General features: G+C 43.2%; 2 protein-coding genes across 7 annotated transcripts; one reads left to right on the top strand and one right to left on the bottom strand.

Moving 5' to 3' along the window:
- Positions 1-9,452: 9,452 nt before the first annotated feature.
- kcnj15 (potassium inwardly rectifying channel subfamily J member 15) lies at positions 9,453-11,500 on the top strand. Its single transcript, XM_018755562.2, has 2 exons — positions 9,453-9,581; positions 10,426-11,500. Exon 2 carries the CDS (start codon positions 10,445-10,447, stop codon positions 11,498-11,500), a length of 1,056 nt encoding a protein of 351 aa, XP_018611078.1. The 5' UTR covers positions 9,453-9,581; positions 10,426-10,444.
- A 5,204-nt stretch (positions 11,501-16,704) lies between these two features.
- Positions 16,705-56,879, bottom strand: erg (ETS transcription factor ERG). Of its 6 annotated transcripts, XM_018755561.2 has the most exons (11): positions 56,843-56,875; positions 44,175-44,269; positions 29,789-30,006; positions 25,162-25,304; positions 22,327-22,530; positions 19,648-19,728; positions 18,967-19,041; positions 18,130-18,192; positions 17,994-18,050; positions 17,846-17,893; positions 16,705-17,234 (listed from the first exon to the last, which is right to left on the bottom strand). In XM_018755561.2, exons 3-11 carry the CDS (start codon positions 29,926-29,928, stop codon positions 16,714-16,716), a joined length of 1,332 nt encoding a protein of 443 aa, XP_018611077.1. In that variant the 5' UTR covers positions 29,929-30,006; positions 44,175-44,269; positions 56,843-56,875; the 3' UTR covers positions 16,705-16,713. The 6 variants fall into 6 exon arrangements, with proteins under 6 accessions (XP_018611077.1, XP_029107272.1, XP_018611073.1 ...); XM_029251439.1 differs by lacking the exon at positions 44,175-44,269 and having other exon boundaries at positions 56,843-56,879; XM_018755557.2 differs by lacking the exons at positions 44,175-44,269; positions 56,843-56,875 and adding an exon at positions 36,498-36,618.
- Between the last annotated feature and the right edge of the window lie 4,069 nt (positions 56,880-60,948).

Here is a 60,948-nt window from a genome sequence, read left to right as displayed (position 1 = left end):
CAAAGCAAGAACCTCATGTTACCGAGGTTGAGCAGCAATAAAAAGCCAGGTGAGACCCAGCTGCCTTCCAGTCAAACCTGTTGCAGGAAAAGAAGAATAAATGGCTTTAACCCCAGTCTTCTTCAAAGCAAGATACCATACTCAGAGAGCCTGATTGAATATAACAGTTTTTCAGATGCCTCTACAACTGAGAAATTGAATCAAGGTTTATTCATTACATTGGTAAAAATATCAGGAGCTGCAGTAAGTGAAACTGAAAATGTGTATAATCCGCTCTGTGTGTGTGTGTGTGTTTGTGCTGCTGCACACACCTGTGCATTCACCCTCACACTTGCAAAGATGACTGACATTTGCGTGGATCGCACACCGCAGTGCCCGTCTCGGTCGAGCGGTGGTGGAGCGGGTGATGCACGTTACGCTCTTTATTTTATTCGTTTACCTCATACTGCCACTCAAACCTGTGACATGGCCAGTGTGGTCAGAGGTAACATGTTTCAACAAATTGCAGAGCACAAGCTGCCGTATGAAACCGTGACTAGGTTACGCCTACTGAATTAACAACCGTCTTTTAACAGGAGTGGAGGTAAAACTCCAGTCAGCACTGATTGGACATCTATGTGGTACAGTTTGGAGACACTTAGTGGAGAGCATCTTTTGAAGCACCACATTAGTGCTAGTAACCTCCCCCTAACCCTGACCCTAACTCTAACCTTAACCCTAACCCTAACCATGGCCATAAGAAGGAGAGAAAAGTATTATTTAAGGTCATTTGCATATAACTCTGGTTTCCTCCCACAGTACAAAGACATGCAGTTTGGGTTGATTGGGAACTGCAGCTTGCCCTGAGTGTGATGTGTGTATGCATGAGGCTATGCTGCAATGCACTGGCATCTGATCCAGGGTGTACCACTCTTAGACTTCCAGGATAGGGCCTGGTTCACTGTGACCCTGAATAAGGCAAGCATGCACGCACACATTTGTTGAAACCGCTTGTCCCTAGCTGGGTTGCAGTGGGCTGGAGCCTAACCCAGCAACACAGGGCATGAGGCTGAGGGGGGGACATGCCCAGGACAGAACACCAATCCATCACAGGGCACCCCAAGCAGGACTCGAACCATGGACCACACAAAGAGCAGGCCCTGGCCAAACCTGCAGCACCACAGAATGTAACATGCCTGATTCCGTGCTCATTTGGAAATTATTTTTCCTCTGAAGAAAAAGGAGTCAGTGATAAGAGAGGTAGCACAGTGGCACAGTTAGTAGCGCTGCTGTCTTACAGCACTTGAGTGGTGCGAGAGAATGTGGGTTTGATCCCTGTTCAGTCTGTGTGCAGTTTGCATGTTCTCCCTGTGTCTGTATGGGTTTCCTCTGGGTGCTCTGGTTTCCTCTCACAGTCCAAAGACATGCTGTTCAGATTTCCCCATAGTGTGTGAGTGACACAGAGTGAGTGTGTTTCACTGATGTATGGATGAGTGACCCATTGTAAGTAGTGTACAGTACTAGCAGTGTAAGTCACCTTGGTGAATAAGGTGTGTGGGCTGATAACACTTACATAGAGTTCATTGTAAGTTGCTTTGGAGAAAAGTGTCTGCTAAGTGAGTAAATGTAAATGTTACAGGGATTAAATGTCTTGCCATGTTGCAGCTGTGACCTAAGCAAGTTACTGATCTGAGGACTTCTCAGAGTATCTGTGTGAGGGTCTGAGACAAAATAAAAGACATTTCACCCAGTATGCACTGGGGTCTGGCTCCAGTCTCAGTGTCCCTCTGTATCCTCAAGCAGCTTTTGATTGGCCTAGGAAGGAACAGCACAATCTTACCGCTGTGCGCCCACAGCCCCACACCACGCTTGGCTCAAGATCACAAATACACCTCTCGAACCCTGTGACCAACTGGGAAATTTTGATTTGACTGTGTATGTGAAAGAAGTGAAGGGTTTCTTTTGGGCTTTTCCTTACAACTAAATATTTGAATTATTATTAACCTTTACTGAGGTGACACCTTGGCCCAAGGCAAATGACAATGTTAGATATTCATATGTACAGTGATCCACCTTTTTATGCAGCTGGGTATTCTAACCTTATTGATTTAGGGCTAGTGTCATGACATAAGAACAACACCAGGACCGGGATCCAGACAAGGGTAGTTCAGACAACAGATTGTGATGAACTGGTATCCCGTCCTGGGTGTACCCTCCTAGCCTAGTATCCAGAGATTCTGAGATAGGCTGGACCGCCGCAACCCTGACAAGGATGGGCAGTTAATGAAAGTGAATCAATAACCTTGGGACATTTGCGTCATAAAAGGCTTTTGTTTTCCGTTGTTTTGCAGTGACCCTCATTCAATTTACAGTTGTCATTCCTTTGGGGGGGCAGAACCTAATTAACATATCACAGCCTTCTCTTTCATTGACTTCGAACATCTTAATGCTCAAAAAATCAGCCCTCAATATGCAATTCCTATCAGCTCACAGTGATGATCTCTACTGCCCCCTTTTGTCACTGACTGGTACTGCAGGCAAAACAAAAATGATCTTTTCCCCCATGTGACGTCAAATAATATGCCACTTACAGTTACATACACCATCATACACCTGAGCAGATTTCACCTTGAAGTACCTTGTTGAGAAGCAATACAGCCAGAAGTGGGATTTGTACCCCCACCCACTAAGTAAGTACAGTGGCACAGCGAGTAGCGCTACTGTCTCACAGCGGCTGGGTGGTGTGAGAGAACGTGGGTTTGACCCCCTGCTCACTCTGTGTGGAGTTTGTATGTTTTCCCTGTGTCTGTGTGGGTTTCCTCTGGGTGCTCTGGTTTCCTCCCACAGTCCAAAGACATGCTGTTCAGGTTTCTCCATAGTGTGTGAGTGACAGACAGAGTGTCTTCCACTGATGTATGGATGAGTGATTCATTGTAAGGAGTGTATCTAGCAGTGTAAGTCACCACGGTGAATAAGGTGTGTGGGCTGATAACACCACGTAGTACCACTGGAAGTTGCTTTGGAGAAAAGTGTCTGCTAAATAAATACTTATAAATCCAAGGGGCGCTCTAACCACTGCCTGCAACTTATTTCTGCACATTCTAAGTTAAAATATAACATTTGCAAAACAAAACACACAATGATTTACCTGGTGATGCAGCTGCATATTTCTCTTGGATCAGCTGAGGGTAAGTACCATGGTCAAAGGTAATACTGCAGTTCCGGGATTTCAACACAGCATCTTCCAGCTCCGCAGCAATGTCTCTGACCACTATACCACCTGATCACCTTACTGGAGGTGCTGAGATTTGTTTATATAATAACAGTGACTACTGAACACATTATTTCTACAAGGGGCATTTCCCACAAACAGCAAAATCAACCAGTTATATAAGACAATAAAACTATGAGTTTCAACAATTATCAAGATAACTGAAAACTTACTTATTCTTTGTTAGAACCATGTTCACTCATCAGAGCTTTTCCAGCTGCTATCAACACCCGTCTCAATATGAATGAATATAAATGATTTACAAATGAACACTACTGTTCGTTTGTGATTAATTGAGGGTCCAGCAACGCAAACCTGTTGTGTTTGTGCTTCAACGTTTCTGCATTCGACCATTTTCACAGGGTGGAGCTCCGTTTGAGTTCGCCTCTCAGGTACAGCTCTTCCCTGCTCATCAGCCCAGCATGCATTCTGTAAGTAAAAAAGCAGGAGATTCAATTAAATGTGTTATGTAACTAATGGCAAATTAATGTCTAGTGAAGCTGCAAACTCTTCCGGTAATTACAAAAATAACCCCGCTTTTCCCCATGTGTTGCTCATTCGGGGAGAGTGCTCTTGGCTGTACCTTCATATGCAGTCTCACAAAACGGCTTTCTAGAATACTTTGGGTCAGAAACAGTTAAGACTTCTTATATTTGAGGAGGTGGGGGGGCAGTGGGTTGAACCAGGTCCTGCTCTCCGGTAGGTCGGGGGTTCAAGTCCCGCTTGGGTTGCCTTGTGGCAGACCGGCGTCCTGTCCTGGGTGTCTCCCCTCCCCCTCCAGCCCCATGCCCTGTGTTGCCAGGTTAGGCTCTGGCTCCCTGGGACCCTGTATGGAGCAAGCAGTTCAGGCAGTGTGTGTGTACTTGAGGAGATGGGTGTTCTTTAGACAAACTGATCTTGAAACCTCGTGATTTTCAACATGCTGCATTTCACACAGCTATATAAATGCTGGGGAACTTCACAGTTAAAAAGTGATATACCCTTCTAAGGTTATAAGAGATACAGGTGTATGTCTTCTGCTGCTAGGCTACCCAGCGTCGAACATGATGTATAAATAAAGATTATGGTCTTCGTAGTTCCGTTTCTGTAAAGAAATCGCATGCAGCCTGTGAAATGAAGGGTTTCTTGGGACCGTCCTGCCGCCGGTCCTCACGGCACGGCGTCTCTGTGGGAACCATGCAGCGGTCAATTAAAGAACAGTGGAAAACCCTTTAACGCTTCCTGGTAGCTTCTTGATGGAAAATAAAACTCTGTTTAATATTTACACATTTCCCTGAGCTATGGACACGCTGCCTGCCACGGCTGTTCAAGTCACGGTCCCAGAGGGCCGAGTCTGAGAGGCTTTTTATTGCATTGAACCGCCTGTCTGAAATTACTGTCTTGATTGTGAGCATTTGAAAATTCTCCGTTCCAAGGGTTATATGGAGACATGGAAAGCCTGCCAGGGCCATAGGTGAATCTCATCTGTAGATGCTGGGGTACAAACGGCTGCAGTGCGACAGGGGATCCAGGGGGACAGGAAGATTTTGGCTTGTGTGTGTATGTTTTAGTCCCTTGTGGTCTCAGCATCGGTGTCCCTGCATGGTTTTTTCTTATTTGTGGCTCAATACTCATCTAATGGAAAAACACTGGCCTTGGGCAGGGGCAGGGGCTGTGAGCAGCGAGGCCTAAAAAAATACAGCCAGCAGTATGGGAAAGACCCCCCAACACCACTGCATAGGAGCTATGGCTTATATTTTATTTTTGTTCATTCATTGATCGGACAATTTCCTCAAATTTCCAGCCTCAAGCTACCCACTGTCACTTACCCATTTGTACAATTGGGTGATTTTACTGAAATAATTTCAAAGTAATTACCTTGCTCAAAGGTACAACAGCAGTGACCAAGACTTGAACCATCAACCTTAAAGGCAGCAGCTCTTCCCGCTACGCTACCAACTGCCCTGATAGGGGCACTGGTGCATACTGGAGGAAGTCTTCTTGATCTAAACTAATAGTTTATTGTGTCTGGAAAAGCGGTTAAGACACCCTAAAGCAGGGCGTCCACCAGCACCTTCTGTAACAAAGCACACGTCCAAGGTGACGTTCCACTCAGGGTCCGTAGGAAGGCAGGCACTGAAGTGCAATACTTGTTGGACGCCAGTAGTCCCCTTTTGAAACTGGACGGATGGATGGATATTGCAAGACTTTTGGAGACAAGGTCATAAAGATGGTTTTGAAGTGACGTAAACTCCAACAAAACACTCAATAAGAGACAGATTGCAGTTAATAACCAGACCAGCTGGGGGCGCTAAATTGGACATTTCTCTTATGTCCCATCCAGTTGCTGGTCTCTTTATTCATTTAGCTGACCCTTTTCTCCAAAGTGTCTTACAATGTTAATTTACAATTATTCACCTATTTATGGGTATTTTTACTGGAGCAATTTTTAGGGTAAGTACCTTGTTCAAGGGTACTACAGCTGGAGGTGGGATTCAGACCTCCAACATTTTGGGTCAAAAGGCAGCAGCGCTAACCGCTACACTACCAGCTGTCCCCCATGAAGTGTTTAAAACAATTTTTTGAGCTTGTAGCGCACGGGCATAATCTGAACAGTTTCCTATGCACAGATGAATAAATGTATGCATACACGCTCTCAGCTCTTTCAATTACGATCAGCAACTCTATCTAGAATCAAAAACTTGCACAAGGTTCTCTGATATAAATTGATGCAAGAGGCCAGGGTCTCATTTGCTCCTGCAGCTCCCCCCCCCCCCCTTCTCTCTCTCTCTCACCTTCTTGCTTACTGTCCAGCAGATCCTACCCCATGAGGCTGCCCGTCAAATGAGTTCCACTCGTCTGCTTTCCCATAGCTGCCGCCTCCATCCTGCCCCTGGATAATGCGCGATTTGTAATGTTAATCATTTGTTAAGATCAAGGTCTCGCATTTTCTTGAACCTCAAAGCTGTGGGACAACTCCTGACCGCCAGTGACCCATAAAGGCCTGATTAAAATATACCCTGAGCCTCTCAGCACTGACGTGAACCGGACACCAGTAAAGACTAGCAGAGACAGAATAAACACAGTTTTACTCTGTATGGCCAGGCATAACTATATTTGCATTCATTGCTATTACTGTAGAGGGGGGCGTGGTGGCGCAGTGGCGCAGTGGGTTGGACTGGGTCCTGCTCTCCGGTGGGTCTGGGGTTCAAGTCCTGCTTGGGGTGCCTTGCGACGGACTAGCGTCCCGTCCTGGGTGTGTCCCCTCCAGCCTTATGCCCTGTGTTGCTGGGTTATGCTCTGGCTCCCTGCGACCCCGTATGGGACAAGTGGTTCAGATAGTGTGTGTGTGTGTGCTATTACTGCTGTTTTCTGCTAAAGCTGCTCTGAGAAAAATAACATACATGGAGTTTTGTCTCAATCCTGCCCTCTTCTCAAACTAATGAACAGCATTTTGGTTAAAAATGTTTGAGCAAAAGACACTAATTACTTTTATAGAGCAACCTCATTTTGTCACACTCTTTCAGCCTACTGACTGTTTATTTAGACAAAACAATAATAACTGAACAGGGACAACAAAGAAATTCATATACACAGAAAGAATAGCGCATTATATACAGAAGTTGATGTCATTATTTATTACATATTAATGATTTAGCTATTTGGAATGATCAAAAAGGCTGTGTGTGGGTGGGCTGTCAGCACCAGCACACATATCACATGTTTATGGTGTCAGAGTGGGATGAAGATGAAACTGAACAGAATTCAGGAACATTTCATTGTCTGGATTGAAACTGGAGTCACCGCACACCTAATAGACTTTTCCACAAATTCGTACTGTACATTGTTATTCATATTATTGTTAGTTCACTTCTGAGATTATCAAAATGACTTAAATTTTACTACTGTTACAGTTGTAAACATACAGTAAATGTACAATAAAAGTTTGAATAGTCCCATTCCAGCACTATCTGTAGCAAAATTTGGAGGTAACATGTAAATTTTGCATTCCAGTGATGGGAGCAAATCCCCCGAGTCTCTTTTTGTAATCTGGAAATAATGTGGCTTCAAACGCTGTAATAAAATCTATATCAACTTGCCAGGAACATTTTATGTTTGTAAAACTTTCTTATTATGAGGCACGTTGTGAATTTATGAGGACAGAGAGTGGGGAAAAATCACTGACCAGTCTATGGGGAACACCGTCCTTGAGTCTGTGGACATTGCCTTCAGCTGTTGGTTTTGCTTCAGAGTGTGCTTCAAATACTAAGTTCAGCTTTTGTGGTTGTGGTAAAAGGCTCTGTGACTGTGAGTTCAGTTTTAGAAACAAAAAAATGGAATATGCCGCCATAGAAAATATATACATGTATTTTGCGTGTTAGCTGTTATTCCTCTCAGCTTCCACAAATCTACGTGCTGAAAACTTTTTAACCTCTTCACTCCTTCATGTATGACACTGATGTGTCACGGTATCCTGTTTTTGTCTATTGGATAGCTCATTATGTCTGAGGTGATGTAATGCTAGTCAATATATATCTATACCTTGTAACAAAACTGCTTTGGCTGTAAATCTTAGATATTGCAAATATGCCATGACTTATCCATGTTTCCGAACATAGCTTGTGACACTGATGACTCTTGTAATATTGTGTCTTACAAGCTGGACTTAGTTAATAATAAACCCAAGAATTCTTTTCTTGTTAATTTCTTTATACCCAAGTAAAGATTTTATCTCTCAAATAGCTGCATAAATCTTAAGTCAGCAGCATGGAACTTAGAGTCTCTAATGTGCCCTTGATGCAGTAGAGCACTTAGCACTTTTCAACTTTGCTCATTTAGACACTCTTTTAGGTTTTTAAGGTCTTTCATGCTGATATCCTCTTTATTTTTAGTCGCCCACATTCACAGCACATATGTTGCAAGCATTGCTAGAAGGTTAAATAAAATGGCAAAAAAATAGATGCACGCAAAATTTACCAGCTACTACAAGTCCAATAAGGATATCTTAAAACATATTTTATGATTTAAGGTTCAGCAGGCACTTTGCTTTACCCTTGAGCTGTGTGTCTAATAAAAGCTCTCCTCCGTCCCTTTACTGTGGAACAGTAGAATTGAAGGGAGTAATACTGCAGTATTTGATCTGTTACAATCACACACACAACATCTACAACTACTTGACCTGAGGCAAACAGGAGCCTACCCTCACAACACAGTGTGCAGGGCTGGAGAGGGAGGGGACACACCCAGAACAGGACACCAGTCCACCACAAGGCACCCCAAGTAGGACTCGAACCTCAGACCTACCACACAGCACGTCCCGGCCAAACCCTCTGCACCACCACACCCTTGTTGGGCTAGAAAACATTATTTTTCAAATATGACCTTACACATCAACCCCTCTTCAAGTCCAATTCAGTTCAAATTTCACATGATTTCTAAAGCTCACAGCTGCACTCAGGATCTTGAACTTCTAGTCCCGAAGCCTAAGAGAAAAATCACATTATTTGTATTATTCTGATGACAAACTGTCATCGCAGCCTAATGTATTGGAAAAATGCAGGCAGTCAGGACTTTTGTCAACCTGTCTGTAGTTTAACATAACATCTTACTGGGTGAGCTGACATTTTTCTCCATAATCACTTACAATGTTAAGCTATCTATGTACCTATTTATACAGCGGGGAAATCGTAGTGGAGCAACTAAGGGTAAGAACCTTACTCAAGGGTACTACAGCTAAAGGTGGGGCTCATACTGTGACCTCTGGATTTAAAGGCAGTAGCTCAAATCACTACACTGTCCTCTCTTTTATTGCCATTTTACTCTTCATGTTTACCCTGCTGCATTTACAGAACCTGTATCATCAAGCTGTCTCTGCACAAACACAGCCTGTAAAGTGATTGTTTACTGTAAGCACTGTCAGTGCAGTCCATGCTCTCAGAAGGCAGCGCCATGGATGGGCACCCTTTGCCTGGCAGCGGCCACAACTGTTGGTACTGACAACAACCAAATATAGCTGGACGGGCCAGGAGCAGGAGAAAATGGACACATCTGATTGCCCTTCGGAGCCGCAGGGCTTGCACTGAATGCGAGGGAAAACCTGACTTGCAGGTAACTTGGTGCACGCACATTGCTCTGCCCTCCCCACCCTCCCTTTCCCTGTGTGCTGCTTAACTGTCCTAAAAATCATTGTGCCGAAGTTCATTTCACACAACGCGGACAATAGAGAAGCAAGGACATTGTGTACTTCGTCACAGGGGGTCAGATCTTAACGGTTTCGCATTACAGGTAACAACTACTTCAATAAATACGCAAGAAAACTTTACCTCTCAGAAGGAAGGACCTGCGACAATTGGTAAGTATTGTCTTTTTCGATGAATCAGTGTCAAAAATAAAAACTGCACAATTTCTGAAGAAGTGCACTCTCAAGAGGAGTTAAATCGCAACTTTGACAAACTGCTTATAAACTAAAGGCATATTGAAAGTTGTTGAGGTGAGTAATGGAATCTGTTTTTTTAGTGTTCAATTTATATTGTATATTACTTCTTTGGAAAATAAAAGTTATTGTATAGGGATTTGACAGTCACTATAGACTATCACTAAATATCTGTCAACTGTACATCCAGAAACAGCAGTAAAAAAGAGTTTTATTTATCAGTTTTATGTTGATGGAAATATTGGACCTTGAAAAAGTAACTCTTACATTATTACAGAAAAACTAAAATGAAAATAAAGTCTTGTGTGATTAAACTGTGTAAATTACCCCAGAATTGTGTACAAATTTAGTAAGAAATTAAAAGGAGTTCATATTATAAAAGTGCATGCTGAACAAGCTGGTCAAGACTGATAAACTTGGTTACAGCCCTATGAGATAAAACCTAATTCCTTTGCCCTCAGTCCTGCAGGCGGATGTTCCCAACTGTCATGTATATCTGCAAAAAATTCATCATTTAAGACAATTTAACATTTCACAGTCATACTGATTGCTTGGAATTTTACATATGAAAGAGTCAGCATAATAAACGATAATAAAAATGAGATTTGAGGATGGCATATTTAATTAAAGACTTTGATTTAATGACATTTAATAAGTTTTGCTCATCTAATGATGACCACAAATCGCAATAATATCTCAAAATGACTTTCCATTCAGTGGATCTGCCCATGATTTAGGCTGATTTGATTTCTTCATGTTTCAGTTTCCAAATCTAGAGGGAAATGTCTGGCCCCAAGCATTCCCCGATTTACAGACTGACTGCCACTGACCCCCAGAAACAGAGAAGGGTGGTGTCAAAAGACGGTCACAACAATGTGAGGATAGACAACGTGGAGGGCATGGTCAAACTGTACCTCCATGACATCTGGACCACTGTAGTGGACATTAAGTGGCGCTATAAGCTGACTCTATTCGCCTCAACATTTGTGGTGACCTGGTTTACTTTTGGCGTCATTTACTATTTCATTGGGATGGGGAACGGTGACCTGGACCCTGAGCCGGGCTACAACCACACACCCTGCGTGCAGAACGTCGCAACCTTGACGGGTGCCTTCCTGTTCTCCCTGGAGTCACAAACAACCATTGGCTATGGCTTCCGCTACATATCTGAAGAGTGTCCGCTGGCCGTCTTCACTCTGGTGGCCCAGCTAGTCCTCACCAGTCTTGCTGAGGCCTTTGTAACAGGAGCCTTCCTGGCTAAGTTGGCCCGGCCCAAGAAGAGATCCGAGACAATAAAGTTCAGCCATTTGGCGGTGGTGACCCAGTGCGAGGGCTGGCCCTGCTTGATAGTACGTGTGGCGAATTTGAGGAAGAGCCTTCTCATCCAGTGCCAACTGACCGGCCGGCTGCTCTTCCCCTATGAGACTCAGGAGGGGGAGAAGACCCTGGTGCAGCAGACGGTTGTGGACTTCCGGCTGGATTCCAGCTCTGAGTGCTCCACACTCCTCCTGCCGCTCACCTTTTATCACATACTGGATGAGTCCAGCCCACTGCAGAGTCTCACAGCTGAGAACCTGCGCAGCCGTGACTTCGAGCTAGTGGTCACCCTCAATGCAACTATGGAGTCCACAGCTGCCAGTTGCCAGAGCCGCACTTCCTACATCCCCCAGGAGATCATGTGGGGGTACGAGTTCAAGCCCATGTTGTTTGCCTCGCCCAGCGGGAGGTACATGGCTGACTTCAACTGCTTCGACGAGGTGAGGCCTTGCAGCGATCCCTCTATGCTCAGTGGCCATGTACACAAGCTCAGACTGGAGAAGGAGTACAGGAAGGACTAAAGGGATGTGAACATCTCCTCGAACCCTACAGTGGTGCTTGAAAGTATGTTAGGTGTCCCTTAGTTTTATCACAGAATGGTTATTTAATGAGAAGCAGTCTTTCTCATGTGACATAATAGGTGTGTAATGACCAGTTCTGTATGTTTCTTTAGAAGAAATGATGTGTGTAGTAGAAATACGCAAGTAGTGCAGGTGTAGAAAAAGTGAACCCCAAGTTGCATTGCTTAAAATAAGTCAGGTGTAAATTGGCACTGGATGAGAGGGCTCTTCAAGTTTATTATAAAATTGAACATTTAGGTGTTATGAGTATATTGTTAATATTTTATTCAAGAATAATGACCATCCCTATAGGGTTCACACACTTTCAAGCAGCGCTGTATATACTGTGCCTAGTTTCTCCACTGTTTCACCACTTCTCAACCATTCCACAGAAAAAAAAATTAGGAAAACACTGTTCATTAAATGGCAATGTGTCTCAGTTCTGGGAAAAAAGGGTTCTAGTTTGTGGTTTGTGGGTCAGATAGGAAATAGCTGCTAATGTTTTTATAAAGTATGGTGTGTCCTCAACTTGCAAAGACAGTTGGGACCAGAAGTCTGTTCAGAACTCGATTTGTTTGTAACTCCAAAGTCACTTTCTCCACATGTTGGAACTAATAAACGTTGAATAATACATATTTTGCTTCACTTATTTATGAGTTAGGTTCAGCAAAAGCTAATAAATAAAGCTAATAAACTTAATGAATGTGAAATACTCAAAGTACTCTCGGTTTCATCCATCTATTATGAATAACTGCTTGTCCAACGCATGGTCGTGTAAGTCTGGATACCAGTATATCACGGTGTAACAACTCTATTATTCGTATTATCTTCAAAATACATTTCAATTAAAACTCATTTAAAATTATTGAAAGTAAAAGTACATTAGCTTTCCTTCAGCACAGCTGACTGATTCATAACATATCCATTGTTCATCAACTTTTGGGCAGCTTCCAAATGTCTATATTATGTGCACAATCAACCAACCAATTTCAATAACTGCTAATCCCAAGTGGGGACGCGATGAGCCGGAGCTTATCCAAGAGACATTGGGCGCAAGGCTGATGGGGTGGGCACACCCTGGATGGGATGTCAGTCCATCGCAAGGCCACAATTAGTCACCCAGGCACACAGCCAGGTGAAGGTACTGGAGCAATTGCAAGGCAAGCACCTTGCTCAAGGGCACCACAGCTGAAGGTGGGGACCCTCTGAGCCAAAGGCAGCCGCTCCAACCATGATACCACGAGCCACCCCACTGTGTACAATCAATAAAAGACTAATAGAATAGATTTTCCCCTTGATTTACTTATGGGTAAGGTTTTGAATGGTGCTTGGAAATATAAAATAGAATAGAGGTTGTAAAAAAACCTCATAAAGACTTTTTAACATTCAGGATACTGCAAACAGTAAACACTGGAACTGATCTGAAGTAAGGCAGCCCTTCAACTGTGTTCTGTTTGCTCCTCTCTAATGCATTTTTGCTGCCAACTACCAGCAAATTTGCGGAAATGTCCATTTCAATGGCAAAAGAAATTTTAGGAAACAGAGCAGTGAAGAAGATGCCATGAAAACTAAACAGATAGTTTGGAAAAATGTTTGTTGAAATTTTGTAACTGGAATGTTTGTAATTTGAGATACCACTGTAGTTAAATACACTCAGCGGTCACTTTATTTGGTACACCTAGCTGGTCTCAGGTGTGACCTTCTTTTGCTTCCAGAACAGCAACGGTATCAGTGTTCTGGACAGATTCCACAGTGCTCTTTGGCTCTGCTTTGCAGAGTTTCTGCAGATATTTTGGCAGCAAATTCATTCTGCTAAGATTGCATTCCTGCTCATCCTAAATGGGACTCTATTAGCTTGAGATCTAAGGACTATGCAGGCCAGTGGAGTAAAGTAAAGGCATTGTCATATTTGTGGATTGAACTAGAGATAAAACATGATTTCAGACATGACACATTCCTGCTGGAAGGATTGCTTTGAGAAAACGCTAGACTGGACATGAAAGCATTTACCTGGTTAACCATAAAGCTTTTGTACTTTATAGCATTCAGGTGATGCTCATTTGGTATTAAAAGCTTAATGTGTACCAAGAAAACATTCCCCACACCATTGCACCACCACCACCTGTCTGTACCACTGATACCAGGCAGGATGGGTCCATGGATTCCTTGTGTTTATGTCCACTTCTTACTTTGCCATCAACACATCCCAACACATTCTGGGACATGACAGATCAGGCAAACTTTTTCCACTCCTTAATCACCTACATTTGGTCACTGCATGTCCTCTGGAACTTTCAACTTTTTTCCATCTTGAACCTGGAGTGGTCGTTGCTGCCATAGCTTGACAAGCCATATTTTTCTGCACATCACTCTCGTACTGGCCTTATTTTAGCCCATTGTCAATTACACAAGCTTTGCTCTGACCTCACTCATTAAGAAAGTTGGTTTTTGTTTGTTCCACCATTCTCTGTAAACTCTTGACACTGTAGTGCACAAAAATCCCAGAAAGATAGCCATTTCTGAGATGTGCTTTGTACCAAAAATCATGCCACATTCATACTCACTTAGATCAGTGCCTTGTCAATGAAAAGACTCAGGTGAACTATAACCAGACATCTTGACAGCCTGCAAGCTTTATATACTGAGATTAAACTCTGTGGCTAACTAACTTGGGGACAATCTATACATGTAAATGGCCAGGTGTAGCTAATACAGAAGCTGTTATCCACTTGGAATTTTTTATATTTCATTGCTTTATAACACTGAATCATTTACATTTACATTTATTCATTTAATGGTGCTTTTCTCCAAAGCAACGTACAATGTTAAGATAATTATTTATCCATTTATTCAGATGGGTGATTTAACTGGAGCAATTTAGGGTAAGTCTCACAATAGATTTAATTAAGCCTTTTGATGCTGATGAACAGAAAAATACTTTTTAATATGAAAATGGAAGCACATTTGAATATTTTTTATAGGTACAGTCTTGTAAATGAATGCAGCAGTAAATCTCTGATTTCTTAAGGTCAAAATTGACTTTTTTTTCTGCCGTACTCGCAGTTTGAAAATATAATTAATTAATTACTGGTTTAATATAAAAAAATAACATTGTAGAAGACATTGTGTGAATTAAACCCGTATTTGACTTATTTGAATAACTATTGCTTACCAATAAAAATGGGTGACTGATGAAGATTAGGGATGCCACATGTACAAAAGTGCAAGAGGCAAAGTCAACAACTAAGGAGTTATGAAGCATTCAGTTACTTTGAGAAACAATTGACTCTATAACGGCTAATTCAGTTCCATTGTGCATTTGTGATTGCCATCTTTCCTGTTATGGCAACACAACAGTGCATTTTGTTGTGAACACACACACACACACACACACACACACACACACGCTCACACGCATAACTCATTCAGATCCTGCTTGTGCCTGGCTCCATCAACAACATCTATGCCTTGATGTCTATAATGAAGAAAGAATAAGAAAGATGGTCTGAAAAGAGTTTATTAGCATGACACAATGAGAAAACATATTGAATTTGTTGTAGTTATATGTTTTCTTTGCGCCCTTCTCTGTTCCAGCCCCTTCAGGATCTCAGTCCTGTCCTATGAGCATCCCATGCAGGGAGCACTGCTGCCTCCTTTCCCATACCTTCAAGATATAATAATACTGGAAAAATCGGAAATGCCTTGCTGGGACAAAATGCATTCTTTGTTACATACAATCAGGTTTTTACTGTAAGTTCATATGGTTTTTACTGTAAACGAAAACATACAGAGCTTAGGTCTTGAAGGCCACAATGGTTTCACTGTTCACTGTTGACTTTGGTCTGAATTACTGCATTATTTCACTATTACCTAAAACTGTAAGTGTCTTAGGTATTTGTGTCTTTGGCTGGCTGAGATCAACTCGTAGTGTATAAATGCATAAGTTATATATTTATTATATAAAAAGAAATATAACACTGAATTGTATACTTCATTCTAACAAACGCACAGCGTTCGCGACTCAATATAAAATTGCTAAATAACACAAAAACGATACTTTTATGAAATCACTCTGGTACTATGAGGAGTCTTTAAAGTAAGGCACAGTTAAGGAAACTCCCCCTTCTTCCAAAAGACAGATCTGAGGTCCTATATAACATTTAAAAAAAAAATCCTCATAATTCCAGTTTTTGAAATTGCAATACAGAGATGCATCTTTTTCAAGGTGTTCCCTTTAAAAGTAGCAATCAAGTAAAAGGCTTTCCTTTACTTTCGATAATGCCATACAAACTACAATGTAGTATAATACTGATATATATGGCAGTTTACATCAAAAGAAATAACACTGCTTTTTTCTCCCCGGTATTTCAGTGTCTTTCACAATGTGTCTGTTTCAAGACACATCGTTGTCTGTGTTTTTTTTTCCTGTCTTCTCGCTCCCAAATTCCCGCACATCCAGCCCTGGAATCCATAGTCTGGAGACGGCGCTGTCTCGCGCTGTCGGACCGCATTGTGCCCTGCATGTGCTTGTTTCACAGTTTGCTGCCACTAGTGCAACCTGTCCCAACCGCCCCATCCCACCCCAACCACATACTCCGCGGTGCCTGGCTGCGCATGCAGGGGCCCTTGCTTCATATCGCAGCTTTGCTTTTGCTCCTCCTCCCTCCTTCCCTCCCTCCATCCCTCCTCTACACTCCCCAATACACTGGCTTCATTAAATAAGGTAGTTTAATACTTTAAACACATATATAATAGGTAACAGTTCATGCAGCTATTGTTTATTTCTCTGCGTATCACATTACGCTGCTCTCGAATACTCCCTCATTCATGACAATCCCCACCTCTTGCCCTAATGCGCACCTGACCCACACAGTCCAAGTTTCCACCTCGGTGCCGTTTCCAACCCCTTGTATCCGTCTCTCTTGTTTCACTCAAGCCCTCCTTCCCTGCGATTGTCGCCTCTTTTCACCACACCCTCCTTTGACACTTACTCTTTCTTTCCCCTGTTTTGTTTTCTAACCTTTATACAACATCGCAACCTTCCCTTAATTTCCAGTCATTTTATTACTTGCCCTTTTATTTGCCCGGTTTGCTTTTTTTTTTCCAAACAAAAGCCCCTGGTTTGTTTGTTAGGTCCCCCACGTCTCAGCCTTGGGATTGATGCTTCAAGAGGCCTAGTAGTAGGTGCCCAAGTGAGAGGGCATGTGGGATGCCGGGTGCCGGGCATTTGGGTAGATGCCCCCCGTGGGGGAGTTCCAGTAAGGGCTGGGAGCGGCGAAGAACCCGGAGGAGGTGACGGGGAGGGTCTGAGGGTGAGGTGCCACAAAGTTCATCTTCTGCTGGTGTGCATGGTACGAGCTGACGTAGGAAAGATCTGATGGGTATTTATACATGGAGGCCTCGGGCGGATGAGGCTGCAATGCCTGGGCAATGCCGTGGAAGTCGAACTTGTAGGCATAGCGCTTGCCATGCACCTTGGTCATGATGTTCTTGTCATAGTAGTAGCGCAGTGCACGGCTCAGCTTGTCATAGTTCATGTTGGGCTTGCTCTTGCGCTCGCCCCAACGTCGAGCCACCTCATCCGGGTCGGTCATCTTGAACTCGCCGTTCGTGCCCTCCCAGGTGATACAGCTGGAGTTCGAGCTGTCCGACAAGAGCTCAAGAAGGAACTGCCACAGCTGGATTTGCCCGCTCCCTGGGTAAAGACAGAGAGGTCAGCCGAGATCAGTCGGAACACTTGAAATTACACATACGTTAAAGTGCGAACTGAATTAGATTTTAGTCCTCTTTCTAAAATATCACCTACAACATTCTGCTTGGTTTAGAGCCACCATATTCCTTTGGTTACGTGAGCTTTAACTGTGTTTTATGAGACCTGAGACTATCATGATCAGCTTTAAGCAAGTTGGGAATTCCAGACATGATGTAAAGTGGTTACTACAGAGTAAAAGACATCCAAACAAGGGCCTTGCTAGGATGCCAATAAGCTATCTTAATTTTATTAATCTTTACATTTAAGTTATTATGGCTCCTAGACAAAAATTTCTTTATAGCTGGGTTTCTGGAATTTTTTATCCAAAGCAACTCCAGGCTTCGCTCATTCATGCAGCTCATCGATTTAACAGAGCAATTCCAGTTAAACTGGGTTCAAAGGGGGTACAACAGAGACCTTCCTGGCACTGGAAACCACGACCTTCACTTTACAAGGTTACAAGTCCATCTCCTTAACTACCCGCTGCCCATATTGACATGCAAGAGCAAAGCAGAGGAAAGGTGTCCTTGCAGGCCTCTCCTTGGTGCACGTACCTGGGTTTGCAAGTCGACTGCTGGTTGGCCCCAGAATCTGGTAGGGGTCTAGGAGCAAAGACAAAGGACAACAAATGTGTTTAAACAGTGAAAGTTCAATTCTGTATTTTTTTTTTTTTAAATTTGCTGAAGGCAGGCAAACCCTCACCTAGCTGTGGTCTTTGCTCCTCAGTTTTAGTGACGATACTGGGCGAGGGCTGGGATACTAGAAAAGTGCTCATTATTAGCGGTGTGCTTGCTGTGATGCCCTATCTGGACAAACAGGTATCGCTGTGAATATTTACCTTTGGAAGAAGACACGGCTTGTGCTGTCCATCCTGACCTTCTTGCTGCTTCATAAGCTAAGTCTGTGATGCAGACAGATACACTGGAATTTCAATGTCTGTCAGCTGAAACTGCACTTTCTGCTTTTAAACACTGGAGGAGGTAAGTGCACACATTTTACAACCTTAGCCAGTGAGTTTACCCTGGGGCACCCAGGAAGCATCCAGCTAAGAATTCTGGGTGCCCTGAAAGAAGATACCCCCCCTTTTTTTGTTTAAATATATAAATTAATTACTACTGAAATTTTTGTGGGCCTTAGACTCATCACCACCATTGACCCTACTAGTTAATGGTTCTTTGTATGAACTCCTTCAAAGGAATGTTTATAAAATATCACTATGTAGGAACTGATGACTAATTAAATGGACTTCATGGAAAAAGAGATAATATTTTGTTCAAATACACACACATTTTCAGAACCGCTTGTCCCATACGGGGTCACGGAGCCCACCCGGCAACACAGGGCGTAAGGCCGGAGGGGACACACCCAGGACGGGACGCCAGTCCGTCACAAGGCACCCCAAGCAGGAATTGAACCCCAGACCCACTAGACAGCAGGACTGTGGTCCAACCCACTGCGCCACTGCGCCACCGCACCCCCCTCTTGTTCAAATATATTTACGTAATAAATGTAACAACAATTTCCAAACGGCATTCAAGATCCGTGACCAAAGAGCCAATACTTTGTCTGTGCAGAATAAAAACCCTTAAAAAAGGACACATCAGTATTTGCTCATTGGAACTGAAGCCCCACTGTTATCAAATGTAAGGAATGTAAGGAAGTTCATGGAACTCACCTGGCCGGCCTGACACTCTGGAGGTGGAATCAGGGTACGCGGATGTATTGGGGAAAATGAAGCTGGCGCCCCCTGCTGGACACAGGCAGTAATCACCGTCCTGAGGACTACGGCTCAAACAAAACATCCACACTATGCAGCGTCATGAGAGTGATGGGTAACTTCAACTCCAGTCCCCTTCCCGACCTGCGCCCCCCCGCAACTCCCCCACCCAGGATATCATCAGCCGCCACAAAGTGCTGATGAGCAAAAGGGAAGAATACTGTCAACTGCATGCAACACAAACAGAAATGATTTGCATACAATTCACGTACTTAGATCACTTTTAACTGAACTGCTGTCAAAGTCAACCCACTGTGTACCGTTCTCCAGCAAAATGAAAGAGAAGAAAGATTCCAGAATTTGCTAATAATAAAACCATGGTACTTTGCTACCTTGCCTTAGGATAAGTAGTTATCAATAAGCGCATGTGTAAAACCAATCTGTAGATCTTTACACAAATATATATATATACATAATATGTACATATATAAAGATGCATAGTTGCAGATAGATTAAAAGAGATGTACCTATTTGTTTAAAGGCTTGTGAGTATACGCAGGTATTTATCTTGTATGTAACACAGTACTACTGAAGTGGGTGGAGCTAAGCACAGAGAAAGTGGGAGCAGGTTGTGCTTACCTGTATTGCGGGCATGCATTAACCGCGGGGAATTTTGCAAGGCTTTGTCAACATCATCTGAAGTCAAGTGAGGAAGTGGAGCTGAGAAAGAAAACATTCTTTTGAAAGAGGAAATCAATGGAAGAATGGCTCAAAATAACCTGTGCAAGGTGCCTAGATGCCAGCTGGCAGACAGAGGGCCATGGCGAGCATGCTTGTCTGCCTATCAGCCCTAGTCTCCGGGGGTCACCACTGGGGGTGGCAAGAGTGGGTGCAAGCAAGTGGATAGGAGGAGGGTGTAGGAGGTGGGGAAGGGAAAGAGAGACAGGAAGGGGGGTGAGCGAGAGACATGGAGAATGAGAAAAAAAAAGGAGAGAGAGAGAGAGAGAGAGAGAGAGAGGAGAGACCCTGAGCACAAGTGTGGACCACGTTGCCACCATGAACAGAAGGAGATAAGGCAGTATCAGCCAAAGAAAATAAACACTAAATCACTGCTGGCCACAATCGCCTGCAAGAATCGCATGCTTCTCTACAGCAACCTTTTAACTGGGGCGTGAGTTAGATGCAGACAAAAAAAGGAGAATGCACAAGAAAAGAGAAAAGGAAACTTTTTATGATCTCCTCTGGAAACACAGAATTTCTAGAGAAACTGTCTGCTTCTGTCATAAACACACAGAGACATGAACTTGTGTGGACTCAGGTGCAGAGTTGCTTTGCAGTTTTCTGGTAAAATTTTCAAAAGTGGCTACAGATAATGTTATGTGGGATGTACAGCCAAATGTCTGTCATTTTCAGGCCTTTCTGTGTGCTACAAAACAGTCCATCAAGTGACCAGTTGCTGGCCCTTCAAACGAGAACAGACGATTAAATAACAATCAACAGTGACCCGATACAAAGCCTATTGGAGTTGTAAAGAAAGAAATGCGTTGTCCAACATTACAGCACCGAGCCACCGCGTGTGGGATATTTAATCTGCAATACCAATGTCACAAACACTGTATAATGCTAATTTTTCCTGCAAAAATCAGGAAAGAAACTATACACAGATAAGCTAAAGCACAACTGCAGCTTTCGGGATATTCTTCATGTAAACATCTGAAGTCAAGTAAACATCTGGACCACAGACTTCTGGTAAAGAAATGCAATTTTTCTAGTTTTTTCTCTTGTTATTTTGTGTAAGCAATTAAGTTTATTGATACTTTTTATCCACAATTTACTAATTCTCTATCAAACTGCACTGTTGCATATGCCAGAGATGAGGAACATTGTGAAGAAAGGGATTAATGCGTAACAATCTAGCACTGCCTTCTTGTTTCCTTGCTTTGCCCCTCAAGAAGAAGTGAAAAAACATGTGCAGTGCACCACCTTAAATGCTTCCAGCCAAAAGGAAAAACAAAAACCCAATCATTTATAAAGCAGGAATGGGTTAGCTGTACACTGTCACACTGAACAACTTCTGAAACATTGGACACCCAGGACTATTTAAATCCCAAAGCCACGATTCCAGGCCTCAACTCTTCCCTTCTATTATGCCTCCAGTCTCCTTTGACTGTCAAAATTATAACAAACTTTATGAATCCACCATTGTGCTAATCTCAGAAAATATAGGAGAGCTACATTAAAAAGTTTATTTCACCCAGAATGATAAATCATAGGGACAGACATTGTCTTATAATTACTATGTGATTTTGCCTGATGCTATTATACCAAAACTGAAGACAAACTCTGTGCTCAGAAATGATCTACTGGAGTTCTATACACTGGCTTCTCAACTTAGAAGCAAAATTGGTACCAGAAGTCTGTTTGAAACTCGTTTTGTTTATAGTTTCAAAATCACTGTTTTCCCAAATCATAATAAAAAAAACTTAAAGTTGGAGGTTAGGTGCTATAAAAGTGTTGGAAATATCTATAGTAAATTAAAATGAAATTTTGTTAATAAATGGTAAGATCTTTTATTCCAAAATTTTTAATTAACATGAAGCTGAATTATAATGACTGTGTGGTTTGCATGTACTGCCCGTATTTGCATGCAAGGATGACGTTAAATTGCCTGTAGTGGGTGCTTGTACGAGTGTGTGTGGCTACTCTGCAATGGACAGATGTCCCGTACAGGGTGTACCCCGTAAGCATTGTGCCTACTGATTCTGGGATATGCGACCCTGACCAGGACAAGTGGTTTATGAAAGTGAGTGAGTGAGTAAACAAATGATAATGCATATTAACTTTAATGTAACTCCTATTCAATGCTGATTGTTGATTGATTCATCCCATAAGCATGTGCAAAGATTCTTATTTTACTGACCACCAACACACAAACACCAGACAAGTGCTTTTATATACTGTACAAGCTGAATTAAGGTAGGTTACGCTCCTATTTTGTGCACATGCACTTTACTGCCATCTATTGGTTGGATGCATAAACACAGGTTGCATTCACTCCACAAGGAAAAATAAATTTTCGAAAATAGGAATCACAATAAAAATGAATGAAACAAAAAATCTTTTTTTATATTAGATTTAAAAATTTCTAACTCGGTGGTTCATAACATGAGAAGCCAGTGTACACTGTTGCACGTGCATTTCACACCCGTATCTGGAGAACAACGCCTTTGAGTCTGGTGATGAGGTGGATACAAGGTGGATAACACTGCTGTGAACCACTGCAGCCACTAGAAACCGAGAGAATCTGAGTCTACTCACTCTCTCTGAGGTAGTGGAGGTGAGACAGCAGGATGTCCGTGTTGTAGCTAGAGGTGAGCCGCTGGAAGTCCTCCTTGCTCATCTTGCAGAGCTCCTTGCCATCGACGCTCTGGAAGAGGGAGATGTCCACGTCTAGGAGGGTGTACTCCTTGATTGCCCACTCCAGCCACTGGCGGACATGCTCCGTCGTCCACAATGTGGGGTCTGCAGAGTGAGACAAAGTCAAACTCAATATGGCAGCATGACACATTTACACACAGAACACCCACCTAAACAAAATCCATGCACAAAACTATTTACTATCATCCCTGTACAAAATAAATACAATATTCATTGCAGTATGTGCTACTAACAAATACTCCTCCTTCATGGTAAGCCAAACCATATAAACATATGTGGGGTTTTATATATAAAAGGGCAGCAAAGTAGCTCATGGTTAAGATAACATGGTCATGTTACTTATAGGAGATGTTGCTAGAGGACAGCTGGTAGTGCAGTGGTTACAGTTACTGCCTTTGGATCCAAGGGCTTCAGGGTCAATCCCTACCTCTCGCTGTAGTTCCCCTAGGCAAGGCATGTACCCTAAAATCGCTCCTGTGAAATTACCCAGCTGTGTAAATTGGTAAATAATTGTAACCTCAACATTGTAAGTCACTTTGAAGAAAAGCTTCAGCTAAATGTGTAAATGCTACTTAAAGCCAGCGAGTGACCAGACTGCACTTGTCTTCTGGATATCACTGCTTCTCATGATCATAGGATGGGTGGAGAGGCTGGAGTCAGAGACCGTGCTGGTGACACAAGTGTAAAAGGAGATGAGTGAAGCCAGCTCCAACAATGCTTCCCAGAAGCACGGGGCGAGCAAACGGGGCCGACAGACTCTCTACACCTCTGTGAGCCTTAGCAGGAGAGCAGTGGAGCAGAAGGCGGTTTCGACAAATATGTCAAGGAAACACTGACAGGAGGAAGCTGTCCTCCAATATTAATCTTACCCCATGAGAAAGCAGTTTAGAAAAACTTATTGGCCCTTTACATGTAAGTAACACACGTTTATTTAACAGTAACTCGTTTTCTATAATATCTGCCATCCTCAGAAGAGACAGCAGTGTAGTGAGTCATATCTATAAATCTAACAGAACACAATACAGTAATAATACTCCAGTGGGTGTAAACTTGACCCGACCGACACACACACGCTTACTCTGCACCCAGTAGTGGTGGGAGAGGTGAGACATTTAAGACTACAAAAATTCCACAGCCACCTGGTTGATGTTCAGATAACGCAAAAACGCGATCGATGTTGTTAAACTTCTTAGTAATGTGTATTTATTTTGGTTAAAGTTTTAGCCAAAGGCAGGGGGTGCGGTAGTGCAGTGGTGCTGTAGGTTTGACCAGGTCCTGCTCTCTGGTGGGTCTGGGGTTTGAGTCTGGCTTGGGCTGCATTGCAGCGGACTGGTGGCCTGTCCTGGGTGTGTCCCCTCCCCCTCCGGCCTTACGCCGTGTTGCCGGGTTAGGCTCCGGTTCCCCGCGACCCCGTATGGGACAAGCGGTTCTGAAAATGTATGTGTGTGTGTGTGTGTGTATTCAACAAAAAAAGGCGGGTCAGTAAGTAGCATACTGCTTTTGAGCTTCTCCCTTTGGACCCACAGGCAACAGGTTTTAATCCCACCTTTAGCTGTAGTACCCCTGAGCAAGGTACTCACCCTAAAAATTTCTCCAGTAAAATTATTCAGCTGAATAAATGAATAAATACTTGTACATAGCTTACATTGGAAGCTGCTTTGGAGAAAAGTGTCAGATAAATGTAAACAGTTTTTTTTTTCTTGTGGAACCTGAACCTCTGGGCTAAAAGTCCACTCCCTTGAGCTATATTCCACCACTGTGTTGTAACCACACTTTCCTCGGCCACAATGAAAATCCCATCTTTGTTAAGCTACAGTTGTACTTAAATTTTAAATAAAGTGCCTGTCTGGCGATTGACTATTCAATGATTTAAAGCATTAAAAATGAATCTGAAGTCAGGCCAGTTATCTCTAACTACAGATCTGAAACTGTGCAGCACCATAACACCCTGCTGAATTTCAGCGCTGCCTATTGTCCTTTCTTAATGAACGGCAAAAACAGGATGTTCCTAATGCGCCTCGTCATTGTCCTTGTCAGCTTCGGTTGAAAAGGAAGTTGCACTGCGAGGCAGAAACTATTACTCAACTCCCCAGCAGAGCGAGAAAGAAAGTAAACTGTGTGTGTTCACCCGCCGCACACAGAATGGGTCCACGCACAGCAGTTCTGCGGAATAACTACAGTACTATAGAGTGATAAACCTCTTTTTCATGTAACCTCAAGCTAAATAGTGATGGAAAAGTATTAATGAAGTGATGACGAGTGCAGAGGTGGGTGATTTGCTCTGGTTGGGGTGAAAGGACTTTGGGCGGGTTGGCCTTATAAGAAGCAAACATACATGCCCTCGGCTCGGTCGTGCCGTCTTGCTGTAAGTAGCATCCCAGTTAAGTGCTGATAAGAACGCCTCTGTCCCGCTGGACGGACAAGTTCAACTCCACACCCATAGCCTCCCCCACCTCTACCTCCACCTCCTCTCCCCTTTGGAGCAGAAGAGTAGGAAACAGTCTAGACAAGGAGCGGCACATGTGCAGCCAGGCCCAGGAGGAGCTCTCCGAGCAGCGCGCTGGAGGGGAGACGAGGGCAGGACAGGTCTGCGGTTGATCAGAAACAATGATTTGTCTTTAAATTGACACTGACACCAGCACAGCTGGACGCTCCTTGGCCAGGCCACTGTCCTCTACCCCCTGACGTGGCTGCGCTAAGGAGCATCTGCCGTACCTGCGGGCACAATGACCCGGCGCTCATTGGTTGTCATGTTGGGGGGGGCGATGTGCTTGTCCTCCATGTAGCCACTGTAGGTCATGGGAACACCATCGGCGAGCTTCCCACCCTTCCCTGCGCTGCAGTCGTCCGGAGAGTTCCTGCGCAAACAACAGGAGGCTCAGGGGTCATGACACGGGATATAGCAAGGGCATCACAGGCCACGCAGCACCAGTCACAGCAAAGAACTCTAGAATTGCAGTCAGGTAATCACTCCCAGGAAAGAGAAAACATACTCAGCACCAACAATGCCAGGGAGAAAGCAGTATTGTGGTGAATGTCGGAGGGAGCATATTGGTGGACAAAAGGCTCCACAGTCTTCTTCATGCAGTCTTCTGGGACACATTCTGAAATTGGATCTGTTATTATACTTTAAAGAAAACAACTATTACAAACCTTATTTCCCTCCAGCTCTTTATTCATGTATGAAAAGCCACTTAAAAATGGTGGGGGGGACAAGTCTGGAATGAGAAGAGGAAAAAAGGCTGCCGGAGGCCCTACATCCGATGGATGACCCGATATACATTCATCATGCTTCTGCTATCACGGCCGGAGAATCCCCCGTAGGCGCAGCCGCCAGATGTTGCGGATTACGGTCGGAATGTCCCATAAATTCATATTGGCTGTGGCACAGTTTCAAACAATTTGGACTTTTTATTAGGATCAAACTTCTGCTTCAGAAAACTGTTTGCTTCTCTTCAGGCGTGCATTGTGAGTTCATCCACCAGAGCATGGTATGTATGACCGCGGGTCACTAAATGATTTCAAGCCACGATTCATTCGCGCTATTGGGTGTTCATAGCCATTGGTCCTACTCAGCAAAATGCAAAGCCTCTCTCTATCCCAAATGAGACCTTATTGACTAACCATAATAATTGCTCAATATGGACATCTATGGAAGCATTGGTAAAACACGGCTGCCTGGAGATCCATAAATGAATCCAAAATCAAGCAGGTCTTAATTTGAAGCGGGGGGGGGTGATGACAAGATCACATGACACCCCGTTCAGTTTTGTGCTGCTGGGTTTTTTAAGCACATAAACTCCCCACTTTAGGCCACCGCAAACATGTTGTTTTCCTCATTCTAAACACTGGCCACCAGGTACCTGACAGCAGTTTATCTTTTGATCTCATTATATATATGCATTATATGTAATACCCAAGAAATGCAAACAGAAACCCAGAATACTCAAGACGAATGGTAATGTGAATGAATTACTTGATAATAATTCATTTACATTTATAGTAACTACGCTCTCTAGGCTACAAGTCCCCATAGGCTTAAACAGACATTGCATATGACAAAGTAATACACCGGATGAGAATGATTTAATGTTTCAAAATGTTTAGCCAGAAATAGAAAATCTGCACTCCATTATTTAAACAATATGTTTTGATGATGGTTCAGAAACACTTGCCAGAAATATTTTGGTAACCTCCACATAATAATATCAAACCTCATCTGGAAAAATGCAAGTCTTTGAAAAGTACTAACAGTTGGTGTTTTAAATCAGCGTGATGTTCATTAGTATTGAGGGTGTGGAAGTATGCACAAACATGCATATTACACTACAAACAAAAACCTTAAATCCAAAAAAATAGTTGGCAGTGCTGTACGAAGATATCAGACATCAAAGTTCAAATCTCCATTCACATCTTTATTTTTTTAACAGGCCAAAATCCACAATCTGTTTTATCATCAAAACCTGCACCACTTGGAAACCAGAATCAGAAATATGAAACACAACAAATACTATATGATCAGTACTGTGCTGTGTACCAGTACTCATTGATACCGTCTGCTCTATCACTAAACCACTTTTGCAAAACTTTTGAACTGAAATTCTGGCGAGAGATGAATTTGAAGTCATTGCGATCACAGACAAACCAAAATAAGAATGGATGAGAAGCCGCTGTCACTTGACCTAAAGGTGCATTTTTTAACAAAGCATGCTCTCATCAGAACTTAATATTACACATCAATAACCTTCATCAAAAACCCTTAATAACCAAAGAGGAGTATTGGTGAGACAGACAATACTAAGTTCTATCAAAAGAAGCTTGTTTAGGCATTTCCCTTCCAATGTGTTCTCGCTGGTATCTATTGAAAATCCTGTAATCAATGTATTTTGTTCCTGTAATCAATTTAAATGCAATTTTTGGCCGGCAGTGCAGCTGCACATTGCAAACACTTTTTACAAATGTCTCTTAAGCACATTGCATATGGAATCAAGCCACAGAAATATTTTCTTAGATGATACAAAACTGGCGGATGCTGCCTTTATTTTGAAATGTATAGACATGTATTTCCAAAGGGGTGAAGCCATGGTGCACAGTGCTTGTTCAGTAATTTCCTCTGCATTCTGCACAGCATCAGTGTGTAAGTGTTGGTTTTCTCACGTTATGTTTAGCAGGTGGTTCTAGATCTGGACCATGGGATGTTAATACAAATGTTCTAGCTCCCCTTGGGAGCCCTTGGGCGAGCTCTCGTGCCCCCGATAAGTGAGTGCCCACTTAGGGGCCTGTATTAATCCTCCCCTCTTCTGCCCATGAGGATGCCACTGTTTTCCAGGACAAGTGCAGCCTGGTCCAACAGTGTCTGCACGTGGATGGTCCTCGCCTGCCCTGCTCTCAGTCCTCTCCTTTCACCAAACAGGAGATTTTCCCCCACCCTAAAAAAGCTCTGGGCATGCAGGTTGTGTGCTCTGGATGCCTTCTTTCCTTTCTTTCTCTGGTAGTTGCTCCGCCCCTCCACGACCACTACTGGGCGGCTCTGAGAAGGAGCCGGGGACTAGGAGATGGATAAACAATTAGAAGGGAAACCCAGGCGAGAGCAGACGCCCTCCCTTGTCCCCTGCCCACCAAGCAACATTGTCCATTGTTCTCCACACATGCCAGCTAATTAATCTACAATACTGCTCGGCCCTGGGGTGGACTCCCCCGAAGAGTCGTCTGCGGCACCGTGGAAACCGTAGAGAGCTGACACGCTCTCGTCCAGAGGGAGACAGGCCCTACCCTCTTGATCTCCTCATTCATATCAAATGAGGTAGAAACTCCTTTCAAGAGCATCCCTTCTCTGAAAACCAAAAAAAAAAAAAAACAGAAAAAAAACCCCAAACTTGGTTGCCAGGTAAATGCTGGGATTCTCATAAGTTAAAGGGCCATACATTAACCCCGTGTGACGAACACTGACACGACGTTTCTGGCCCCCATAAACACACAGACATCAGCCATGTGCACAGGCGCAGAAGCACATGGAGCCATCTGCTGTCGCCTGGCTGTTTGGCAGCCACCCTAGCGACCGCTGGCATGTCAGCGGAGGACCAGGAGCCTCACTGCGTGTCCATCTCCACCGTAAATCACACTTACACTCTAACTCTGCACTAAGTGGAACAATATTTCCTGTGTCTCGGCTGCCAGTGAAATCAGGCCTTCTCTGGGGTGTCTGCGGGGCGGCACGCTCCAAAGAAGGGGCTGCGAGGGGGGGGCGGGGTAGTGTAATAAATATCCCGACTGTGGCGGGCATGCTGTGAAGGAGGGACGGCCACTTTGAGGCTGGATTCCAGAAGCAGTTTCTCTATTGCGCTGCAGCGCAGACACTGTTGGCTGCTGACCCCCCTCCCCTTCAACGCTCCGTGTGCGTTTGGCAGGCAAACAGGCCGCCGACTGTTATGGTGCAGCCAGCGCCTCAACGATTAATAGGGGGCTGCGGATGCACACAATGGCCTCCCTCTTACCAACTACACATTTACTTTTCTGGAGTGCTTCAAAATATTTACATTTACAGGTCGATTTCAGGCAAAACACCCGGCGAGTTGCTTGCCGGCCTGGCTGACGAAAAGCCGGACAACAGACAGGACGTGAGGACCAAAATCAACATCCTGCGAATAAGGTCTACGCTTAGCGCCAGGATGCCCTAAACATCTTCGTTCAACGTTAACATTTTCCTGCCTTGACCTCTGAGACTTCATTTCCTCAACGAGCAGAAGCTAGGAATTTCACAGGTATGTTATACTACAGAGTGTAACCACCCTCCAAGAAAAGAAATATAAAGTATTTTTAATTGTTATGGCATATATTTTATCCAACATATGTAAACACATTTATGTTTTCTGCTGAATAAGCTGGTAGTTGTGGGTAGACCTGTTGCCTTTTGATCCACAGGTTCAAATCCCAACACCTTTGAGCAAGGTACTTACCCTAAATTGCTCCAATAAAATTACCCAGCTGTATAAATGGGTAAATAACTGTAAGTATGTTAATGCTGTAATTTGCTTTGGAGAAAAGCATGAGCTAAATGACTCAATGTAAATAGACAATGTTTAGGTAACTCTGAAAGAGTAAAACTGAGGGTGTGCGGTGTTTATTTAGATATTCACTCAGGTTTGTTAATTCCGTTCTAGTGATTTCACTGTGTACATTTCCATATTTTCTGTAATAAATCTAATATTAAATTTATACAATTTCTGTGCCATATATTGAAATGCAGTGCATATTTTTCTTCATATGGCCAGGGGCTACATTAAGTAACTGAGTCTGAGGGTAGAACGTATGTGGAACAGCCCTCTGAGATGGGAAATCTTACCTGGAGCCATTGACCTGGCTGGCGTTGCACTCCATCTTGATGGTCACTCGAGAGGGCGGCTGCGACAGCCACTCCTGCTGGTGGACGCGTGGGCTCATTTTCGCTGTCTGGCCATATTCACTGGCGGACGACGCCGTCATCTCCGCCTTGGGGTGCTGCGGGGTTCCGTAGGCGCACTCGAACAGGGACTGATCTTCGCTCACCACGGACAATGCTTCCTAAGGAGGAACGAAAAGATGTACGTATGTTTCTACCCATGCTTTCCAATCTTATTTAGCAATTTATTCATTTAGCTGATACTTTCTTCCAAAGGGACTTGCAATGATTTTTTCACGATTTTTTTTTTTATACAACTGGATAATTTTCACTGGAGCAGATCTATGTAAGTACCTAGTTCAAGGGTTCTACAGCTGGAGGTGGAAATGGAGCTTGGGTCCTGGGAGGGAGCTCTAACCACTACTCTGTGTGCTGCCCAGGTAATAACTGAACTGAGGTTAAGTTTCAACACGGATTAAGAAAAAAAAACTGCCACGATTACCTTGAAAATTACACAACTAGGGCAGAATATGACACTTAACCACAGAAATCCTCATGGCTTAAATTCCAGTGAATGAAACGAGACAGTAGACTGTAAGCCAACAAATAACTCCATTCATCTAGTGTAGGAATTACTGCTCATTACTCTGATGATATTCTGCCATAATAAAAACAGTTCAGCGAATCTGAACCCCACACCACCAGCATTAATCTAGACAACAGCCAATGCCAGCAAACATCTTGAATTTCAAAGAATTGAGTGCATTCACAAATATTACCAAAGCATGTTTCATGTTACAAGTGATTTAAGTTGAACAAGCCATCCAATTGCTCTCAGTTCTTAGCTGAAGCCAAATCATGTGTCATTTTCCCCCAAATCTTTTGTTAACTTCAATCACCCAGTTTTAGGAAGTTGTACAGGAAAGCAGGATACCGTGATTGGCCGCAGAACCATTGAAGATGCTTTGCATTTCTTTCAGCGGCAACAGAAAAAGGCAAAATCAGAAGAACATCAGAAAAGTTTCTGTGATGTAACAAAGAAAGTTGAAGAAAACCACGAGAGCTGAGCACAGCAGTGGATAAACACATTTCTGGGTCACCGTGGAAACCACTTCTCTCTACATTTGGTCGCGGGATACTTTCTTATAGTATAACGTCCACTCAAGTGGGGAAATTGCAGAAAGGGCACACAATTGTTGTAAAAGTATTGTAACAGAGCTGCACAATGTCTTTGTGTTAAAGACACCGCAGCCTTTCTGTGCTCACTTCCTCCTTCCAAGTTCTTTGGTTTCCCTTATTCAAAAAAGCAGTAATGTTTAGTGCACTTCAGGGATATATTTTTCATACTTGATTGCCTCTAAATTGAAATTTGACTACAACTGCATGAGCTGCTATTTTTATAAGGCATAACTAAGATACACGGCAACTTCAGATACTGAACCACACTGCATCACTGGAATGTTTTTCCAAGAGCACCACCCTGTATTTGATATCCATTGTCTTTGCCTTCAGTCTTCTCTCCTGAATGCCAAACTATTCCCTGTAAAACTACTCACTTTATGATTAAAACTTTTTTTTTTCATTATTCAGTGGATAACACCTCTTACACAGCCTCATGTTTTCCATGTACCATGTGGCTCTCAGGTACAATGTAAAGCCAACCATTCAAAAACCTTCTATAAAAAGCACTTATGAGTCAACAAAGTCACATGATAATCTCATTATTGAAGGCACCAACGCCTATCATATTGAGCAAGTTTTAAAGCGCGGGCACACACACACACACACACACACACACACACACACACACACACACACAAACTCACACATGGGTGGGCTTCCAATATTTGCCAGTCGGCACTGAAACTGCAGCTTGAGAAGCAACCGAAAGAGATAGTATCAGTCGACCCTCAGCATCTTTCCTTTCATTTCTCTTTCTAGCCCTCTCTTCTGAGAGCAAGACACATTTCCCAGCTGTCTCAGTGTGAAACAGTGTGAGCCACCCTGGTGACAGGTCAAGAGACTGGACTGTGATCGGTTAGAGGAAAGGGAAGCTGTGTCGGAAACCAGATTAATCTGGTGGCCACTGTTCCTCCCTGATATGTCAGCTGTGAACTGCATTATTGAGCCGGCTGGACAATTAACCTTCACCTGACAAGAGCTGGACGCACCAACGTGCACAATAATGGTCCATCACCCATGGACAAGGGCACATAATGCTTTTGTTCGCCTGGGGGAAAGCAAAACATAACCACATCCACTTTGGGTTAATGCACGCCACCAGATCCCAACTTCCTCAGCTTTGATCCTGTGGAGATATAAGAAATCAGGACCAGACAAAAAATATTAAACATCAATCACTTGATGCAATCTGTTCTTGTTTTTCCCTTTATTAGCTTCCATTTGAAGTACTGCATGAAGATGCTTCTGAGTTTCTGAAAATATTTTACTCAGAATCCGCAAAAAAATTAAAATTCCAAGAAGAAAACCATGGCTTAGTGGAGACTCCAAGATGCATGAAGTGCATTGCAAAGACTTGGTTCCGCGAGGCCAACGCTCAAGCAAGTGTTAGTTTGCTTTTTGATATAATAGGAAAAACTTATTTTCCATCAATTTTCAAATGAGCCACTGAATGGGGGAAAAGTATGACAAACTCAGCCGGCATGTTGCAGATTTTTCCGCTTTAGGTTGATTGTTTGCATCAAAGGAAAGTGGGAGATCATTTCACAAACCTCAGTGTCTTCGCCAAAAAAAATAAGTGCAGGTTTTACAAGGGCAAAAAAGGTTTTGCCCAGTTTTCCTTTCTAACATGCTGACATAGTACATGTGACAAAGTAGTGAAAGATGTTTAAGCTGTTGAGACACAACATGGTAGAGAAGGATCTTCCCTGTCTAAATATCCAGGAACATATGCTATGAGCCTAGCTAAAATTCAGACTGATTGGTGCAGCACCCTTTTGGGATGGGCTAGTGGGGTGGGCTGGAGGAGTTGTGTTACATGGGTGTCACACTTCCTGACAACATTTTCATTCAGAGCCAACCTCCCGTTGTCCTTGAGATTTCTCATGCACCTCAAGCAGCCCAACTCCTGCCAGATTTATTCAAAATCTTAGACAGCGCTTTCGGACCTTGAGCTGCTACCTGCATCCTACCTAATAAAAACAAATTTTGAAAAATTATTCTACAGGGCACGCAGCATCGCAGTAACTGTCCCATTCACACACAAAACAGGAAAAAAACAGAGAGGAAATTAATCCTGCAATGAATCATATGCTTACAGAACTTTTCTTTTCAAAAGGAATCTTTACACGTCTTCATATTGCCGTCGATTTTCATTCATCTCTTCAAAGTCCTTCAAAGTGATGAACAAAATTGACCTGCACTGAATTCACAGCTCAAGTTCTGATGCTCAATGGACAGAAGACACAGCTATTCTCCTCACAGTGTGCCTGCAGACAGGAAACCCCTTCGTGAATCACTTCCTGCATCTAATGCCGACACTATGGCCGAGTATCGGTGGCATGGGTGGGAAAAGGGAAGTGCTCGTCTATCGAAGCTTTGATTACGGCTGCCCTCATGAGCTTCCTGCCCCGTGGAGACGGGTCCGCATGGGGGAATGCTCTGGCTTTCAAACTTTCAACTTTTCTATCAAAACCCGTAGGCTTCCGCGGCTGGTGTCAACTGACTGAGGATTTAATTCTTCTGGATTAGACCGCATCATGTAGGACATCGCTTCCCCTGTTGGAAGCATCTTCAGGGAGCTGCCACATCTGGTAAAGCTAGATGTGAACTCGAGTGTTCGGCGAGGATGGGTGTATCTATGGGCAGGATCGGGGTCGGAGGTCGTAGCAGGTGGTCCTGATAGGTGGTGCCCCTGCTGTGTTTTCCACTTGCACTGTATCTTTCGTGTTACAGGTCAGCTCGTTGAAGAGTCCAGAAGAGTTAAATCTTTCAACTTTTCTATGAACATTTTTGACAGTATGAAAAACTTGCCCTTAAGGCTCCTACAGCTCTCATTCATTATCAGTGCAACTCTAGTTGGTTTAGCAATTACCGTGTTTTTACAGTCCACTCCCTGTTCTGTTCCATTAGCTCAGAGCGCATGCAGCACAGCCCCCTGCATTGCCCTTTCTCTTACCGCTCAGAGAAGAAACAGTTCATGTTGCAAATGATTTCTCCCCTGGTAAACTACTGAAATGGTTGCTTTGCTATTTTACCGAACTGCTTTACTTTTTTACTTCAATTTACTTCAGCGACCCTTCTTGTCTCTAAAAAAAGGCAAGCCTAAAAATGTGCAGCTCGAGAAAACAAGTGTAATGCAGATCCCATTTCTTCGATGGCGAAAATTTCAGTGAACAATAAATTCAGTTTACAGGTTGTTTCTGCAACAAGCAAGTGCTGCATAGGTTATATTAAATCCGATATTAGGTAATAACCAAAAGAACAACTCTGTGCTTCAGTGTTGTGAAGGAACAGGGCTATCCACATGTGCACTGAGGTAGAAAGAGTCATGGCCCAGCGAAAGTCTGCAACAGCGCAGTGTAGAGCCACAGAAGGGGAACCTGCCTTCAGTTTCAAGAAGTGAATCTCTCCTGCTAAGCCCAGGAGCTGAGAGAGAAGGACAGTTATGGCGAGCCTTGACCCCACGCACAATGGCCTGTCACAACTTCCTGGAGAACTCTTCGCCGAATACCTTGAAGATGTCCAATGCCTCAACGAGAACATCAGCATGCCTTTTCTTTTTATTAAACTCAGGGCTGATGCGGGCAGTGCATTGACATTGATTCTGAATGGAACAGAAAGGTGGCGAAACACTCTTCCCACTTTGTTGGTTAAGCTGAGGTCCGAGGTCCCGGCTGCCGCGGTTTGGGTACACGACCAGATGGAGACCACAGATCGCAGTCTGACCACAGAGCAGCTTCTCTCAACAGCAGGCTTCAGTGAGACACTTGACTGATTCCACGTGTCCATGAGGACTGGTTCCTGGTATCGCCCTTGCGCCTGTTTCCGTTGTCATTAATACATTTAAAAATCTTTAGCGGTTTGTGGAATTTCAAGCATAATTTATAAGTCAGGAGTCTATTAACATTTTATTACGATCATGTTGCAGACAAAAAGAGCGTAACAGGAAGGTGTGGGAAGAAAAATGTAGCAGGAAGGATATATATATACCTAAACTTTTCAGAAAAAGTAGTTTTTTGCACCAGACAGAATTTACAAACATAGATGTGGGTTGTTTCTCCTTCGGACGCCGTGCCAGCCGTGCTGCGGGTCCAACAGCGTCACAGAACACAAAGGAGCAGATTCCTTCTCAAAACATTTGTGTGGAAGCCGCTGGGACTCCTGCTTTACTGTTTATATTCAAAAGCAGTAGAACACATGGTTATGCAATTACTGCCTCCGCAGCAGGTCTTCGCCTTTTGTCTTATTGTTCCCATGATGTTTCAGCTCTCTATGTAAACATCTTTGTGCAGGAGACAAGAGGGGTGCTGAAGTCGGCGCAGGTCACACTAACACACTCTCCTGCCCACCAGGTGAGTCCTGCCCAGGCTGTGGGAGGCAACAGTCCACCACACTTTCATGACGTTCCCACAACACCTGAGAAACGGCCTCCCATCGGCATTTGATCTACTGGCGCATTTCACCTCTTAAGCGAAGGGTGTGAGGACTGGTAAAAACATTCAGCTACTGAACACTGAAATCCATACCATATCAACCAAGAGGTTTTATTATGCTGATTGTGTTGACTAACTGTGGACTATAATGTACCAAATTATTAAACACATTTTTCACACACACATCATCTGAAACCGCTTGTCCCATACAGGGTCGCAAGGAGCCGGAGCCTAACCCCGCAACACAGGGCAAAAGGCTGGAGGGGGAGGGGACACACCCAGGATGGGATGCCAGTCTGTCGCAAGGCACCCCAAGCGGGACTCAAACCCCAGACCCACAGGAGAGGAGGACCTGGGCCAACCCACTGTGCCACGGTGCCCACCAAAACACCTTTTAATACACACCTAATAATTTCATGTACAAGTATCATTTTGACAAAGAACTTTATATAAAATTTAATTTTCTTCATCAAAAATGTCAGAAACATTTTAAACCGCAAAAAAAATATTTGATATTATAAAGCTACTAAGAATATTTGTGTAGTTTTTCCTCAAAAACTGAATCCGAAAAAGTTTAGGAATTCAGTATATGCCTACTTTACATATTTTAAAGTTTAATTATTTAAAAAATTAAATGTAAGGGGATGTGTAAAATTTACAACACAAAAAACAACCACATAATAAAGGCAACTGAAATCATAGTAAAGGTAGCTATTTTATGTGTCTAATTTTTGAAATTTCCTTAAAAAAACACAAATTTCTTTATTTTGTTTGTTTGTTTGTCACTCCAGTTCCCGTCTCTTGACAATCGGAATGAACTGAACGCCAAATTTAGTGATTACAACGGACGATTTTCGAAACTGTCCGGATAGTTGAAGTAGGAAAAAGGAAATTTACAAGGCAGCGCAAAGGAAATCTTGTCGCACTGGTGCTGCAAAAGGGTGTTACCCGCAATTCATCTGTTTTCTGAAAAGTGCAACCAAAAGCAGCGAGAATTGACCACCAAATCAAGAAAAACAGCGAAAAACTTTAGGCAAAAACTCAGACGTCTCACTTACCTTTATGGTGCTGGCCATTCTCGATCAGGACTATTGATCGAGTCCTGAGGAGAATTTCTGTTTTGTTTTCTGGAGAGCAAGCAAATTGAGGCTCTAACTAGCGTTGTTTGCAGCGGATGAGATTGTGCTAACACTGGGAAGTGAAGTCAGCCAATAGCAGGAAGAGGTTTCTATTGGTTCTGGCCACCGCAACTCGAAGAAACAGGATATTTGGGAGAGAGGAGATAAGAAGGGCTAAAAACAATGTTGTTATTCCTAATGATGTGTGTAACAAGATTTTTTTTTTTTTCAGAGCAGGAGGAGGTTGTGTGGGGGTGTGCTGGGCGGGTGGGTGGCTCTGAGAGAGGGCCTCTGGTGAGGCAGGTGCGATGTGATGTGCTGTGTGTGTGACATGCCGACCGGTGGCAGGATGCAGATGTTTGATCGTGCAGTCCAAATTCGACATGGTTCCCTGCCACGTCTCCCTAGAGGTTTTCTGTTGAGTGCAACCGCGTTCATTTTGTCGTTGAAGTGCAAACCATCTCAGCTGGCTCTGGCCGCACTTAACTGGCCAAAAACGAGTCCATAAAAACGGTGCAAAAGAATAACATCTCATTTTACTATGTTAAATTATTGCTTCAAGTGTCATCATTGATGAATTTAACAAATATGTGATGTGGTGTTCTGGTAACTTTCTGGCTATCCTCTGCATGTTGAAATATAAGTGTATTAGCAAAATCAGTATAATGAATGGAAAACGTGCAACAGTCTATACATGATGCCTTTGGCCATGTGACATGAGTAGCTGTAAACACTGCCCTTTTCTGAGCCGGTGGTAGTCAGATGAACGTTGTTGTGAAAGCACTCGTGATTATCAATATCCAAATACTCAACCGAGTCTCCAGCACGCATGCAAACACACACACACACACACACACACACACACACACACACACACTTATTTATTTATTTACATATCCCTAGGACATCTCAGAGTGACACATGCCACAGATTTCTAACCTTAGAAAACTTAAAACACATGAAAGCTTTCGACAAACAAAAAGGTTTTGCAGTTTAGCTTTTAAATAAGCCAGCCTAAATTTTAAAAATGTATTTTTTCACAGGGACATGCTGACCAGCTCTGCTTTCAGGGTTGTTTTAAAAGATGTCCTGGCAAGTTTAGAACAACATGCACATGCAAAAAACAGGCATACCCACATAGCCGTACAGTACAAAAGTTATACTCATGAGTGTATTTTTGCTTCTATTTATTTGTGTATTTATTCGTGAAAGCGCACCCAGCACTGTACCGCTTTGCCTCAGTTACGTCTATCTTGGTTTTCACTCATCTGGTCGTTTAGTCTACACGGCAGAGCAACGAAAGAAACATTTCATCTCCAGAGAGTTCAGCTGGCTCTAGGAAGATGCCGAGGAAGAGAACTGCTGTAAGTACACCAGACGGTGTATCTGGGCAGCAGAGCCCAGAAGAAAGTTGAGAAGAACCAGGGTGGTGGTGGGGGGGGGGGGGTGTCTGATGGGCAAAGCAGCATTCTATTGCTTGTTCTTGACAAAACAAATCCCTGAAAACACCAAGTGCAGTGTATACACACACACACACACACACACACACACACACACACACACACTCCACAGAAATGTGTTAGTCTGCACTGCAAATTAAGCAATTGTGTTCACTCTGATTTACCCAGTGCACAGTGCACATTTATTTAAAATACAGGCAAATCATATAAAGCAAAAATGCTATATTACACACAGTACGTTGTGGCATAACATGGTATATTTCAGGCTTTTAATTCAAGTTCATTTTGTGTTACTAAAACAAATGTTGATGGTCTCTCAAAGCAAAAGGGTGAACTCCTGGGTAGCCTCTCTTCTTTACGAGGTGAGTCTCAGTCAGATTTGTTCATTTTAAGCCTTATTGACACTTATAGCTCAGAAACGTGCACAAAACAAAGCAGACAAAAACTGCATTTGTAAGCCAGCCTCTCTATTGCATAATGCCAGTTATGGAGAGAGGAAGTTACTATAACAAGCACTATGTTTTTATGATCAATGAAAAGTTCTGCTGAGGGAGTCAGCTTAGTGACTGGAGGGAGACACTCTATGTCTTACTGAGAAGTAATTTTCTTATTACCAAAAGACTTCACCCAGCAAACTATGTTCACTGCAACACAAATATGCTTTTTTCAGCAAAAGGGCTAAACAGAGAATGACACCATAAAGTATTACTGCAAGTGTAGTTGCTGGGATTGCATTTCGCAAGAGCTGCATTTTTCAGTTATTTGTAAGAATTGTCTTTCAACAGATGACTGACCAAGGCGTAAGAAATATTGGGCACCTGGTCGCATTTACAGAAGTGATCGAAGAAGTATAGAGCAGGAGGTAATATGCTCCTTTATACAGTACATGATTGCTTCTTGATTTTTTCATCTCAAGTTGCATAGTGCTTGGGTTTGCTTGTGCTCAGGTGTATGTGTGTAGCAGGATTCTAAAGTGCACCACAGTGTGCTACATGTTCATCTGTGACTCACGTAATCTGTGCAAACCACAGAACCCACTGCCCTTGCAGCTGAGTCAAATCCGGGCTGACATGTCATGCAGTTTCATGCAGTTTCACACAGCGTGGAGCGTTTACCGAGTTCACTGGGACTTGTTTTAGCCAGCATGGATGTGAATGGAAGAATTGCCGTGGCAACGAGGCCAAGGCCAATGGAAACACACAGCAGGGGTCCCTCTATCTCCATCGAGGGAAGAACGAGCTCGACTGCCAGACACTGTCAATCACCCTCCCTCTTTTGTTTGTCTTCAGATTTTTTTCCCTCAGATTTTTAATGTCCTAAAGCAGGAAGTCTGTAGGAAGTGACCCATGTTCCGCACTCACACCAAGCTGAGGCAGCTCCGCGCCAGCTCTCTGCGGCCTCTCGAGTGGGCCAGGGGTGGAAGTGCTCTGTCCGTGGGGGTCTGGGAAGCTGGGCTGGATCCCCATGCAGGCATGTCCTGTGCAACACACCTCTCTCAGCTCCCGTGCTATAAATACAACATCCGACTGCGCTCACCAGGCTGTCGTCCGGTCCGGTCTGCTCAAAGATACCCGCAACTTCAGATTATTTCTAGGGGAGAACACAGAACACCAGGCTGGGTACATGTAGGTAGCCTCCACAGACAGCCATAAAATAACGTGGTGGTGAAAGGATGCCTTGATGGGCACAGAGACGAGCACAGCCACTGGCTGGCCTGGCATTGTGGTGATACTGCTGGGGAATGAACAGCTCCATCTACAGGCCAAACTGGGAAATGTTAGTGGATGACTTCGTTTGAACAGCTCCATCTACAGGATCAGTAGAGAAATAAAACTAATTCCAAGCAATCTCATGCCACCAGGTCTTTAATCCGAAGCCACTCAAAAGGATTTAGGCCAAAGGCCTCGACACACGTGACCTTCCACAGATACACCACATCAGTGAAGTGGCTGGAAAACTGAATAAGAAATTGAAGGGCACTGCCATCAGGCTCTGCAGAAGATCATAAGTTCCAAATCCTGGCAACCTTCTAGTAACATCCAGCTTTCATTGATGTACATGTTCTCTAAAGATGTATCTTTGCCAGGTAGTGAGGGTCTTGTGTTGATCTCTGGTTACATTTCTCCAAAAAGGTGAAAGATTGTCCACTAAGATCGACAGACATGTTTATTCATTTAGCTGACACTTTTCGCTAAAACAACTTATAACTATTTTCCCATTTGTACAGCTGGGTAACTTCAGCGTATTTCTAGGGGAAGTGCCTTGCTCAAGGGTACTACAGGTGGAGATAAAGCTTCAACCTGCAACCTTTGGAATACAAAGGCAGCAGTGCTAGCCACTACACTACCAACTGCCCTGAGAGAGTACCTCTTAAATTTAATCTTTCATAACTAAAGAAAAGAAAGAAAAAGAAACTCTACATATATGGCATTATTTTTACTGAAGCACACCAATTTTGAAAATATCAGACACAACTTCCAGATTGTGATCAAATGTTTCCATAGATTTTAATGAATGAGAAATGCCCTGCACTGCTTGCTTATGTTTCACACATATTTGAATTCCATCGGAACCAACAAAATTAAGGATAATGGTAAGGACTAAAGATTAGAACAGATTCGAAAAACAAGACTGAGTTAACATTGTTCCCCATAATGGTGGTCTTCCTGGCCTACAGTAACAGAGGGCTTTCCTGACACCCAACAACCGTATATGATGGCACTGGGGGCACATTTTGCTTCTGAGAGAGTAAATACAGCCTTGCTGTCTAATATTGTCACTGTATTTTGAATCTGTAAGGCACACCTTTGTTCCCACGGTACAGCTACGTTCTTCAGATCATTATCCTAATGTCTGTCTACACAGCTTGCCTACAATGACACCAAGGTTGACAGGTAGCACAGCCGCTAAAGGCTGCCGGAACAAGTATTCGTTTTGGCCCATGTCTTGTACTCTTGATAAAAGTACTTAGTCCAAACTGTCTATTTTTAAAGCCACCGTTAAAAATGAAACTACATTGGCTACATTTTTTTGGTTACAGTTATATAATTTTGTGTACCTGTTCAGTGCTTATGTAGAAGATACATTATGCAGCATACAAAAACTACAAAAAACACATTTTTTTGCAAACCAAAGCACCGAAAATGGACATTTTAGGATCACTTACATCTAAACACTACCTTTCAGTATCCTGCAATACTCCCCTTCATTTAGTTGCCACATTCCACTGTCTCATGTATCATTACATTTATAAAGGACGGCAAAAACCGCATACGATTTGAATTAATCACTGTGGCCAGACAGTTATATTAAAAATAACATTTCCCTCCCCCCTTTCGTTATAATGGCCGTCTGTTTCTTGAAAAAACACTTGCCCTAAGCTGTGTAGCTGTTGGCTTTCTCCAGCATCCCCAGGGGTGCTCATGTGTTTTCCATTTTAGAGACCCAAACCGTGCTACATCATCAAAACAAAGTGTCACGGCAACAGGACCCTGGTCCAGGGGGTCTCTGGCCTTGCAGCTCAATGCCAATGAGTGAACCAGAACCTGTGATCTCAGTGTTGACCTTGAAGATCTGCCTCCCAACTGCCCTTATTTCTCTGATTCATTACTCTTTTTAAACATGTTTTTTACTTTTGTTCCTCCATCATTATTAAAAATGAATAATTATGTTTCCCCTGACATTACATCCTAAGAAGAGCAACATTCGCTCACTTCCACAGCGCTGTATACATTCACCCGCGAATAACTGTCCTTTTGAGTAAAGAAGGAAGAGGATCACAGCCATCGCACTCACCCAAGGAAGCATGGCCACTGTGTGTTCCCTGGACCTCCTTGCCTCAATTTGGTGCTGCATGTCAGAGTAACAATATGCCACTGGGGAGGCCCTTAGATTCACTGAGCTTTTCAAAATACCATGAACCTCCTGCATATCTCTCCCTTGGGGATTTTCGGAGCATCTCAGAGAAGATGAGAATTTACAGCAATAACACTGATGTCAAAGGTCAGAGTACATTGAAGATGCATACCAGTGATAAGTATTGTCCCTGATTTTTGTATTATATTGACATTAACTACAGCGGAAGGCAGACAAAGTCTGACAGCAGAATTTTGTTTGTTAGAAAGGAGCATGGCTTGGGATTGGACAATTCACCCAAACCATTGCCAAAAATACGCATAAAATTTGTCCAAAAAAATTCACAAGCAATTATGAATTTAAGGGGGGGAGTGGGGGTGTGGCGGGCTTAGCCTGTGCCCGCTATGTGGTTGGTCTGGGGTTCGAGCTCCACTTGGGGTGCCTTGCGGTGGACTGGCATCCCGCCCGAGGTGTGTCCACTCTCCCTTCGCCCTTGTTCCCTGCATTGCCAAGTACAGAGTACAGTTCCGGCTCACCGTGGCCCTGCTTGGGATGAGCGGTTGCAGACATTGCAAAAATTATGAATTTAAAATGAAGAATGTAGAAAATGGCTCATTTTTTTAAAAATCTTTTGATGCAACTGCTTTCACTATTTGCCACATTATCCAAAAGGAGATAACAGAACAACTAGAATGAAGCAGCACGGACTGCAGAGGCTTTCAAATTTTATTTATGCTAAGTTCAAACTGGCATGTGACTTGGTGGCAAAACACTCACCCATCGTGTGAGGATGGAACAGGAAGTGGTTAGCCGTGCTAGCAGCCTGGCTGAAAGACCCTCGTGAGATGGGTCGTGATGTGCACCCAGCTCTGTGTCACATCACTAGCCATCACCCGACAAAACATGGCCTCACCCTAGTCATGCAGTCAGTCCTTGCTGGGGTCAACCTTGCCGTGGAGCACGGGGCAGGCTAAAGAAGGTCTCTTGTGGCTAACTAACACCGCGTGACAATACGTTCCATCAGGTCAAACCATTTGCACATCAGCACCCTCCCCCCTCCTCAAGTCACGCCACACGGCCATAAGGGCACTGCCGCCTCACAGGAAATCACCGCCAGGAAGAATGTCAGGACGTGGCCAGGAGCGAAAGGCCGCATTCCTGCGCTTGCACGTCAGCCGCATTTCATCTACTCCGAAACAATCGCTCCATTTCAATCAAGGAGAAGAACAGCCTCAAGAACTCCTGCCATGCAATGAACCGACTATGTACAGCTGTAATTAAACAAGAGGCAATGGTAAAAAAAAAAACAGAACTGCGAAAACATGAGGAGAACAAGTTCAGAATTACTCGTGAAAGCTTGGCGGCTTTGGTTGCCCTCCAGTGGTTCCACGAAAGTAGCCTAATCTTGAAAAACAGAAGAAAAACACCAGGAACAACCAAAATGAAAAAGGAAGTTCTCCCCTTAGACCAATGGGCATTTTTATAGCCGTCTGCGCACAAGTGGAGTTTCACAGCATAGCGAGCCTGTCCACAGGAGCGAGAAGCGCGGTTACTTTGGCAAGCCGCGGGCGCTCTCCTTAGCACAACCCACAGCTTAGCCTCACAAAATGTTCCCGGCGTCAGTGGTACAAACTGAGGCCTTCGTGTTTTTTCAGCCCAGTGGAGTCCAGTTCATCGGCAGTAACGTGTGTGTAGTGGGAGGCAAACAGTAATCCATCCCTGAGAGTTCATCTCTGTTGGAACCAACCGACCACTCATTTGGTCCCACCATGAGGATTTATTGGGCCACTGCTCCACGGCAACAAAGCCCACTATTTACTAGTTCATTTGCAAGGAAACACAGTCTGACTTCATTGCTTATACAAAGGCTTAAAAATACAAATTCGCATTTGTGACGGCAACTTCACTTCAATTTGAAATAAGTCAAGCTGAAATTCTGATGAGCATTAAAAAAAGTTTGGTGCACCAAAAACCTCCTCCATGTAAGGGAAAGGAAAAATTAAAGACTATATTAATGTTATCTTTATTTACTCCTATGTGGATAAGTGAGGACAGAAAGTAACAGAAGGAGGCTAGCACACTGCCATAAGTTTCGGCCCATCTCAAGAACAGACTGAGCCGCTGGCAACTTCACAGTAGTAGAAGGACGAGGCAACCAGCTGTAACCCCCACTGATGGTGGAGCTCCTGGTGTTCCACATGCTGGAAGCATAGGCTGGTGGCACGTCTCACAGAGTACAGGAAAGGCATGGAGAGAAAGCGAGGCAGTGTCCGAGCAAGGTGGAGAGAAGCAAGGGCTTTACCTTTGGGAGGCGCAGAGCCCTGACTGCTCCCTGTCCATGCAGCTCAACATCTGGTGTCCGCCCCACCGCCGCCGCCGCCGCCTGATCTTCGGGTTCTGCACATGCGAGAGAGTGTGTCAGCAGACCCTGTCACTGCTTGGCAGCCACCCCACCAAGGACTGCTGGGTAACAAATGACTGAAAAATCTGCCCAGATTTTCTCCACATGCCGTGGCTGGTAAAAAAAAAAGGAAACGAGCGGGACGAGACCAAAAGATTGACGAGAAAAAAAAACACTATATGAAAAAAAACTGTCCAAAGAATTCAAAAAAGAAGAAGAAAGAAGGACTACGATGTGATCTCAGCGCAAATAAAATTCCCAAAGCCTAGACATTGTGGAACGCCAGGCAAGGCATCTGTCCCACTCTTCAGCACGCTCTCGGAGCCCCAGCCAGAGGATAACGCTCAGTGACCGCACCCCACCACCGTGGATCAGTCTCTCATTTATTCAGGATTTGGCGTTCTCCTTTGAGGGGCCAGACAGCCCATCTTCCTCACAACAGAGCAAGCACATTGGTTGGAGAGCAGGGGCCACAACTCAGCCTTACACAGCAAACAGGGCAGTAGGTGGCATGACCATTGAGGGCATGGAGCTTGTTCATGCATGTTCCAAAAAAATCTGCTGTGGTGTCTTAGAAATACCGCTTAACCTCAGTTTCTCTAGTACAACACCCAGCTGTGTAAACATGTAGAACTGCAAGCTGCTTTGTACAAATTTGCTGACTAAAAACATCACAATAATAACACGTGAATCCAGAGAAACATCCCAAGGGATAGCCTGAGATATCTGATTGATCAGCGCCTATCTAATATGTCAGTAATATGCCAAAGAAATACAACATTAAAAACTTTTAAGAAACTCTGCATTAACATGCCCAGTGCTTGCACTGTTGAAACTATAAACAGCGACACAAATGTAAACCACAAAGGAAAACTTCAAAGCAGCTACATGAACAACATGACGAAAATGTGTCTTGTTTACACCGAGGAATTTCCAGTGGTCACTGGCCATTCTTTAGAAATTCCAGAGGATGCCAGCAAATGCTTGGTGCATTAATCACACTGACACCCTCTCCAGGCATCACTGCAGTCTGCCACCATACCTTTCACCATTTGCCTTCATAGGGACATGGCCCTCCTTGATCACACCCTGAACTGCTCTTGACCACAAGCTCTAAACCCACATATGCCTGCGGAGTGCCACCAGGACCCCTCCTTGGACCTGTTGATGGAGGATAGCTTAGAAGCATGACAGTGACAGGAAAACACTGAATCATGTTGCTCTAACAATGCAAGGCTAAAGAGGTTTAGGATGGCAGCACAGCATCAAATTCTTAGGCATAATATATAGTAAAAATTACATATTGCACCAAAAAATGACTATCAACTACTGCACAGGGCAAATCTACCCCCCCCCCCCCCCCCCAATTCCCCAATGATCTTTTCCCCACAGTGTCATACATTTTACAGATGTAGACATAACAAACCTTCCTCCCAGAAATCCACTGGCACAAAGTGGAGAATGGAGAAAACAGGAGCTCCACTACCTCACAAGACCTCCACTTTAAAGAGCAAAGTGCCCCCTGCTGTAAATCTCTCCTGATACCACCCAACCCTTCATGACTGCCTCCTAGTCTTCTTTACATGCACATGTGCCACCTCCTACAGGCACATCAACATGAAGAATAGAAGATCTGCTTCCAGCTGAGACCTGAAAAACTGGCACTGGAATCTTACTTAATCCCACAGGGAGACTCTCCACTTGCACAACCCTCTGATGACCTGTGTTAGTCAGGTGCCATTGGTTTTCCCTGCCACAGGTGGTGTCTTCTGGCATCATACAATTGGAAATGAACATGACAATAAAAGGGACCACACAGAAAATTGGCTCACTAGCACTTTTTATACTTTTACCCCAGAAATGGAGATGCCCAGACGAGGCTACCCTTGTAAACAGAATGCACCAGATCAGCAAGTGCTACTGTACCCTAAAGACGGTAGGCTACTTAACATGAGCCATTTCCATGCACTTTAATTTGAAGAGGTGAGCAAGGGGTCTTACTCTTACTTTTCAGTCACTCTTCCGGGTCCCACATGCTCTTTTCCAGTAAGAATCATGTCCCCCGGCGAACATGGGAGGTGGTCTCCACTGAGGGTCTGTCTCCCTCTTGCCACTCTGATGGATAAACACAGATGCAGTCTCAGCAAATAACTCTTTGCATGTTTTATTTAGGAGGGAGACAGCTTGACTGTGGTTCTGCAAGAGCTCTTCAGTTCAGCAGTTCATGGTAGGTATCTTGCTTGCGGTTTCTATACAGCACAATTCCTTGTGGGGCTTGAAACAATAACCATCATAGGGTGAGTCCTTAGTCTAATCCATTACCCTCCCTGCAGCCCTGAGTTACAGCACTGTTCATTCATAGGCGTTGCAAGGGTCTGCAGGGGTCAGGCTATGAAGACTGCTAAAGAAGTCATTGCAAATGACACTGAGTTTGAGAGCACCCTCTGCTCAACAACAGCGACTCATTCACAAATAAACTGGGCACTCCAGCCCCTCCTTATTATTGTTGCCTATGTCAGGCCTGTAAATTACCTTTACCGGCCTACTGTGATTAACCTGTTGAAACCTTGAAGTCAGCAAGTCTCCGATAGGCCATGTCCCACAGTGCCACATCTGGGATCCATCAGCAGGGCAGACAAAGGCCCCCATGGCGAGTGGGAGCTGCGTGCAATTATTCATGCAAGTAAGCTAATCACAGGCTCGGCACAGACATGATAGACACTGCTTGTTACTAATAATTGCCAAGGCGAGGCAAGGACTCTGATAGTCCTGGATCTCTGCTCTGTCATGGGGTGATGGGGCAGAGGAGAGGCATAACTACGCAGGCATCCAAGGCCACAGGAATGAAACCGTGGGCCACATGCACCGCCCTTGAGTAGCTGCACCAAAATTACACTTTGTATAAACAGTCAAAACTGTCCTGCTGTTATTTTTTTTGCTTTCAGAACCACTTGTCTTCCAAGGAGGAACCAGAGCTGTGAGTAGCAGAGGTGGGCGTCGTTCAGCTGCAGCCAGGTGATGTCATGTGGTGATGTCATGTAATGATGTCATGGGCACTTGGCTAGCTATGCAAGCCTCCCACTGGCTGGAGACTTTTGCCTACGAGTCAGGCTCCAGAGCACGGCGCATGAGCAAAGAACTGCATGGCGAGCAGCTCAGACCACATGACAACCACACACCAAAGCAGCAATGGAACACAGCTAGAAAGAGCACGTGCGACAACCCTCACCTCATGTGCCTGCTGGGGAAAAACATTATTAGAAAGCTGAGCTGTTACATGTTACAAATGAGGCTTTTAACAATCCACTGAGAGATGTGCTTGACACGTTACACACAAGAACATTGCATTCCACATCATTTTGCAATTTACGGCACACAGATCAACCGCAGTGACGCCCACTTTAGTAACCATAACACAACCTTGCAGGAACAGCGGATGTTGCAGCAGAGATGGATGACAGCACTGTAATACTTATTCCCTGTCGACGTGTGTCATCTTCGGGACGTTTGCATCCTACCAGGACAGACCGAGTTCCCACAAGTCACTCTCGTCCTGTTCAAGCACGAGTTGTAATTACAACACATCAGATGTGGGTTGGTTCTAATCCACGCTGCTCTTATCCATTTCTTGTCTACACACCATAGTCAGTGATATTTGACTGAGGTGGAAAGATGCTCTGATGATTTGACTCCCCCCGATGGCCCAAACTGCTGCTCTCCTCTTTTGGCTGTCAATACCAGGAGTGAGAAGGTGTGGAGTGACTGGCAGGTTCCATGAGGAACAGACGTGGAACAGCGTGGAGAAGTGGCATGTAATTTCAGGCAAGGGGTTATAATTATCCCCTGTTTTCTTTACCAAAATAAAACTTTCCAGAGAAAAACAGGGCCCAGCTGAAAAAGTGGCAGGGTGACATCACAAGAGAACATTGTTGAAAAGAAGTTGGTGCTTCTATAAATGCCATAATTAGGAACGTGCAAAAGTCGGAGCGAGATTAAGGCTAAAACACAAATACATGTTTACACATCCTTTTCTGTTCACAGGAAAAAGAGAAAGTAACCAAGAAATAAACTGATTGAATATGTAATGGCTTACTAGAATTTTCCATTTCATAATTTTCTTTCTCTTACTTCATTTTTAAAAATAAAAACAAGCCTTCCAGGACTGATCCAACTAACCACTCCTCATTTATATTTAGAGCTACACCACCCATATAAATATTACTGATGTAATAATCAGGATATTAAAACCACGGTCTGAAAACAACACATTAAGGTTGGGTCCACGTGGCTATTTTTAAAACAGATGAAAACTGTTAAACACACTAGTCTTAGTAGTAAATGTGAGCCTACCTTTCAAACATTTCACGAGAAGGTGTTTTTCTTCAAAACTTACAGACTGGATTGGTTTCATCCCAACGCGTCCTAGATCAAATATCGTCATCTGTATCTAATTAGCATTTTATCTTGTACCCCGCTGTAATGTGCAATACCCCACATAACAGGGGCACAGTTGGTTATAGAGGAAACAAAAATGAGATGGAGGATTTGGTCTTAAAACGGGACTGTTTGGAACAGGCTCAGGAGATCTATGGTGTTGGGTTTAGCAGGTAAATAGTGCCTTGATTCAGGAGCTGGACAGCGGGGTCTCTTTCGCGCTCCACGAGTACTTTAGAGCCACAGGGAGCCCCCCGATGATGGTGGCGGTCCTTCAGGCGGGTGGTCTTATCGTTCCAACTTAATAGTCCTTACAGAACTACTCTACTTAGCATATTTTTAACAAATGAAGCACACATGGTGTTTGATAGAGCTGCCAACCACATGATCCATATGCTGCCATCAAAAATGTCAGTTCCCTGGATTCCTGGACTACTCGCACTGGCAGCAGCAGTGGACTCACTACTCCGTTTGCAATTGAAGATAATGTATGTTTCATATTTGAAATTGTCAGTTCTAAAATTAACTGAAAAGCTGCCACCCTTAAAAAGGAAGCATGGGACAAAATGTGGAAAAAGATTTGTAACCTGTAAGGCTTTGTTCATATACACTACTCTTTAGAAGAGTACATGACCAGTCTTGCTTCAGTAAAACATCCATATCTGTAAATGTAAGCTGACTTTAAGGAAGACATTGACTTTGCAAAAAAATAATAACGCTGAATTTCTGAAGAATTTAGCAGCTCTAGGTTGTTATCCTGTAACGTGGAGACTGCTAAAATGCAGTAATTCTTCAGTGCTGTGAATTCCTCAGCTGGACGTCTGTCAACATGCTGTTTTTCAGTTTACACCATAAAGAAACAACACATTTCGCTAAAAACTGCAGTGTCTCAACACAATTTGAATGAAACATAAACAAGTTCAGCTTCCAGTACAGAAATGGAATTTCATTGGTATGTTTCAAGAGGATCTCAGTCATCGCGCATAGCACTGTAAACCAACTCATGGCTGTGGCTTTGCTGGTTTCTGCACTCTGTTCTACATATAGGTTATAAACCATTCAGACTCCACTCTTTTCACTCCCTACCAGCCTCTCTGAGTAATACGTCTTTTTTTCTTACTCCTGTTTCTCAACCAAGGAAAAAACTGTGTTCCAGGCTGCCTGCAAAAGCTGTTTCAATCTGGATAGTTGGCCTAAAGTCAGGCCATGGCCATTGGGAATAGTGAGCCTAGCAACCACTGAGGCTACATAGCAGGACAAGACCCAAAATACTCAGGACGCGCTTCTAGCAGTACCAGAAAGGTTAACAGCGCTGGCTGGAAAGCAAATTGAAACAGTGTACTTGTAACCGTCTACAGAAACACTATGGAGTGTGAGCGGGAGAGGACTGCTGCAGAGGCTTGGAGTGCGCTCCTAAGGGCAGAGCTGTGAAAACAGTACATATACTTGAAGGAAAATAACAGAGCATCTAGACTTCATGGAAAGCTCTAATAATAATATTAAGGCTGGTGTGGCTCCGCCCACACATTCATTTCAAGAAGCAAATGCCAAATTATTCACCCTTTCCAGCAGTCCGTACTTAATGGCTTAGTCGGTCTCATTTGAACATACAACACGACCACTTTATTCAAGTGGAAGATCAGGGTGGGAGAATGTACTTTTCAACTCAATGCATTTATGAAAATAATTTGAATACAAATCAAGTCATTGCTGAAAATGGTCTCTAACTATAATTACAGCTTAAATGGGCAATTTACACTTATTCTACAAGGTGCATTAACGCTAAATAGCTGGCTTCTAAATTAAATCATCTTTGAGGGAAAATGTTGTCTAGGGAGGTTCAGAAAAGAAAAATAATACCTGAAATTCTGGAGTCTGCCCATAAACTACCGAAAGTCCAATAAAATCAGTGCAGGCTCCAAAACGCAGAAAGATGTACCTTCCACCAGCAGCAAAATGGAAAAACTATGCCTAAGTGTTGCACAGTGCCAAAGACATGACCAACTTAAACTCAGTTTAGTCCAAAAGTTTCCCCGGTGCGTACTTATTTTGTCCCGTGAAACGAAAACAATTTTCTCCCTTCAGTCGGCAAAGAGGCAGGATTTGGCACCATGTACCTCGTCAAATTTCTTCTCATCCCGCCGATGGGGTGGCCTAAGCAAACACAACAACCTTTCAGCGGCTTGGCAAAGGTGGGCCTACGGAACCTGCGCTAATGTGTACAGCAGAAACCAAAGACGTCCTATAAACTGCATCCACCCCTGTCGATTGCAAGAGTGATTACAATCAGTTGGAATCCATTTTCCACCGGCTCTGTTGGAATGTGGGACTCTGGACATTTCACCCCCAGTTTGCTCACACACCTCTTTCTGGTTTCTCACCACCTCCCAAATGGCCTTTCAGTTAGGTTATGACAGCTACGCTAACTATTTACATTAAATTACCGTGCTTGTTCACGATGAGTTTCTTGGCAGCATTCTTGGGGCTTATCACAGAGGGTGACACAACTGAAGAACCATTAGATTGATTTTAATAAAAAATCATCAGGATCATCAGGATCCAATGATCTGGAGCTGGACATTCACGGTAGCGCAACGGATTTGGCCGGGGTGTGTTGGGTCTGAGGTTTAAGTCCTGCTCGGGGTGCCTTGCGGTGGATTGGCATCCTGTCCGGGGTGTGTCCCCTCCCCCTTCAGCTTTGCGCCCTGTGTTGCCAGGTTAGGCCCTGGTTCCCTGTGACCCTGCTTGGGACAAGTGGTTTCAGATAGTAGGTATGTGTGAGCTGATCCAAGGGAAACCAGGTGATAACATCCTGTATGAGTTACTGAAAGAGCACTTTTACAGATGGACTGTGCTGTTGGAAATACATATGTATTAAATCCCATTTAATGGCTCCATTTGGAAAGATGATATACTGTATCTGGATATATGACAACTACCTGGAACAGGTCTTGAACTAAAGCTGCAAGAAAGAAGTAGCAGCATAGCATGTTAAACACAGACATGAAAACCATATGGAGTGTAAGTGAGAAACCAGTGTATCATGTCAACTGATTCACGAGTGTGTGTCGTGCTGTAAGAGCATACAACACCCACCAATGTGCCACCTTTTGTAACTAGAGTTGGACTGTTCCCTCCAAGCACATCGGCACATTACACCGTCACTTTAAGTATTCTCTGTTTTAAGTACTCTGGCTGTCTATTGTTATTTATTGCTACCATATTTATTGTTATTGTTAGCATTATTTATTGTTATTGATTTGTTTTGTCCAGTATTATCTATAGTTTTTTTGTTTATAGTCTGTGGAGAAAAACTCAAAGAAGAATTTCATGGTACTTGTACCTATGACAGTAAACCTTGAACCCTGAACCTTAAAGTTATTACACATGGTAACCTGTGTCATGCCTCTGCCCTCTGACGGGGATGCATGTGCAGCCATAGCAGGTTGATACGCACAATCAGCTCATCAGTCGAGGAACAATGTGACAATTGTCAAAATGTCTTTATCGGGAAAGAGACGGCTTGTAAGAGTGCCCTTTCTCATAGTCTCCTGTGCATCTCATGGCTGCTGTGCAGCCATTCCTCCCACCTCTTTTTAACGGTTCTGGGCCCCTCAGCAAGCATGGTAGCAATCAGCAGAGACATTGCAGCAGGCAGGAAATCTAAAATTAGTTTTTACTACCTATAACGGAAGATTTACGGGATGGTTTAATTTGCAGTCTCGGGGCAAAGAAACTGAACGAAAACAAGTCTCTGGCCCAGGTTCACTAGCCCTCAGTCAGAGCGAGCCGGCAGCTCGTGGCCCGTGTGGCCCAGTTGCCTCCAAGCACACACAGACGGTTCGAATTAGCCAGGGCCCTTACTCTCAGCAGGCCAAATGTAAGGTTTACCACCTCATTCCTTCCAGCTCATTCAGGCAGTCCTCGCCTTTACAGCTGTCTGCAGCACCATTCTGCCCATTTTATGCAGTAGCTGTTAGCTTTGTGATGTGTCAGTGTGCTTTCGTTTGACTTTCACCAATGTCATACTTGTGCCACCACCCCAGGATTTGCCCCTACCTGTTGAGGTGTGTGCATGGCCAGTGGGGACAATTACTGGCAAGGAAATGATTTTACAGCTCACTGGATGGACAAAACACAATTATTTTTCTTGCCATAATAAGTTGGCTGAGTTCATTAAAGATGTAATGCTATGAGCGGCTGAATCAGACATGATTTTATGCAAACACAACTTTGATTGTGACAGAAAAGGCCAAACCAAACCTGATTGTTCAAAGTACACCATACTTTGCAGAACACACATGTTACACAGCTGGGAGACCTCAGGTCATACAGTGTGTTTGAGGGTTCAAAAACTGCGACGACCTTGCGGCAATTTGCTCGTAACGCATATCCGCAATGCAGACCAACAGGGATGCACATACTGCCAGAGAGTGCGAAGAACCACAAATTCTTATTTGTTCGTTCTCAAACATACATACAATTTAATCTGAAACTTAGGGCAGCCTTCTGTTTTACACAGCTCGTCAATGCGACCATTGACTAGCCTCACTACCGCAACCACAGAGCCCCACCACTCCCTCCTAATCTAACCTCCACATTTTCTTACCCACTTCAAATCCCCTCTTCAGCTCTAAGGACTGTGGGCAACCAGTCCGTGAAGCTGAGATGAGGCTGACTGACCTGTGACTGCCTGGAAGACACACGTGTGTGTAAAGCAGCCCTGAGGGGGCCATGCTCTCATTAAAACAGCCCCAGCGCTTTTCGGCACTCTAAACACACCTGTGGAATGAGAGTCCACTCAGTGTGTTGAGCTCTTAGACATTTGAGGGCCATAATCACTCACTCACATTTGCGATTGCTTAAAATTTACCTTGGATCAAAGCCCACAGAGGATTTTTCGGTCACTAACAGCCAGACATCTCAAATGTTGTATATTAGATGCACAATCATGCAAGAGAAGAATCTAAAACAAAAACTTGCATTTTACCTGATAGAATGTGAGACTCAAAAGTAAAGCCTTTCCTTGTGACCTCTGTATCCCCAAGTGACAGAAATAACAGTGCGATCAGATAACTGTGTGATTTATGAAGGTACAATTTTAGACACAGTACTGCCTAATTATTGCTATTAGACACGACTGACTCACCATTTTTGTATTGCTCATTTGTGCATTGCAGCACAGAAAGCAAGATGCAATTCAGATGACTACGGTAAAAAGACAAAAGTGATGTCTGGTGTGGGCTGAAAATTCTGCACAGGCGAAAGACAGTTAAAATCTTCCAGTTCATTAAATGAATCCAAAGACAAGGTAAGGGAAGCGAGGGATATAGAGTATGGTACTTGGTCAAGGGAAAAATCTAAGGATAAAAGCCTAAGCAATGTTTGTCAAAGGATGCCATTAAATGGATCAGACAGTGCACTGCAAAACCAAGATTCCACTAAAGCAGGGTAGAGCCAAACCCTAATTGAAAAGACGTGACAAAGCACTGGCAACACATGTTAAATATTGCGTGGAATGGAAATATGAATTTGATAAGGCCAAAGGAAAACAGATGTCACATATGTGATCCCTACCGCATAATTTGTCTTTGAGTGAGATTTTTTTAAAAATAATTGGTTTTTCATTATTAATGATTTTGACAATTCAGAACTCCAGATCTGTTGTTGTTGAGTTCTGGAATAAATAAATCCGGCATCAAAAGAACAATCTGAAGTTCACAAAACAACATGTATATCTTCGCATGCACTATTAAAAATAAGTGTCCCAAAAAGAATTGGTTCAGTTGGTGTCTCAATAAATTTGTCATACTGTATATTGCATTTGTGTTGGAAAAAAGGTTTGTAGTATATTTCATAGACTAAAGAACTAAAAATGAAAGCGCATCTACAAAAACTATCTGATACATTTAATTTAAAAATGCCTGTTCTTGACTCTCAGCGTGTTCAACTCTGCATGATATTAATTTGATTACAAAAATGTCTTAAGATACAAATACTGGTAGCAAAAATAGTGCAGCAGAAGCAGCTCTTGAAAAACTGGAAAAAGTTTGAAAAAATGTAAAACATGTTCAAATGTTTTTGTAAAAATTTTCCAATAAATTTGAAAGCGATGAAATAGGGAATTACATGCACTTAAAGTCTTGACAAAGTCTCCCTTTTTTTTTTTATTAATGTAAGCTTTTTTTTACTAAATACTTGGTGTTTCCAAACACTCTTTGCAGCTGAGCTGCCACCTTCATTTAAAAGAGTACAGCTGTGCTGAGCAGAAGGACTAGGCCAGTGATGGTTTGATGGTAACTCTCACTCATTTATTATTAGGCTGATATATCTGGCTCTGTGATCATTTTTCATGATCATTCCATCTTGAACTGAATGTGTTATTACCTCCATGTGTGACAGTCTGCTTACCTCAAGAGTGTATGAAGTCCAAAAAAATAAAACTGATACAGGTCTATCTGAAAATAACTCTTAGAATAAATTCATTGTATATATTTGTTGTGATGTATCTCATTCTCTCACTAACTGCAAATAAAGTTTAAAATAAGATAGTTATATATAAAAATTCAAACATCAAATTAACAAAGAAGGACAACTAAAAAGTTAACTTATAAAAAGCAAATATCTCTGTCAAATACTGCCTGCGAGTCTCACGCAATATAAGCACTCTTTCCAACAAAAGTTCACACCAGAAGCCATATAAACAATAAAAGTTAAAATTAATCTTAATATTTATGATTACATATTCCCCTTTTTACTTGAGTTGGATATCAAATGTTATGCATATTGCCAAAATGCAATTAAAGGTCAGTTCTGTCCCAATTATTAAAACTTGCATATGTAAAAATTTAAATATATCCTTCTTGTCAGTGTAATATCAGCAAAATTTTAAATAATTTCATATTTGGTTTTAGCTTTTTTTTGTTTGTTTTCCAATATGTGTTTTAAATTTTTTTATGGTTTGTTGTGATATAAGTTGAATGTGTCTTTATGGCAAAGATACAGCCAAAAGCAAGACAAGTATCCTAAATAAAGAAATTTAAGAAGAAAATTTACTTTAAGATCTCAAAGTTACCTTTGTTTAAGATTAAAAATGTTTATTAAAATGTGTTTTCCACTAATTGTGCCACTGAATTACACTTCGAGTGACTTATAGTGGCCATATTAATCAAAAGGCTCTTAAGCACAATTACCTAAGAAATCTGAAAATTCACTTTGATTAATTTCTTTGTTTCATCTTAATTTCACAATTTTTAAACACTGCAGACGCGTTGCTGCTCCAGATGTTGACCTCCTCTAAGCAAAAACAGAGCTTTGACAGGAAAGTTAACACCAACATTTTTAGCTCCCAGTTACTGATTTAGCCACATTTAAGACGGAAGTTTGCCATAATTGTAATGCTTGGTGCTCTGATAGACAATAAACAATAAACTCAGCATAAACTCACAAATGGCTGTTCTTGCTCTGGCCCACAACTGCAGACACATTAAAGACCAAAGAAATCCAGAAAAGATATTTTAGTTAACCTTTGTCAAAGCCGAATTATTCCCTCTCTAGTAGTATACAGGTGTAGTCCAGGTGTTGTGTTAACTTCTACAAATTACGTCATCATCATCAACAACAACAATAATAATAATAATAATAATAAGAAGAAGAAGAAGAAGAAGAAGAAGAAGAAGAAAAAGGGGGAGCGCGGTGGTGCGTGGGGTTTGGCCAGTGCCTGGTGGGTCTGGGGTTCGAGCTCTGTTTGGGGTGCCTTGCCACAGACTGGCGTCCCACCCTGGGTGTGTCCCCTCCCTCTTCGGCCTTGCGCCCTGTGTTGCCGAGTACGGCTCCGGCTCGCCGCGACCCCGCTTGGGAAAAGCAGTTTTTGACGATGGATAATAATAATAATAATAATAATAATAATAATAAATAACTACAGGTGAGGCGACATATATAATACTTGCTAAAGCTCATGGCAAAAAAGTCAGAAGGAGTAGTTTCACAGTCTGTATAACTGCACCTTTAATTAAAAAAAAATGAAGATATTGAACGGTTAATTACAGTTTCCATTCGTTAGATGTTTATTTTCAAAATCAGCTGTTTAGGGCTAAAAGAAATGATAAGAATGAGTAATGTTTTAAGCTGATTACCTTGCGTCAGTGTACGTGCAAATTGGACCCGCATCTGTATTTCTGTTTACTCGACGTGTGATGTGACGCAGTTTTAATGTTCTCTACTCGTTCCGCTTTGTGTGTGTGTGCGTGTGTGCGTGTGCGTGTGTGGGGTGGGTGCTGCGCTACCTGCGGCCAGTCACAATCCACGTGCGCATCACTTCCCCTGAGCGAACCCTTCACTCTTCCATTGAACAAAAAAAGCAAGTAGCTTGAATGAAAAACAATAAAGTGCAGGAATTCGCGCCGTTTCATATATATAAAAAAAAAAAAAAACAACGAAACGAAACGCTGCGAAGCGATCAGGCAGAAACGGGCGAACTTAGACTAGTTTGACAGAAAGAGCGGATGCCGGAGCGAGATGTGTCGAGTTGTCAGTCAGAACTGGTCCGAAGCGTCCTCAGCATCATCACTGTAATCATAGTCGTCGTGATCGTCATCATCAACCAGAGTCCTTCCAAAGCTTCGTCTAACTCCGCGGACACCTCCGAGCCGCTAGCGACCCGTACACGTACACGTACACCTACACGTACTCTTCTACTTCACTCCGCTCCGTTCGGCGTGTGAAAAAGCTCATACTTACGGCTAGCGACGGTTCCGATGGACCAGAAGCGAGTTCCTCCCCGAAAGTGCTGCGTTCAGTGGAAACTTTCCTGCTTTTCTTGAAACCTGTGGAGCAGCGCAATGTTCGGGCTACATGTACGGTACTATGGTACTTCACTACACATGAGACTGGTCAGTGTGGGCGAGAAACAGAGACAGAGAGAGAGAGGGGGAGAGCGAGAGCAACAGAGAGGGAGAAAGAGAGAGAGAAACAGAGAGAGGGAAAGAGAGAGAGAGCAAGAGAGATACAAATGTATTAGGACTGGCAATGCCTATAAAGCACACTAAACCAAAAAGCATGCGAAGGTACAGAAAAGAGATCTAAAGCAAAATTCACACATTCTGTCTGTGTATTTCATTACCCTACATGTATTCTTTGGATTCTCCTTCTGGATGTCATTCATATAAATTATCATCTAATGTCTGGTATCTTATAGTATTACTGAAGTTCTTGGTTTCTGTGCAGTTTGAACAGCTCTCCTGTAAATGTCAAAACTAATGTAAATTCCGTAAATCCAAATACCAGTATTACATTTTTGCTTTGGAATTATTATTACTGACATTTACTGATACAACACATTTGCCCAAAGCAATTTACACTGTTAGATAGTCATTGTAACAATAATTGACCCATTTATACAGCAGGGTATTCTTACTGTACCAATTCAGGCCAGTACTCTGGTCAGCAGTACTTCAGCATGAGTTTAAAACTGAGATTTGAACTGGAAAAATTCACATTATCGGGCAGCACCCCTAACCGCTGTGAAACCTGCTCCGCTTGGCAGTTTATTTCACATTAAATTTTAGAAGTTTTTGATATGCCTTTTTGCAGAAAGTGTGTTTTTTTCTTGTTTTTCAGTTGTAGCTGTAAAAATGTCAGGTTGTTGATTGTCAAGCTACTGAATATGCATCCTTCACAAGTACTCCAAATACTCTCCAGTGTCATACCCAAAAGTCAAACCATAATTGAATTTAATTATTGTAACATGTATTCACTGCATCTGAATATTAGATTTATGCACAGAAGTATTCCATCACAAAACATGAACACATGAAAAGAATTTACTCAGTAATGTTCTATCTAGGTATACTGTAGAAAAGTGACACAACTAGAGCTGCAATAGTTCATAATCTCATTTTTAATGTTCCATAGAGATGTGATTGGTCATTCTTGTTACTTGCATGTAGCAAACCTTTCAGATATAACTGATCAAGAGAAACCAGGGAAAATTCAATTTTTTCAGGTGGTCCCCAACTTACGATGGGGTTATGTTCCGCAAAACCGATTGGAAGTTGAAAATATCGGAAGTCGAAAATGCATTTAATACACCTAATACACACCTCTGCGTGACAGACTGGGAGGTGTGGATCTCTGCTGCTACCCAGCATCGCGAGACAGTATCGCTCCGCATATCGCTTACCTGGGAAAAATTCAAAATTCGAAGTACAGTTTCTACTGAATATCTATTGCCAGCTCACCATGGTAAAACCGAAAAAATTGTAAGTCGAAGCATCGTAAATCAGAGACCATCTGTATTCATTATCTACTCATTCAGCTGAAGGTTTTGTCCAAAGATTGTCCAAAAGTAAAAAGTGATTGTCCAGGTTTTGTCGAAAAGAAGAAATTACACTGTTATGTCTCTAAATCATGCTATGTGCAGTTTCCCATTTACACAGTTGGTCATTTTTACTTAATTAAGTTGCCCAGTGCTGCTGCAAGCTATATGATATAGATTCTATATGATGATAGATATTGCAATGACAGGGATTTAGTTTGAATAACATACGTGCAAAATATCAGGACGTACCAAGTTATTCCCTGATAAAGCATGGTTGCAGAATAATGGAGGTCTTCCAGTTGATGCAGTTTGGAATCATTAAGCAGAATCAAAGCCACCATGTTATTATGGTCTTTGTTTCTGCTGTTGTGATAATAAAGAAACATTGCTTGAAATCTTCAAGTCGCAACTTATAGTCGTGGTCATCATTTGGATTTGTCATTGTTTAAAAATCAAGATTGTACTCTTGCTTGGCCATGCGCAAATGAGTTTGTGCGTGTGTTTGCAGAATAATACAAATGTAGAGGACTGGCTTTTGGTGGCAATTTTTGGACAGGGTGTAGCTCACAGAACTCTTCTTGTGACAGAAGGGGTGTTTTCCATGAAAGAGGAGTTATTTTAGCTCCAGACGTGTTTACATTTCTGTGGTCTGGTCTCCAACTTTCCCTCTCTCACTTTTTTCCCCTCCCATTTGACAACGCTACACCAAGACTGTAAGCCCAATCCCCTCGGCTCCCAGACATTCCTAAAGTCTGCCAAAAAAGCAAAGTGTATGTGTGAGGGGGGGGGATAATAAAATGAAAAACACACAGAGAGACCCCCAAGTGTAGGTTGGGTTGGGTGGGGATGGCTGGGGATGTGAAGTCTCCTGCAGAGTCCTTTACAGTCTAAGACAGAGAGCAATGCATTGTGCTGGGCCAAATATCACCACATTATTATTATTATTATTATTATTATTATTATTATTATTATTCCTGGAGTGGTAGTGATGGCTCTGATTTATTGATCCCTTGTTATTATTAACTGTATAAACACAGAGCACATAGCCGAATGAGTCACAGCCCCCGCAAAATCGTTTGTCCAGTTTGTGAGCCGGGACCAGAATTTGGAAAGCGTCTTCGATATGTCCGTCTCTACACTTTTCAAGCTGGAATCCATTACTGCTCAAGCGACATTTTACATGAACTACAGCATTGCAGATCTATGGCGACGCTCCGATAAAATCTCCAGGTGCTTCTGCTCTCTGTTCATGATCCCACTAAGCACTGGAGTGTGGTGTTGATTTACCCTGTTCCTTCTCCACAATCCCTCATTGTAGATTTGTCCGTGGGCACCACGCAGTCAGGTCACAGCCACACGGTCCCTTCCAAGGAGACCTGGGAAACAGATATTAAACCATCTGCTCAGAAAGAATGCGGGCGCAGAAGACGATTTTTCTCAATAAACAAGCTGAAATATTTAGAGGAAAAAAATAAAAAAAATGTCGCTAGAATGCACCCTAAGCCATGAGATAAATCCATGGCAAGCGTGCCTTGTCTGCAGTCGAGCAACAATAAAACACAACTGGAAAGAGAGGCAGAGAAAAAAAAAACTCACCACAAGGCGCAAACGACAGACAACACCACAATAAAAGAGAGTGACGCCGTTTGACTTTGCCTTTCAGAAATTAGAGGGCACCAGGGGAAAGAAAGATGTGTGTTTACCAAAACTTAGCAAGACCTGGAGAAGAAGGAGGTGAAAGTCGATTTGAAAACATGATGGAATTCGTCCAGCATCACACAACAGAGTGCGATCACGTCCATTCCTCCGTCACAAGGGCTTCAGTCGCTTACCAGTTACAGTTACCGCATCCACCAGTTTACATTCAAACAGGCCTGTCACGGTAGTGGGGATGCTAAAATTAGATCATACACACAGTCTTTG

Source organism: Scleropages formosus, chromosome 4, assembly GCF_900964775.1.
Source record: "Scleropages formosus chromosome 4, fSclFor1.1, whole genome shotgun sequence".
NCBI lineage: Eukaryota > Metazoa > Chordata > Actinopteri > Osteoglossiformes > Osteoglossidae > Scleropages > Scleropages formosus.
The sequence above is the reverse complement of the archived record's forward strand: the minus strand, read 5'-3'. Positions and strand labels throughout refer to the sequence as shown.

Excerpts from the sequence above, each read along its gene's own strand:
- erg (XM_018755557.2), bottom strand. Across the intron at positions 22,531-25,161 it reads CCGGGTCATTGTGCCCGCAG|ACCCCACATTGTGGACGACG; the intron begins GTACGGCAGATG and ends CTCACTCTGCAG. Across the intron at positions 18,051-18,129 it reads AGCCGTGTCTTCTTCCAAAG|TATCCCAGCCCTCGCCCAGT; the intron begins GTAAATATTCAC and ends GCACTTTTCTAG.
- kcnj15 (XM_018755562.2), top strand. The coding sequence starts at position 10,445 with ATGTCTGGCCCCAAGCATTCCCCGATTTACAGACTGACTGCCACTGAC.